General features: G+C 36.5%; 2 protein-coding genes across 2 annotated transcripts; both read left to right on the top strand.

Annotated features, from left to right (window-relative positions):
• The first annotated feature begins 40824 nt into the window (after positions 1 to 40824).
• LOC110452673 lies at positions 40825 to 56944 on the top strand. The gene is made up of 14 exons (XM_021501324.1): positions 40825 to 42327; positions 48032 to 48711; positions 49225 to 49397; positions 49792 to 49965; positions 50493 to 50669; positions 51194 to 51315; positions 51742 to 51903; positions 52824 to 53009; positions 53540 to 53677; positions 54150 to 54264; positions 54940 to 55187; positions 56260 to 56484; positions 56821 to 56889; positions 56930 to 56944. Exons 1-14 carry the CDS (start codon positions 40825 to 40827, stop codon positions 56942 to 56944), a joined length of 3987 nt encoding a protein of 1328 aa, XP_021356999.1.
• LOC110452672 (polycystic kidney disease protein 1-like 2) lies at positions 56922 to 65432 on the top strand. Its single transcript, XM_021501323.1, has 11 exons — positions 56922 to 57268; positions 57593 to 57753; positions 58173 to 58406; positions 59582 to 59752; positions 59939 to 60099; positions 60423 to 61155; positions 61881 to 62001; positions 62763 to 62998; positions 63451 to 63625; positions 63740 to 64966; positions 65317 to 65432. The coding sequence occupies exons 1-11, from the start codon at positions 56947 to 56949 to the stop codon at positions 65430 to 65432; spliced, it is 3657 nt and encodes a 1218-aa protein (XP_021356998.1). The 5' UTR covers positions 56922 to 56946.
• Positions 65433 to 72089: the final 6657 nt, after the last annotated feature.

The raw sequence follows: 72089 nt of genomic DNA, 5'->3' as shown, positions 1-72089 counted from the left end.
ACAACCTAGTTCGTAGGTCGTCTCAAAGCGGTTCACAAATTATTATCCGTGGTTATAGGGCCTTTGCAACCAGCCAATACATTTCTCAACTCCATTTCGGCGCCAACAGCTAGCATTCAACAATTCTAGCACTGCAAAACCACGTACTCATTTACAGCTGAGTAGACTGGAACAAGCGGAGTAAAGTATCTTGCTCAAAGATACAACACATTGCCGTTCCGTGACGCGAACCCGCAACCCTTCGGTCACGAGCCCGGCGTCCTACCACTGGACTACTGTGCCTCCTTATATAGCTGCCATTGCCTTTTGTCTAAAAGCGTATGTCTGTGTTGCTCTGATAACTCCTTTTCTCTATCTGTTACCTGACATATCGAATTTTATGGTCGTATTTTGTTCTACTTTACTGGTTTTCTTTTTGTGTAAAACGTGTTCTATTTTCCCTCTCTACAAATGTAAGACAACGTCGGAGTTCGGATTCAATTTCGTAATTGATTGAAAATGGATGATTTGTTTTTTTCCATTAGTTTTACCTTTCTGTCACATAAGTGGTAAATAGAAAAAAAGTTTCGTATAGCGTTAACAAAATTTAGAGTCTCTTCTCATCGTTTGAGTGTTGAGGTAGGCCGTTGGCACAGACCGATCCCTATTCCATATGCGAATCGTATATGTAGTTGTTGTGGGGTTCTAGAGGACGAGTATCATTTCCTTATGGAGTGTACCTTATATTCTAACAAAAGACACATGTATATCAAGAGAAGGTATTTTCATCACTCAAATAGACCAAAGTTCCTGGAATTAATATCGACTACGAGAAAGAGTACATTTAAAAATATTTCCGCTTTCATTTTGAAAGCGAATGAGATACGGAACATTAACTTATTTAATCAGAAGTAACGTCCGCCCTGATGTCGTGAAACCTGCATTTAAGTATGGAAAGTCACTGTTTTACTTTATTATATATTTATGTAAATTTAATGCATTGTACCACTACATATATCCTTGTATATGCATTGTATTTATGGCACAAAGACATCATTCGTGCAACGATAATTGAAAAGTTTTCGAACCATGTCCTTGCCTCTCTCGAGAGTTCCACTTAATTATGAAAATTCGCAGCGGGTCGTAACTCCTCTTTGACTAATCTTTTTTCAGAATAAATAAAACAGGAAGGACATAATACGGGATTTTTTTTTATCTTGGTTGTAAAAGTCTAGACCGACAGTGTCCCTTGCGATCTGGGTTGAATTGTTCACTCCGCTTTCAAACCAATGCTCATGTTTGGAAAGACATAATTAATGTCTCAAATTCGCCTTATTGTTAACAGTAACTTTGTACATGACAAATATGGTGAGAGGAATGTCTTTCATCTTTTCAACCTGCTTGTATTTTCTAGTTAGTCATCGATATTGATAATTGATTTTTTTTCGATATGTAAACGTTTTAGCCTCCTTTTTGTATACGTAAACATGTGCAGTTATGATAAGTTATTCAACTACATGTCCAGAAGAATTTAGCCCGTCCATAAACAAAATCTTGAACTATTATGATGGCAGTGCTATAATAAAACTGGTTGGCCAAGTTGCTTATGCTAAATAATATTTGTGCCTGCAGTCTCACAGCAGAGCGGCTCTCGTTTATAGAACCTTAATATATCACAACCTAGTTCGTAGGTCGTCTCAAAGCGGTTCACAAATTATTATCCGTGGTTATAGGGCCTTTGCAACCAGCCAATACATTTCTCAACTCCATTTCGGCGCCAACAGCTAGCATTCAACAATTCTAGCACTGCAAAACCACGTACTCATTTACAGCTGAGTAGACTGGAACAAGCGGAGTAAAGTATCTTGCTCAAAGGTACAACACATTGCCGTTCCGTGGCGCGAACCCGCAACCCTTCGGTCACGAGCCCGGCGTCCTACCACTGGACTACCGTGCCTCCTTATATAGCTGCCATTGCCTTTTGTCTAAAAGCGTATGTCTGTGTTGCTCTGATAACTCCTTTTCTCTATCTGTTACCTGACATATCGAATTTTATGGTCGTATTTTGTTCTACTTTACTGATTTTTTTTGTGTGTAAAACGTGTTCTATTTTCCCTCTCTACAAATGTAAGACAACGTCGGAGTTCGGATTCAATTTCGTAATTGATTGAAAATGGATGATTTGTTTTTTCCATTAGTTTTACCTTTCTGTCACATACGTGGTAAATAGATGATTGCTATTAGGTTGTATACATCATGTTATTGTGAACTGATGGTTGCATAATCTTTATAGTGGGTGGAGGGCGACAATAACGTTTGTCATTACGGTGGCTTGTACCAATTAGATACACACATGAGTCAGTCCGTTTTGGCCATGTTCTGTCACACAGTGATTTAATTAACCACACTGTGAGTTCATTAGTGTCATATAATTTCGCCCCACAAGATGACATTCATTTCATTTCAATTGTCGTTTATTTCTCAATAAACCTAAATCTGACCCAAATAGCTATCGCGCTATTTCTCTCATGCCTGTCATCGTCAAAGTTTTCGAAAAAATTATTACTTGACAGGCTTTGAAAAGCTATTTTATGTTAATTCTCCACAGAATGGGTTTCAGCAGAACGTCAGCATTACGATGACGTCATATCTTTTGCATGAAACGATTATTTACAATGGTGAAAATAATAGTAAACTGTACTCTTGCTTCCTGGATGCGGCGAAAAAGCCTTCGAGTGTGTTTTTGGCACGAATGTTTATTTTTTAAACTTGCTCTTTTGGGCTTTAAACGTGATACTGTCAATATGATAGTTTCTCTGTATAAAGATATTTACAGTGCGGTTCTTTGTCAAGGTTTTATTTATAAATGGTTTCAAACATGCTAGGGAACCCGTCAAGGGAATATTCTCTTGCCTTGGCTTTACTCTGTCTTCATTAATGACTTGTTGAATGAACTTTGTACTTCAAAATTCGCACTTTCTGTCCATGACATTAACGTAACTTGTCCTACTCGGGCGGATGATATTGTCCTACTTTCACTTTGCAAAAGCGACTTGGATAATTTGATGTATATCTGTTATTTATACAGCTGTAAATGGAGATTTAAGTACAATGCATCTAAATCTGTTGCTATTGTTTTAATGAAAGAAAAAAATGCCTATACCACTTTCAAAGCGGAAGTGGTATCTTGGGCCAAACGAAGTACAGGAGTCAACTAGTACTACACATGTCGGTATATTTGTGGATAAATTCAGTCCAGGTGGTCCAGAGCTGGATGAAGTTGTGCATAAGTTACCCGGGTAATGTTCTGCTCTTATGTAGTGTAACTTACTTGGTTTAGGACTTAATCCTTTAACAAGTTTGAAACTCTATACATCAATCGTGCTTCCAAATTAAGAGCGTTATTTGGCTGTGAGCTCCCTCTACTGTTTAGCGTCGTTTAGAGACCACACCATTTCTGTGCAAAACTTATGCAGATTTATTTCCCAAATCGACTAGGTCGGATATTGTATTGGGAATGTTAGGTTTACAATCACTTTCTCTGTATGTAGAACAATGCAAACTACGATTTTTCGCTGCTTTGTGTAATGTAAAATCTCAATGTACTGCAAAACAGTTTTATTTATCATATGTAACATAGTATTTATAAGTCCAAAAGAGGGTTTATACCCGATGTATGGAATATTTTTCATAATTACGATTTGCAGTTTTACTTGTACGATTATTTACAGTCTTCCTGCATGCCTATAACAAACTTGTGATTTATGCAGATTTAGGAATATTCATACAGAACTTTCACCTTCCATTCTGTGGCATGTATCACAATTATCTCCAAACTTAGCTGAGATCTGTAAACGAGTTTCTGAATTATTGATTACCCTCACCTGATTGTGAACTTCATTGTGCTAAATTAAATTTGTTTGTCTCTGACGCTGTCGCCCATTGTATCCTAGATTGCAACAGTGTTGAATTTACAAATATAGTTAACGTCTATCCCGTACAAGTATATGTGTATTTAGATCAAGCTGAAAGGGAACAACAGATTTCCACTATACTTGGCTGTCCCTCCAACGATATCGCTCTCGCCCTAGGAGAGGGTCATGTAATGTTTTCCTTTATCCGAGACTGTCTCATTTTTGCTTCAGCTCTAACATTTCAGTAGATCCAATATCCTTATATTGTCTGTAACTCTTTTTCATATAATTTAAATCGCTTTCTAACATGATTGTTCGCGGAAACATTTATGTGAATTCACAGTAAGGTTCACGTGTAATATATATATTGCGTTCCTTTGTTGACTCGTCTCAATACAGTTTATAACCATTACCATTATACTCCATCATGTATTTGTAATCATATTTGTTTGCTTTCTTCACTAGCCTGGAGTCTTTTACATGTCTAGTTACATACATTTTTTGTCCACTTTAGAATAACTCGTCTTTTCTTTACTTTCCATATGATTTCTTTTTCTGTATTTGTTAATATTTATGTCCATATACATGTACATTTTGTACATGTAACTCTTCAATTGGGAGGAATAAAAAAATGAATGAATGAATGAATGCTTACCGTTATATCCTGTTTCTTCTCTCTATCCTGTACATACCTGTTCTACCGTTTATCCATGTTCTACCGTTTGTTTATGTGCTACCATTTATTCGTTTCTACCATTTATTCGTTTTCTACCGTTTCTCTGTTTTCTACCTTTTATCTATGTTCTACCATTTATCCGTTTTCTACAGTTTATTCGTTTTTTACCGTTTCTCTGTTTTCTACCTTTTATCTATGTTCTACCATTTATCCGTTTTCTACCGTTTATCTATGTTCTATCGTTTAATCGTTATCTACTATTTATTTTTGTTCTACCGTTAATCCATGTGCTACCGAATATCTATGTTCTACCATTTATCCGTTTTCTACCGTTTATCTATGTTCTATCATTTAATCGTTATCTTCTATTTATTTTTGTTCTACCGTTTATCTGTTTCTATTATCTACCGTTTATTCGTTTTCTTTCATTTATCCCTGCTTCACCGGTTTTTTTTGTTCTTCCGTTTATCTATGTTCTACCATTTATCCGTTTGCTACTGTTTATTGATGTTCTATCGTTTATTCGATTTCTACCGTTTATCTATGTTCTACCATTTATCTGTTTTCTACCGTTTATTCGTTTTCTACCGTTTCCCCGTTTTCTACCGTTTATCTATGTTCTACCATTTATCCGTTTTCTATCTTTTATTCGTTTTCTACCGTTTATCTGTGGCATACCGTAACACAGAACCGTTTTCTACCCTACACCTCCTTGATAGAAGTGTACCGCTTATGAATGAACTGCTGTTTTTGTTCATATTATCCGTTTATCTACTTTTTATATTTTTTCACGTTCATCCTTACTTTATTGTTTATATCTGTTCTACCGTTAATCCGTTTTCTATCGTGTTGCTTTGTATAAACTTGTAGGTCACGGTGAAAAAATATGATTTATAAACATTTTATTTTAGGTATTTTATTTTTTTCTGTCTGCATCTAAATGGATTAGTTGATTATTTTTGTCCTCGACCGTTTCAATACCCCTGTAACCAGCAGTCAAGCATATCAATATAAATGTTTTTTATCCATCCTACCTTCACGATATAACTTAAAAAAATACTCAGAGAAGAATGAGAATAAACCTGTGTATTCCGGAAACAAAGGAAGTGGAATACATGTGTTACATGATAAGAAAATACTCTAAAATGATGGAACGCTTTTAACGTATTTAAATAGCATAATTAACAAACAGCAGTATAACGCCGATCATATTGATAACTTTTGTATCATAAAGTATCTTTTGTGATAAAATCAAACAGCATGTAAACCGTGAAATAGGTTTCCATTCTCTCGCGGTCGGGATGCTAATATATAAACAAAATCGATTTTGTCCTGTGTTACGTGTATATGAAGCGCCCTGCTCTCTGCTAAAGGTTCTAGAGGTATACGTTCTGAGGTCGCAGAATCACTTGGAATTGAAAGCGAAACATCGAACGGTGCAACATTCATGGGATAAAGACAGATATTGTCTATGTCACGATGTAGCTATATACAGTACTCCTTATGGAACAGAAATGGGTCTTCTCTGAAGCGACACGGAGGATGCTTAATTAGTAATTCAGTTTTTAGAGATCAATACTTTTTTTTTTACCTGGCTTACATATCAGCCGTAGACATACTTAAAATATTGATAGGAAATACCTAACTTGGGAGTTGGTGTCACAGAATCTCTTAAGTGTGACGTGCTGTTTGTGCTGTGGTGGTACCTGGAGAAAGTAGAACTGTCTCAATAGATTTCAATATGGTGTACCGTAATGGGAGCTTATAGAAAACCTGCCGCCATGGATAACAATCTTCGACTTGGGATTCTGCTGGTTTCAGGTGAGTCTCTACTTTTACCATTCTAATGTAGTGAATAGCCTCGAAACAATGGCAGAATTAGAAGGGATTCTATTTAATTATAAACTTCTTGCATGGAAATTAACATATTTCTGACGTTTTCTCAAAATTTGGAACCAGGCGTTCGCACTGCGCCGTTGAAATCCTTGATTTGCCCGTTTTATTTTAGTCTATATCTATACCCATTGTCCAACATAAATTGTATATTCTGATCTGGAACAATATATCTACATGAGGACCTCAATGCAATAAACATTTATAAAAGAACTTATAGTGAAAATGATATCAAATACAGTCAGTTGTACGATCGTACCTAATCGGTTTGATATTATCAATAAAATATGTTTGAATGAATTGAATACAATCCATCCAAATCTGCATTGTTACCAAATTTTGGAGATTATGAACTGATACATACAACATTGTGATCTTCTTCTACTGGATTTGGTAAGCAGTCCAAGCTACGTTTAAACAAAACTCGGGCTTGACAACGAATTATAAATTGGTACTGAACACGCGCCCAAATACCCTTTTCCGTCAGTATACGTATCTGTCATGCATGATCTTGTAGATGACTCTCTGACAATTTCACTGATGGTCATTTTGTATCAAAGTTGCTTGATTTCCGGTGACGAAGGAGGGATAACATTAAGATACGTTAAGCAGGGAGTGCTATAAAGGCACATTCTCGTGTTTAATTTAATAGTGAAGCATGTGTTCTTTCTATCTAAATGTTCGCCTATAATTTTAGCTACTGCCTTCTGAATTTTACTCGTCCATTATAATTAGTGTTGTTCATATTTGCATATATTCCGTATCCTACGGCAGAGTACGGAAGAACATTAGAGCTAATTTAGAAAAAAAAATCGGTTTTGTTTTCGATTAACTAGTTTGAAATTAAGACATATTAACTCGCCTTTATAACTCTACAGTGGCCCTTTTGTTCTTCCGTAGTATCCACGCTTATTTTCAAAATTAACTTAGTTTCAGTAACATCGTATTGTAGTCAAATGCAATCCAAAAGCTCTTAAATATTTCAATAAAATTTCAATATGACGAGGTTGTGTTAAAAAGACATGGATATATAAGTGGGCGAACAAAACAAAAAGAAATATTCTAAAAGTGTCCCTGGTAGAATTCAAAGAGATTACTTTTAAATTTTATATCACATGTCGGCCAAAAACTCTATAAAGCTTATCTTATTTGTTTTGAAATAAAATGTATCTGTCGTCCTCTGTGTCTATATTGATATTTCATCGGGCCTTTCTAATTTGTCAAGATACACGAACGTGTTATCTATAGATTTCAAGTTTTTGTTAACGTTGGGTTTAAATCCGTTATATTTCAAACACAATAGACGGAACACAATGAACAATATGGTGATCGACCGCTTCATATCCATACAAAATTCATAAGTGTGCTAGATTTGCCTAGTCTAATGATTTTCTCACCTACCACCTATATTTATAGTTCATCTGAGGGCAATATATGTATGTTGAAACTTGATATAGCCTAACATTATAACTTAAGGGTCTAAAAAAAACCTAAAGCTAACGTTTGTTGAAATTAACCTGTTTAACTAATTGTTTTATTTAATTTGTTCTGCTAGTTATTATAGAGGATCTGACAAGAGTGTTCATGTATTATTGAATGTATTAAACGACTTTATTATTTTCATATGAAATCAATAAATGAGTTTAATAAATTCAATATAACTTGAACACGAATGTTAGATTCTATTTATTATATAATTTGAGAAACACCCCTTCATAATTGTTCTCGATACTTGCCTTTATGTCCTATATAGCGACGACTGACGAAAGGACGAATTACGTGCATTATGTTTGGAACAAGCTGCGCCACAAAAATTAGTTCCAAAAACTTCTCCTCGAGTACTGTTTAAGTGAACAAACAATGATTTAGATTTCTTTTCATCAATCAATGTTTTAATAATGATCATAACAACATCAATAATTATTATTTTACACAAAAAACATTCATTAGGCCCAGCGTTTACGAAAATGATAGTGACGTCACATAGTTTGACACGACGGCGCGTGTACTGTCAAGGTAAAGGTCATCACAATGCACATCGAAGTCGGCACTTTTTAAAACCTTACTGGGACTGGGAGTCACGGTCACTTTCGCTGACAAGGGCGCGTTTCTTAATTGAGAAGGGGTCGTTGTTGAATGTGAGCCTCGATATTTCCGCCTGTCACTAAGCCGAAAAATGTACTGTGGGATCCGCCATGAAGCTGGAACACTGATGAAGTTGACTGGTTACACGTGGTTGCCATTGATTGTGTGTGTGAAGTATCGGGGAGATATCCTTTCTTTGATTTGAGAATAGTTGTTTATGGATGATATATTTCAAAATGCCCCTGCTACTGCCATCAATGCAAACAGCATGTGCTGTATTTAGGTCAGCCATTTTGTTTACAGAAGTTGTAGTGCGTAGGAATATGACCTGATTCCCACGGTGACAAGACTCATTTGCATGTTTATTGTACGTGTGCTATATCGTTTTTATTCAACGGCAATATTGCACGGAAATAGCATGTATTACAATGTATATACTGTAATAAATATTTTTATTTTGTTGTTTTGAATTCATTTTATTGGCTATTAGCTTTCAAGTTACATCATATTGCTCAAATCGAATGTGTCAAGAAAAAACACCAGTGCGCCATTCATTATATGCCATTCATCGCTTAAGGAATACCAATACTGGTTAAGAGAAATAACGAAATACCCTAATGAACACCATTTCTACTTTTTAAATTGGTTAAGACGGCAGAGAATTCGTCACCCCAATTTAAATCAAAACATACATTTATATATCTTTTTCGACAATATGTTTAGCAGATCTTTTATGTAGTTCAGTTGATTGGGCTTCATTGTTAAAATGTAGAAGGATTCACACAACACTAGACACAATGAAGCATGGCGACACCGGAAGTGACGTATTAAGAAGTGGGACGATAAACAATTGGACACCTCATTACAATGGGAAACAATACACCTCGATAAATAGGAAACAAGACACCTCGATACAATGGAAAACCACGCACCACATTATAACGGGAAATAAGGCACCATATTACAATGAGAAACAAGGCATCACATTACGATGGGAAACAAGGCATTAAATTAAAATTGGAAACAAGGTACCACATTACAATGGGAAACAAAGCACCACATGACAATGAGAAACAAGGCACCACATTACAATTGGAATCAATGCATCACATTACAATGGGAAACGATGCATCACATTACAATGAGAAACAAGGCACCACATTACAATGGGAAACAAGGCACCTTATTACAATGGAAAACCACGCACCACATTATAACGGGAAATAAGGCACCACATTATAATGGGAAACAGAGCACCACATGACAATGAGAAACAAGGCACCACATTACAATGGGAATCAAGGCATCACATTACAATGGGAAACGATGCATCACATTACAATGAGAAACAAGGCACCACATTACAATGGGAAACAAGGCACCTTATTACAATGGGAAACAAGGCACCACATTACAATGGGAAATAAGTCACCACATTACAATGGGAAACAAAGCACCACATGACAATGAGAAACAAGGCACCACATTACAATGGGAAACAAGGCACCACATTACAACGGGAAACAAGACGTCTCATAACAATGGGAAACAAGACACCACATTACAATGGGAAACGATGCATCACATTACAATACAATGGGAAACAAGACACCACATTACAATGGTAAACAAGGCACCTCATTACAATGGGAAACAAGGCACCTTATTCCAATGGGAAACAAGGCCCCACATTACAATGGGAAATAAGTCACCACATTACAATGGGAAACAAAGCACCACATGACAATGAGAAACAGGCACCACATTACAATTAGAAACAAGGCATCACATTCCAATGGGAAACGATGCATCACATTACAACGGGAAACAAGGCACCACATTACAATGGGAAACAAGACACCACATTACAACGGGAAACAAGGCACCACATAACAATGGGAAACAAGGCACCACATTACAATGGGGAAACAAGACACCACATTACAATGGGAAACAAGGAATCACATTACAATGGGAAACGATGCATCACATTACAATACAATGGGAAACAAGACACCACATTACAATGGTAAACAAGGCACCTCATTACAATGGGAAACAAGGCACCTTATTCCAATGGGAAACAAGGCCCCACATTACAATGGGAAATAAGTCACCACATTACAATGGGAAACAAAGCACCACATGACAATGAGAAACAGGCACCACATTACAATTAGAAACAAGGCATCACATTCCAATGGGAAACGATGCATCACATTACAACGGGAAACAAGGCACCACATTACAATGGGAAACAAGACACCACATTACAACGGGAAACAAAGCACCACATTACAACGGGAAACAAGGCACCACATTACAATGGGAAACAAGACACCAAATTACAATGGGAAACAAGACACCTCATTACAATGGGAAACAAGGCACCACATTTCAATGGGAAACAAGGCATCACATTACAATGGGAAACGATGCATCACATTACAACGGGAAACAAGGCACCACATTACAACGGGAAACAAGACACCACATTACAACGGGAAACAAGGCACCAAGTTACAACGGGAAACAAGGCACCACATTACAACTGGAAACAAGACACCACATTACAATGGGAAACAAGGCACCACATTACAACGGGAAACAAGACACCACATTACAACGGGAAACAAGGCACCAAGTTACAACGGGAAACAAGGCACCACATTACAACGGGAAACAAGACACCACATTACAATGGGAAACAAGGCACCATATGCCAATGGGAAACAAGGCACCACATTACAATGGGAAACAAGGCACCCCATTACAATAGGAAACAAGACACCACATTACAACGGGAAACAAGGCACCAAGTTACAACGGGAAACAAGGCACCACATTACAACGGGAAACAAGACACCACATTACAACGGGAAACAAGGCACCAAGTTACAACGGGAAACAAGGCACCACATTACAACGGGAAACAAGACACCACATTACAACGGGAAACAAGGCACCAAGTTACAACGGGAAACAAGGCACCACATTACAACGGGAAACAAGGCAACACATTACAATGGGAAACAAGACACCAAATTACAATGGGAAACAAGACACCACATTACAACGGGAAACAAGGCACCAAATTACAACGGGAGACAAGGCACCACATTACAATGGGAAACAAGGCACCCCATTACAATAGGAAACAAGACACCACATTACAACGGGAAACAAGGCACCAGATTACAACGGGAAACAAGGCACCACATTACAACGGGAAACAAGACACCACATTACAATGGGAAACAAGGCACCATATGACAATGGGAAACAAGGCACCACATTACAATGGGAAACAAGGCACCACATTACAATGGGAAACAAGGCATCACATTCCAATGGGAAACGATGCATCACATTACAACGGGAAACAAGGCGCCACATAACAAGAATCAATGCATCACATTACAATGGGAAACGATGCATCACATTACAACGGGAAACAAGGCACCACATAACAATGGAAAACAAGGCACCACATTACAATGGGAAACAAGGCACCCCATTACAATAGGAAACAAGACACCACATTACAACGGGAAACAAGGCACCAAATTACAACGGGAAACAAGGCACCACATTACAATGGGAAACAAGGCACCACATTACAACCGGAAACAAGATGTCTCATAACAATGGGAAACAAGGCACAACATTTCAATGGAAAACAAGGCACCACATTACAATGGGAAACAAGACACCTTATAACAATGGGAAACAAGACACCTAATTACAAAGGAAAACAAGACAACTTATTACAATGGGAAACAAGACACCTCATTACAATGGGAAACAAGACACCTCTTTACAATGGAAAACAATGCACCTTATTACAATGGGAAACAAGACACCACATTACAACGGGAAACAAGGCACCAAACTACAACGGGAAACAAGGCACCAAATTACAACGGAAAACAAGGCACCACATTACAATGGAAAACAAGGCTCCACATTACAATGGGAAACAAGGCGACTCATTACAATGGGAAACAAGCACATTACAATGGGAAACAAGGCACCTCATTACAATGGGACACAAAGCACCACATTACAATTGGAAACAAGACACCACATTACAACGGGAAACAAGGCACCACATAAGAATGGGAAACAAGGCACCACATTTCAATGGGAAACAAGACACCACATAACAATGGGAAACAATGCACCACATAACAATGGGAAACAATGCACCACATAACAATGGGAAACAAGACACCGCATTACAACGGGAAACAAGGCAACACATAACAATGGGAAACAAGGCACCTCATTACAATGGGACACAAAGCACCACATTACAATTGGAAACAAGACACCTTATAACAATGGGAAACAAGACATATTGATACAATGAGAAACAAGGCACCTTATTACAATGGGAAACAATGCACCACATAACAATGTGAAACAAGGCACCACATTACAATGGAAAACAAGACACCTTATTACAATGGGAAACAATGCACCACATAACAATGGGAAACAAGACACCTAATTACAATAGGAAACAAGGCACCTTATATTACAATGGGAAACAAGACACCTCTTTACAATGGAATACAATGCACCTGATTACAATGGGAAACAAGACATCTCGATACAATGAGAAACAAGGCACCTTATTACAATGGGAACAAGTCACCTCATTACAATGGGAAACAAGACACCTCCTTACAATGGAATACAATGCACCTCATTACAATGGGAAACAAGACACCACCACATTACAATGGGAAACAAGTCACCACATTACAATGGGAAACAAGTCACCACATTACAATGGGAAACAAAGCATCACATTACAATGGGAAACGATTCATCACATTACAATGAGAAACAAGGTACCACATTACAATGGGAAACAAGTCACCACATTACAATGGGAAACAAAGCATCACATTACAATGGGAAACGATGCATCACATTACAACGGGAAACAAGGCCCCACATTACAACCGGAAACAAGACGTCTCATTCCAATGGGAAACAAGGCACAACATTTCAATGGAAAACAAGGCATCACATTACAATGGGAAACAAGACACCGCTTTACAATGGAATACAATGCACCTGATTGCAATGGGAAACAAGACATCTCGATACAATGAGCAACAAGGCACCTTATTACAATGGGAAACAAGACACCACATTATAACGGGAAACAAGGCACCACATTACACACCACATTACAACCGGAAACAAGACGTCTCATTCCCATGGGAAACAAGGCACAACATTTCAATGGAAAACAAGGCATCACATTACAATGGGAAACGATGCATCACATTACAACGGGAAACAAGGCCCCACATTACAACCGGAAACAAGACGTCTCATTCCCATGGGAAACAAGGCACAACATTTCAATGGAAAACAAGGCACCACATTACAACCGGAAACAAGACGTCTCATTCCAATGGGAAACAAGGCACAACATTTCAATGGAAAACAAGGCACCACATTACAATGGGAAACAAGGCACCTTATTACAATGGGAAACAAGACATCTCGATACAATGAGAAACAAGGCACCTTATTACAATGGGAACCAAGACACCTCTTTACAATGGAATACAATGCCCCTTATTACAATGGGAAACAAGACACCTAATTACAATAGGAAACAAGGCACCTTATTACAATGGGAAACAAGACACCTCTTTACAATGGAATACAATGCACCTTATTACAATGGGAAACAAGACATCTCGATACAATGAGAAACAAGGCACCTTATTAGAATGGGAAACACGGCACCTTATTACAATGGGAACAAGTCACCTCATTACAATGGGAAACAAGACTGCTTATTACAATGGAGAACAAGTCTCCTCAATACAATTTGAAACAAGGCAACTCATAACAATGGGAAACAATGCACCTCATTAGAATTGGAATAAAAGCACCACATTGCAATAGGAAACAAGACACCACATTACAATGGGAAACAAGGCACCTTATTACAATGGAAAACAATACACCTTATAAAAATGGGAAACAAGACACTTCATTACAAAGGAAAACAAGACACCTTATTACAATGGGAAACAAGACACCTCATTACAATGGGAAACCACGCACCTTATTACAATGGGAAACAAGACATCTCGATACAATGAGAAACAAGGCACCTTATTACAATGGGAAACAATGCACCTTATAACAATGGGAAACAAGACATATTGATACAATGAGAAACAAGGCACCTTATTACAATGGGAAACCACGCACCTTATTACAATGGGGAACAAGACATCTCGATACAATGAGAAACAAGGCACCTTATTACAATGGGAAACAATGCACCTTATTACAATTGGAATAAAGGCACCACATTGCAATAGGAAACAAGGCACCACATTACAATGGGAATCAAGACACCTCGATACAATGGGAAACAAGACACCACATAACAATGGGAAAAAACCCACCACATAACAATGGGAAACAAGGCACCACATTACAATGGGACACAAGTCATCAACATAACAAATGGGAAACAAGACACCACATTACAATGGGAAACAAGGCACCTCATTACAATGGGAAACAAGGCACCACTTAACATTGGGAAACAAGGCACCTCATTACAATGGGAAACAAAGCACCACATTACAATTGGAAACAAGACACCACATTACAATGGGAAACAAGGCATCACATTACAATGGGAAACGATGCATCACATTACAATGAGAAACAAGGCACCACATTACAATGGGAAACAAGGCACCGTATTACAATGGGAAACAAGGCACCACATTACAATGGGAAACAAGGCACCACATTACAATGGGAAACAAAGCACCACATTACAATGGGAAACAAGACATCAACATTACAATGGGAAACAAGACATCTTATTACAATGGGAAACAAGGCACCACATGACAATGGGAAACAAGGCACCACATTACAATTGGAAACAAGACATCTAACTACAATAGGAAACAAGGCATATCATTTCAATGGAAAACAAGGCACCACATTACAATGGGAAACAATACACCTCATTACAATGGGAAACAAGGCACCACATTACAATGGTAAACAAGACACCACATGACAATGGGAAACAAGGCACCACATTACAATGGGAAACAAGACACCTTATTACAATTGGAATCAATGCATCTCATTTCAATGGAAAACAAGGCACCACATTATAATGGGAATCAAGACACCTCATTCCAATGGGAAACGAGGCACCTTGTTACAATTGGAAACAATGTATCACATTACAATGGGAAACAAGACATCACCTTACATCCGGAAATAAGACACCACATTTTAATCGACAATAAGATTACAAATTGAAAAAACCAAGGCACAGGAACAATGACATAACCTTTCTGTCGTGTCTTTGTAACATACACGCTACAGAAAAAATGACTGATTTACAATCGTTGTTTGTGATATGAATACAGATTTTCTTATTCTCTGATTCACGTTTAATAAATTTTCACATTGCCGAAGATATCCCGATATAAAACGTACTTTAGTAGGCTGCGGAATGTTTTTAGCCCCAAATAATTCGAATGAATGCATACATCGATATTTTTGAAACAATTTTCATGTTAATCGGCTTATGACACAGAGAAATGTAAAACACAGAAAAAAACCTATTGATTAGTTCTCATAGCGATATTGATCTTTGGCCATGTGGACAGATTTTAATTTCAGCTTACACTATTGACGATTTTCGATGCGAGAAATGCATTAAGACCGGCGCTGAAAAACAACAATAACAAGATAGCCCTAGGAGTAAACAACCCCTTGATTTGAACTTTTAATCTGTGACTTACAAAAAAACCCATGAATGATTCTACAAATATGTACACAACTCATGAGAAAGAACTCTTTTTTTGGCTTGTGGCTTAACGCAATAGGAAAGCTAAGATCATGTAAAGATGGGTATCGGGGGAGACGCCGCCGAACAAAACAGTATTGAAATGAAAAAAGAAAAGCGGTATATATCTCGATTGATGCAATGGAGAAAGCAGATCACATTTGATTTCTCGTGTCCATTACACAGAAGGTAGAGAGGAAACTCCCTATTGTGTAGGGACGCTTATATTAATCATTACGTACAATCATGCAGTTGGTTACAACACACCTTTTTTTTACCAAACCTGAAGGGTTTACTTTATTTTTTAATTTGAAATAGCAACCAACACGTATTATACCTTGTGACGCCACACTATATGTGAGTGTGACGCCACACTATATGTGAGTGTGACGCCACACTTTATGTGAATTGACGACTGGAATTAATCTTAGAATTTTTCATTTTAGCTAGCCTCTTTACGAAACAAAGTAGAATCCATTTTATAATTATAGTTGTTTTTACACATTTCTCAAGGCTACTCTTGAAATTCCCCCATCGCTCTATATCCATTGTGACGTCATAATATAATGGAAGTCCGTGACGTCTTTTTTTCCATTTATGACGTCACAATAGGTTATATTACAAGAGTTAATAAGAAATACAAATAAAAGAAGCATCTCGATGCAGATAGCCAGGTTTAACAATTCTACACACCGAAACGAGAAAACATGTTTTTGGTTAAACCTTCATGTAATCAATTTCCATCAGGAAAAGTAATTGACAATGCACCTCCTGCTCCGACAGGAAATTGATTAGATGTTCAGTTCATTCTCATATATATATATATATTAAAATTGATTTTTTTTAATTCTGTTATCTTTCTTGAGTCATGTTTTGCAACCCGACGTCGTTGACAAAGACACATTGTTAATAATATGAAAAATAAATAAAAATGTGTCATATCATTTCTTTACAGTGTATTTATGACGTACACTGTACATTTTATTTTTGTGTACACGAACTTTATTTTACACTGATACACATCATGATATGATTGTTAGTTTTAATTATTATACTTAGATGAAATGGATGTTATTAAGTTTTCAATAGCGACGCTACACGTATTAATCAGCTGAATGCCTTACTTAATATGCAATATTTATCTTCTGTCAACAACTTTTGCCGTATTTGTTTACTGGTTGTTATCTAAAATAAACATGTTCCGTTATGTTTGCTTTCACATCGGGCACAGTAATGCCATCACGCAATAATTGAATTTAAAGCATGTTAGGGGAGAGATATCGTAACAAGATAACAAAGTATCTTTTAACAATTAATTAACGCCCATGCAAGTCACGGAAAAGGGCCTGGGCCTGTGTGCATGAAACCGTTCTCATGCTCAAGTATATGGATTCTGTGCTTTAACCAACTTTCTTATAACTGGCTTAAATCCTGCGACAATGTCAAAAGGCGAGGTTCAGGCATTGAATTCGATATTTGACGTTAACACACTCTCAAATTATTCCAAACGATTGGCAAAATGAGTATTTCTATTTATGTATCACCGGAACAATAAATTGGACTTGAGCACAGAATCTGAGTTGGAGCATGAAAACGGTTTCATGAATACAGGCCCTGATGTAATNCCCCCCCTTCTGCTTAAAGACATCTAAGAAACCAAAAGCAATCAGCGCTGACCGATAGCAACACTTTGAATCTGAAACTATTCTTTTAATAATAATAATAATAATTTGAGGTTCTCATATACCGCCTTATCACAATCAAGTTCGTAGGTCGTCTCAAAGCGGTTCACAAATTGGAAACAGGATTCCCAATTTCAATGTTATGTTTGCCTTATCTTATAACTCAAAACAAATGCTGATGTAGTAGGTAAAAACTAAGACACAGTTAAATCTATTAACCTGTGAATTTATAAATTAAAAAAATAAAAATGTTTTATACACATATATTATTGTTCATGTTCTACACATATAAAACAGACCACTTAGGACATTGTTTTATTGTGCTATAAAATGTTTGTTTGTTTGGCTGTCGGCATCGATTTTCTACGTTCTTTGAAAAAGCAATTTCCAACTAAATATATCTATTGATTATGTTGAAGTGAAAAATGTTACATTCACTCTAGCTGCTTTCTCCCGATATCAATGCGCGTTCTAAATTGAGTGCTTTCAATTGATACTTTGCTTTTATTAAAAACCACCTAATGCACTCAATTTTACCGACGGCTAATCAGTGATATCTTTTTATCATATCTTGACTGAAAGTATATTAAATGTTTTTAATTCCCTCATCAATTTTCCTCACGTTCAGTGACGTAATCGATATTTGTCATTCAAGCGGACATTGTATTTCATCACACGGGATAAAAATACTATACTGAATCGCATTATACAATAGGTGTAGAACACCATAAATAAAATACCCATTCATTTGTGACCTTTTAGCAAAATGAATTGTTCTGGCATTATGAAATTAAAGGAACAGAAATGACTGAAACCTGTTTATCGACACTCTTTAATTATGTTTTGTGTACTCATGATGACAATGGCCATTCCGTCTTTCCGTATTGTAGAGTTATCTTCTCTTGTGAGCAGGTATTGATTGTTACGTCATTGGTTTGTGTGAGAAAATTACGTCGTTTTCTCAAAATTTGATGACGTTACTCTCACAAACAAATGACGTAACGATCAATGCCTGCTCACAAGAGAAGATAACTCTGCAATACGCAAAGTAACCTGTAGGCATATTGACAATGGCAATGGCTGATAACATACGCGAAAGCATATGGCTAATACTGTTACGTGAAAGCTTGTTAAAAGTGGCTAATACTGTTACGTGAAAACTTGTTAATAGTGGCTAATACTGTTACGTGAATGAATGCTGGTAGTGGCTAATACTGTTACGTGAAAGCATGTTGGTAGTAGCTAATACTGTTACGTGAAAGCTTTTTAATAGTGGCTAATACTGTTACGTGAAAGCTTATTGGTAGTGCCTAATACTGATACGTGAAAGCTTTTTAATAGTGGCTAATACTGTTACGTGAAAGCTTATTGGTAGTGGCTAATACTGATACGTGAAAGCTTGTTGGTAGTGGCTAATACTGTTACGTGAAAGCATGTTGGTAGTAGCTAATACTGTTACGTGAAAGCTTTTTAATAGTGGCTAATACTGTTACGTGAAAGCTTGTTGGTAGTGGCTAATACTGTTACGCGAAAACTTGTTAATAGTGGCTAATACTGTTACGTGAAAGCTTGTTAATAGTGGCTAATACTGTTACGTGAAAGCTTGTTGGTAGTGGCTTATACCGATACGTGAAAGCTTGTTGGTAGTGGCTAATACTGTTACGTAAAAGCTTGTTGGTAGTGGCTAATACTGTTACGTGAAAGCCTATTAATAGTGGCTTATAGTGTTACGTGAAAGCATGTTGATAGTGGCTGATATAGGCTAATACTGCTACGTGAAAGCTTGTTGATAGTGGCTAATACTGATACGTGAAAGCTTGTTGGTAGTGGCTAATATTGTTACGTGAAAGCTTGTTAATAGTGGCTTATACAGTTACGTGAAAGCATGTTGATAGTGGCTGAAACTGTTACGTGAAAGCATGTTGACAATTGGTAATGCTGTTACGAGAAAGCATATTAACAATGGATAGCACTGTTTACGGAAAGCATGTCGTCAATAGCCAATTCAGTAACGTAAAAGCATGTTGACAGTGGTTAATACCGTACGTACGTATAGTCATGATTTCAATGGTCTATATTATAACGAATTGTCAAATGGACAATGTTTAATACTGTTGACATTGGTGAACCCTGTTGACAATGTCTAATACTGTAACGATCAGTCATGTTGATAATGACTAACATTGTTATTATTACAGGCTGATTCTCAAATTATTACGTATTATTTAAGCATCATTCCATTAAATACAATATATTTTTATTCCTATTTCGGTTTTTTTTTCTTAAACAGTTTTGAAAGTTAAATTGTTGTTGTACATGAATCGTCATTAAAAAAGCAATGACGGAACAGCGCTATTCCAACAACATTTGAGCCAAAATCAATCGTATTCATTTGAGCGTTTGACACAGAGGCTTTCTCCGCGTTATCCGAGGCGGAGAGCTAATCCTCTTATTGACTAAGATCAACATATGACGATAGAAGAAAATCCATGTGTAACTTTAAGGTATAGTCTTATAAAGTGAATTTCTTCTGTTAATGCTGTTACAACAGTTTTCATTGTTGTTGTACATGTCAAATGCAATAATGTTCTGATGAACGTCACTCTGTTTTATCTATTGTGTTTTTAATATTGCGGTTTAAAAAATATATATCTTGATTTTATATAGTCTTCAGTACGTGAAGGTTGTTTACAAAATTTACAAATACAAAGGAGGAATTCAGAAACACTTTACACAAACAACAGAACTCATATTCATTTGAATTTAAAAGTCAGTGAAATGTCCTATACTGGAAATATATTCAATTATTCATATTAATAGTTGTGGAGATGAATGATACTAAACTAGGACACTGATTAATTTGTTTCCGATACAAACGTATACCGTGTACTCCATTGACCTGGTGATACTAATTTTGAGCGGTATTATTTCATCATTAACAATTCTGTGTCATGGCTATCGAAGATTCCAGAATAATCAAACCTCGGTATCATAGTGTCCGTCCGTCCGTCCGTCCGTACGTCCACACTTCCGTTTCCGGAGATTATCTCAGAATCCAAAAGACTAATTACAATAGGCAATAGGGTTTTTTTGTGTTTTTTTTTCTAAGGTCAAGGTCACGGTCACTGTTACTAAAAATAGTGGGGTACTGTCCTTATCTCGGAATCTAAAAGCTTGATCGTTTGGAAATATGACATGGTATTACACTGCGATATGTAAATGTAGATGTGCAAAAACGTCCATGGTCGATGTTAATGAAAAAAGGCGGTCAGGCACGTGGAGTGTCCTTGCTGACCCGTCAGTATTCTCAATGTTCTTCCACCTCAATAGTGAGGTGTTCTTTTAATGGTCTGATTGCACAATCGCTTTACATAAAATCCACGGTACATACCAAAAAAAGCAAAAAACAAACAAAAATCGTCGGTGGACTCGACATTATAGATCTGTGACGATATTTTTACAACATAAATTATTTACTAAATCAAACGTTGAGATGAAAATTTGAAAGTCGAGGTGTTGAAAGTATGTTTTTTCTTAATGTTTCGGTGTTGGTAACGATATTATAATACCGTTATACTATATATTCTCTGAAGAATAATGTCTTACATAATTAGACACTCTGTCACTTCACCTCAGTGACAATAGGTCTTATAGCATGAACTTATACAGAAAAAAATGACGTCAATGTTATGTTTATTGAATAACGTGATACTCATGTAATACAACAGAGTGTGCACGACAATGATGTCAAAATACGGAAACAACTAGTACTACATCAAAATGATGTTACTGATATAGTTTTGTTGTTGTTAGATATTTGATTTTGTAAACAAAAACACATTTTGGGTATGGTATGTCATTCACTTTTGATGACGTCACAATTACCGGTGACGCATTTTAATGACGTCACAATTGAACACGTGCTAATCGGCAAGAGGCTGTACTCCCCCATAGGGGGTGACAAGCTGATCTTTCCCGGCTAAAACGGGAGACACGCCTGTGAAGGGTGGGATAATTCTCTGTCACACCCTCAAGGTAGGGGAAAATTCTATTAATCTCTCTTACGAGCCATCGGGTTCGCCATGGGGTCCTCCCTCCTGTTTTGTTGTCCGCTTGATATTTTGTTGTTTTTGTTGTGTTGGCGGGAAATCGAAGCATGCAGTGCGTGTTCCGGTCATTAAAGCTGTCCATATAATTTGTCGCATTGCGTCCCATCCGAAATCTAGGTCAATGTACAAACATCTACGTCACAGAGCAACCCAGGTCACCACTGTTAATGCCACTTGACAATACAATACACAAAATAGTAGGTTGAAGGATATACTACCTTTGTTCCCTATTGATATTCACTTTCAATTCTGTTGTTATTGTCTGTTCACGCTGTGGTATATAATTGCTATATTATTTCGTTAAGAACATTTTAATAATTCATTTTTAAAGAAAAAAATATCAAAACAAAAAAATGAAACTTCTATTTACTGGTACATAATGATGTAATTATCAACCGTGCGTAATGAACCGCATATATATATTATATATCTATATTTATTCATTATATGTTTAACCTTGGACTTCAATAAAGACAACCGATATCACGTGACATTCGTGCTTCTCCTATATGAATATTGGAATTGATGAGTTTTTGATATTGATAACAGTATGAATGCAGTGGTGTTACATCCTTAATGTAGCAAGCCCGCATGGGCTTCATATTAAATATTGACGGGACTGATTTGCTTTTGTTCAGCTATGTATGTCAACAAAACCCTGTTCAATACACATATTTACATTCTGAACTCATTTTTGTTAATGACCTTATATTTGCGTTGTTCACGTGTGTGTCCCGTCAGTGAAAAGAGCCATTCCTATAACAGTCTAACGTCATCTCTATGTTTGCTTCTTACGATGGCCTCATGTTATTCGAGGCGGGAGAAGAAGCGTCAAAATGACACTGATTCAATTGCATTCATAGCTCGATGAATCCAATTTCTTTTGGTAGTATTGATTAAGGGACTTCCGGCGTACATGTTAATATAACAAAAGCGTGACCTGATGAATCTGTAATGTTACGGGAGCGCGAGAAACTGTTACTTTAAGATCTATTCCAGGGATGTGTCACTTCATGCATTTTTCACACAGATGAATACCTTGTAAGATGTGTACTTCTCAATATTTTACATAAAGTTACATATGTATCTACGTAAAAATAATATTTTTCAGAAATATTGCATTTGTCTTTCTTAATGAATCAAATTGAAATAATACCAGACAATACTGAAACAACATTGATCTTGATAAATAGAATCTGTCATTCTTTTTAGGAAAATTGAAAATTAAAACCTCAACCTGAAATTATATCTGAGTATCAGCACAATACTTTGCCAAGTGCTGAACCCCGAACATTTCATTTCGAGGGTCATTTTTCTACCGTAAAACATACCCCGGAGACCGCACAAAAAAAGTGTTACCATTTTAACCAAGTCTGCCAAAACTGATGACGCGATCCGATTGGAAGGTGGTGCATTTTCAAAACAAATATGCATGGATGCATTCTTTATCAAGTTAGATCCTTATACACTAATTATCCTCTCACAGCAGAAACGGGAATACACATGTGAAGCTCAATTTCAGTCTGAGTCAACCTATTTTATTGACTGAAAATATACATTTGTATTTACAGTCTGCCTATTGCAGATGATCTGTTAGTGTATATAACATCAACACGGATATAAACGCAATAGAATTTTTAAAGTCTTTTAACAAAGATTCTCGCTCATCAATGGCGGTTTCTCGGGATATTTTATTTAGGTTTCATGTTATGTTACAAATAACTCCCTCTGCGTATCAAATGAAATTAACCTTCAACTTTGCTTACTGTCTGCTCATTAACTTTAAACATTTCTGTGTAATCATCAGCTAGAATGATTACCAATATATGTAGCCGGCTTTGCAATCCCTAATGGAACACATTTGCATGTGGCATGGGAATTAATCCAATGGCAATTGTTAACATCACGCGGTTCATAAAATTGAACGTCAGTAGTCGTTTGTATGTTGATGTTTTGCAATTAAAACAGGTAGCCTTCATGCGTCATTAACTTACGACTGTATGTAAACACGTGCGCAAAGTAGGATAAAACAAGCGGGGGAAATGACGAACGTATTGAGGGAATTAGATTATGAAATATTCAATACTGTAGAAGTAACAAGAGTAATACAATTAACAAATCAACAGGAGAGATAAGTCGGTACAATTAATAAACCATCAGAAGTAAAATGTCAGTAGAAAAAAATAATGGCAGTAGTTACAAATAAGGAGAGGTCATTCAGCAGTAGTTACAAATAAGGAGAGGTCAATCAGCAGTAGTTACAAATAAGGAGAGATCAATCAGCAGTAGTTACAAATAAGGAGAGATCAATCAGCAGTAGTACCAAATAAGGAGAGGTAATAAAATAGCAGAAGTTACAAATAAGGAGAAGTAATAAAATAGCAGTAGTTACAAATAGGTAGAGGTAATGAAATAGCAATAGTTACAAATAAGTAGAGGTAATGAAATAGCAGTAGTTACAAATAAGTAGAGGTAATGAAATAGCATTAGTTACAAATAAGTAGAGGTTATAAAATAGCATTAGTTACAAATAAGGAGAGGTAATAAAATAGCAGTAGTTACAAATAAGGAGAAGTAATGAAATAGCAGTAGTTACAAATAAGGAGAGGTCATGAAATAGCAGTAGTTAAAAATAAGGAAAGGTTATGAAATAGCAGTAGTTAAAAATAAGGAGAGGTAATGAAATAAGCTGTAGTTACAAATAAGGAGAGGTAATGAAATAGCAATAATAAAACAATAGAAGGCAAAAGTAAAGTAACATCGGCAGATAAAACATAAGCTGCGTACAGAACATTTGAAATCTATGGAACATTATAAGTAACATAGGAGCAACATCGTGTCATAACGGTGCGAATTAGTAACAAATAGTAGCGGTGACAAAACGGGAGAAGTATCAAACCAGTAGCAGTGTTGATACTGTTATTGAATAAAATGACATACATTAAAAATAACATTTGTAACAGAGCAGTAGAGGAACTAATAAAACAAATTAATAAAAGTAGCAGTACTGTAAAATAAGTAACAAAACAATAGAAATAGCACAACGCTAAAACTTGATACCATTGAAAAACACAGGTAGAATAAGACCAGATGTTCCGGAAGGGCAGGCCGCCTATATTTAGCTTCATCGACGACACGCTAGATGAAAATCTAGGTCATATCAAATTGATATCACGTCCTTAAAGAATGACCCGGACATTGCAACGAACCAACGAGGAATAATAAAATACAGGACATATTACTGGACGATATCTCAATGGGAAGTTACAAAACAGTCAAATAAGCTGATTTGGAAAGTTATCCCACAATAGGAAGAGGTGTAAGTAACAGAATAGCAGGAAAACAAAAACTGTTTATTTTTGCGTTGAATTGCGAATATAAAGACTCAGAAGTTTATATTAGAAGTTATTTGTGAAAGATGAATACAAGACACACACGTGATTAATAAAGGGTTTTTTGAGGTAAATTTAAAAAAAGAAACTGTTCAACCGTGGTATGTTTTTGTGAAAAGAAACGTAAAACAAACCACCCTCTTTATTTACTATTTACTACATTAAGCAAATAATTGTTCGTTCAAGATATTTTGAAGAAAATAAATGTCTCACGAAAATGAGCAATTACATGGCATATTACAAATAAAAAAAAACTTATACATTAGCGCGGCGCAGTGTATAAGGTATTCGCCTTTGACGAAGGCGGCCAGGGGTTCGATTCCCCGATCGGACGTGAAAAAGTATTGGGTCTACTGCTCGATTACGATGGTTTTCTCCAGACACTCCGGTTTCCTCCCACATTTAGACCCCCGCGCTCTAACATCCGGGTCAACAATAGTGATTTATATATTTTTTGTAATTTATTAGGTGTACATTGATATTCGACTCCATATCATTTAAAGATTTTTTTCAAAACATCACGTATTTTTAATAACAATTCACTGACCTTAGACATTAAATATCGTTGAGTCTGTGAAACAGTACACAAGGCTGCAGATTTTGCAATAGCTAATGGTATGATCAAAACATTAGCAATAAATCTTGTCAGAAACTTGGAGCAATGCCAACAGTAAATGGACCTCGTTTTGCATTCATCCATATTCATTAAAGATGAACAGTAGCTTAGTCGCGTGTCCTTTTTTTCCTGACATGTGAGAATTTTCAAAGAGCTTTATAACAGCAGAGGAAACCAGTAACAATTTAATAAGGCTATTTGTCGAACTAATAACCCAAAGTTTTTTTGATGGCATGCATGCATGTAAGGACATATTTATTAATGTAAAAGGTAGGTAGTATAATATCCCTGATAAATATTCAAGAAAATTTCTTTTCTCCTTTGTGTTTTGTCTAAAAGCTCTGAATATTAACATAGCATTAATCTCCACATGATAGCTCTGAGTAAGCATTGTTGAGAAATTTTTGTCGCTGATCAAAGACCGGCAGGACCTTTTGACATTTTCAGTGAAGATTATTCTGGACTACCAAAGCGTGAATCACAGTAAATATGCTTTTCAATCAGTGATGAGTTCATTTTAGCCTACCATCTAATCATCAGATGGTGAGCTATTGTCATCTTGTTATTTCATATGCAAGTTCTCCTTGATCCAAAGTTATAGGAGGTACGTCAGTCTAGTGGTAGGACGCCGGGCTCGTGACCGAAGAGTTGCGGGTTCGAGCCACGGCACGGCACGGCACTGTGCAAGATACCTTACTCCGCTTGTTCCAGTCTAGTCAGCTGTAAATAAGTACGTGGTTGGATAGTGCTAATACTGTTGAATGCTAGCTGTGAGCGCCGAAATGGCAGCACCGGCTGTATGCTCCCCTGGGAGTTGAGAAAGATATTGGCTGGCTGCAAAGGCCCTATAACCACGGAAAACTAATTTGTAAACCGCTTTGAGACGACCTACGAAATAGGTTGTGTTGCCATATAAAAGAACCTCGAATTATTTACTATTAAAGTTATGCATGTTTTCATTTTGGGACTGATCGAAGAAAAACAAGATGGCCGCCAGAGTCATCTTGTATTTTGAGATTTGATAGAAGACGTTTAAACCGAACATAGAAAATACAAGTATTACATGAATAGAATTTCTGATACTATATAACTACTGCTGGCACTCCAACAGTTCAGAGAAAAGAAGAGAAAAGATTAAACTGACATGGAAATATTGAAAAGCTTACGATGGTGGGCGCCATGATCCCTCTGGGATATCTTGTTGTAATGATAAAAATGACGATAATATTTTTTCCAAAATTAATAAGATGACATTTGATATAAATGTGACTCCAATTTAATGGGAGTTCATCTGATCCCATTCGAGCACAAGCTATCTTTCATAATGAATGCGCAACAAAATATAATTTCTAAATAGTATTGGTCTCACTAAAAAGAAAACTTAAGCACGTGTGTTCGTTCAAGTAAAACAAGTATCACAGAAAAAAACACTGTAATGTATATATATGTATAAAATGAAACGTTTTTTCCCCGATAACATACATGGTTACAAGGGAAAATTAAAAAAAAATGAAACAATTAACATTTAAGTAAAACAGATATCACAGAAAATACATTATGTATAAAATGGAACGTTTTCTTTCGATAACATGCATGGTTATAAGGGAAAATTAAATAAAATAAAAAATAAAAAAAAATGTATTCTTGCAACAATTAAAATACAACAGAGGCATAGGTACAGTGAAGTAAGCGAATCTCTACCTGAAGAATTAATAAAATGCCGGCAGTGTGTTTTGGTGGAAAATACCAAGAAAATGATTTAAATAATGACACGGGTCAAGATCTGAATGAATAATGTTCTACCAAAAACCATTCAAGACAGTCATTTATTTATATCCTAACACGTCGAAATGACTATCATTGACATAAGTCTCTTCTACAGATTAATAAAATCATATTAAGATTTCATAAATTCCGCTTTTTTTGATAAATGGAAATCAGTTTGTGCATTTCCGAGATACATTCCAATGCGGGTGGCTCAAGATAAAATGTGTGTTAATTTGGATATACGATTTCGATTTTTCTAAGATCTTAACGTTTCTCCGTATTGAGTTTTACTTCGGACAGATTGTGCTGATGATACTTTGGGTATTTTATAAAATTAGTATTTGCATATAGAAGTCTCCTATACAAATCCTCATTACAAAAACGCCCGTGTTGAAACCAGGTTCAAAAGCCCCACTTGATGATGTCAGTTTGTATCTGCCAGGTACAATAATATATATAGATTTATCACATAATGTACTGTGTTATCAAGTGAATATACCCATGTCATATGTTTTTGCGTATTAACCCATGTAATATGACCTATCAGCCCTGTGGTTAATTGTAAGTTTCAATTGTTTCAATTGTGACGTCACGCCTAGGACAAGTACATGACGTCATATACTTACGCATTGGAGTCAAAATGGAGTCAACATGAATGAATGCTACACATCTTGATTATGTGATAAAAAAGATCTTACAGTCGTTTTCATTTCATATGAAATTTATGAAACTCGTCACGAATTTTTCATTTTAGCTCGCCAGATGCTCACTAAATTGAAAAAAATCTTAGACTCGTTACATAAATCTCATATGAAATGGAAACTGATGTAAGATCCTATATATCATAATATAATATACGACGTAGAAAAAACTTTGCCACTGGACTTCCGTCATCATTTGTGATGTTGCACGCGGTAAGCCATCAGTTCAACATGTAATTATCGCTCGAACGTGTAAATGATGCTTGCACATGCGTGAAATTAACACATAGCATGACACGCTGTTCGACAAATGACAGTCTCTTATATATTAGTCACTCCCTAGGGGGAAAGAGCCTCGTGCCGATAAGCACGTGTTCAATTGTGACGTCATTAAATATGTCAACGGTGTAATTGTGATGTCATCAAAAGTGAATGATGATATTCTGACCCACATGTGTTTTTGTTTACAAACATGGCAGATAATTGTCGGTGGCGTTGGGACTAAAATAATAGGATGGGAGAAAAAATATCCTCGGAGAGATTTCTCTGTCACACCCTAAGGTAGGGGACAATTATTTTAATCAGTGGTACAAAAAAGTAAAAAGAACGAAAATCTATGTCTAAAATGTTCTGAAACATTTGTATGAATAAATCAAAAGGGGACATGCGCTTGTACGGCCTTCTGTAACGTTTCAAATTTACAATGTTTGGATATCCTGGTTTTCAAATATGTGTAAAACGCGCAGGAGCATGTTTAATCCATAAAATCACTGCCAACACCGAGGTCCACCGGCAGAATGAATCAGTCATCTTGTGACGTAAAATTATTATTAAAAATATGAAGTGAAATAAACAATGATGCGACAAAGTCATCACTAAACAGTACGATAACGATCTGTAGCAGTTTTTATCTGTTGTATTTTTTACTCCGTCACTCTTACTAACAGGATCAGTTAGAACTGGTTTTCTCCAATTAAGTATTTTTCTCCTTGACTTACAGTTACATTATGCAACCTTGTTTAGAGAATTCTTGGATGGTACATTGTTACATTAAGAATAGGTTATATTTTTCTATTTTGTTTTTGTTTTTGTTTTTTGTTTTCGTTTTGTTTTCTATTACTCATTTCAAAACACTCAAATCGAACAACAATTATTCTGATTGTTTTTCGAGAGACATGTTTCCTTTTGAATACATCTATAGAAAATGGCTTCAATACATATTTCATAATAAGTGGCAATAATAATAATATATTTTAACCTAACTGTACTTGTTTTCTTAAATAATAGATAAATCTTACGAGGGTTATTTTGAATCAGAACATTAACAATTAAAAAACATTATATACATTCTATTTTTAGCGAAGTACGTTTTTATATCACTCAACGTTGTTGGCTAGTATCTTTCAATTGTGACGTCATTAAATGTGTCACCGGTGTAATTGTCAATGTTACCCCTCGTATGTCGCTACCATGGAAACCTAACTACGTCATTGATGCAATGGAGTGAAAGCTACATGAACGCATAGAATGAAATCATATTATTGAACAGAACAAAACGGATGTTTTTGTTACTGAAATATAAATGCTACCTCGGTATATTGCACTATTTGATCTACCTGTACAAATAAATCATTTAGCAAGTCTGAGTGCTTGTTGTAAATGCCTAGTATGTTTACGTTCATGTACGCCACTAAGATTCGTTCATTATATATCAAAACTAGACACAGGCTAATTGTTACCAAATTGTTCTAAAAGCAAGCCGGAATATATATATATGTTGCTATATCTCGTAGAAACTCAAGGGACGTTTCTGTTTTGTGTATGGTATATTTAATTCAGCTCAGAATTCAAAGAATGATTGAATGATTGAAAAGTATGATTGAATGAATGAAAGGCTGAATGAATAAAGGAAGGAATGTAGGAAGGAAGGAAAGAAGGAAGAAAAAGAAAGAAGGAAAGAAAGAAAGAAAGAAGGAAGGTTGAATAACAGATGTATATTACATGCTACATTGTATATAAGTATTGTTTCAGATTATGCCATGCTTTCCTCCAGCAAACGATTCATAAAAGCATGGGATAATGTAATATATTATCAAAAAAGTTTAGTAAAACAGCTAGCAAAGTTTCATCTCTGCTACAGCAAATTACTAATGCAAAGCAAATGCTGGTCAGTTCTGGGGACTACATACTGTTTATCACACCGGATACAAAATAGAGGGGAAACTAATGTCATCATATATAACCTACACAAATTCAACGCTTTATGTATTTCCTTTTTTAAAATGGTAAAAACATACAAGTAAAATTATATGTTTCGAATTGAAAATGTTATAGAAACACTAATTTTCAATTCGAATCAATAATGTTGAAGGTCTGTAAACACTGATCCGTAGCATTCTAATCACAGTTTGTAAATAATATATGTTGCGTTACAGCATGTAGTTTTGCAGTGGTGCATGTAATTATTTGTAATATCACGCCAAAACAAGTCCGTTAAGAGGAGGTTTCTATTACAGTCTAAGCAAATTGTGAACGTCATCGATTATCCTATTGCGACCAAAGCCAAAGGACGTATACATATGTGTGTGTTGTACACTACTCAAGCACGGAATCACGTCTTGACTCGGATTTGCATTTGTATAAGCTGCTGGGTTGATAATGTTGCCGCTGTCGTGATAATATCGAATTGACTAGCGCAAACAAGCAAAGTTGAATACACATATAAAGATCTACTGAAATAACGACCCTGAAACATATCTGAATTGAAACTTATCGAGAAAACATATTCAATTTTGTGGTTTCGCTCTGATCCGGAGTAAAGTAAAATCAAGGTACATGTACTTGGTGACATGATAGACTTCGGACTACATGGCTAACTTCATTGACGATACTGTTATTGAATAACGATTTGAATAAAACCCACATCATTAGTCCTTGAATGTGATTCAAAAGACCTCATATTGAGTCGGTAGCACAGACAAAATATTGACTTTGTTTCATTTTCGAAATCGACATGACAATTTCTACTGTGAAACAAAAATATAATTCACGCACATCAAACTAATTTATCCGCCTTCCGTTAATGCTGGAAAATTCTATACTAACAACGGGCTTTGATCGCTTTTACGCGCAGATTAGCGCGGAACTAATCCTGTCATCAAAGACAGTAACTGGTGTATACATTTTACAATAGGTTATTTTACTTGTAAATGGGCAATTTTTAAATCTTAAAGTTTGGTTTATTAGGACTCAGTTCCGTGATATTGATTTGATTTGAAATATATTTACATGGCTGGTGTCGTCGATGACACGGAAGACGCTTTACCTTCCGAAACACCTGGTCTTATCATTCTTTTATTTTTTCAATGATCTCCATGTATATAGTTCTTTCTTTTTTCGTATTTTGCCCTAGTTTTATCGACTTTGAGTTTGAATTGTGGATTTGTTGAAACTTCGATATTCTCTTTGTATTCTTAACACACAAGTTCATACGCAGATTTTTGAATGATTTTAAATACTTATGAAATGATAAAAAATATACCTCTGATGTACAAGGTCATTCAAACCCCTAGGGATAAACTATTGAGCAGAGACTCTCGACAGGAATGAGGTGTACGGCCGTTCAAACCTCTAGTGATAAACTATTGAGCAGAGACTCTCGGCAGGAATGAGGTGTACGGCCGTTCAAACCTCGAGTGATAAACTATTGAGCAGAGACCCTCGGCAGGAATGAGGTGTACGGCCGTTCAATCCTCTAGAGATAAACTATTGATCAGAGACTCTCGGCAGGAATGAGGTGTACGGCCGTTCAATCCTCTAGTGATAAACTATTGAGCAGAGACCCCCCTCGGCAGGAATGAGGTGCACGGCCGTTCAAACATCTAGTGATAAACAATTGAGCAGAGATTCTCTGCAGGAATGAGGTGTAAGGCCGTTCAAACCCCTAGGGATAAACTTTTGAGCAGAGACTCGGCAGGAATGAGGTGTACGGCATTAAAACCCTTAGGGATAAACAATTGGGCTGAGACTCTCGGCAGGAATGATGTGTACGGCCGTTCAAACCTCTAGTGATAAACAATTGAGCAGAGATTCTCTGCAGGAATGAGGTGTAAGGCCGTTCAAACCCCTAGGGATAAACTTTTGAGGAGAGACTCGGCAGGAATGAGGTGTACGGGCGTTCAAACCCCTAGGTGTACGGCCATTAAAACCCTTAGGGATAAACAATTGGGCTGAGACTCTCGGCAGGAATGAGGTGTACGACATCAAAACCCTTAGGGATAAACTATTGAGCAGAGACTCTCGGCAGGAATGAGGTGTACGGCCGGTCAAACCTCCAGTAAAAAACTATTGAGCAGGGACTCTCGGCAGGAATGAGGTGTACGGCCGTTCAAACCCCTGCGTATAAACTATTGAGCAGACACTCTCGGCAGGAATGAGGTGTACGGCCATTCAAACCCCTAGGTATAAACTATTGGGCTGAGACTCTCGGCAGGAATGAGGTGTACGGCCGTTCAAACCCCTAGGTGTACGGCCATTAAAACCCTTAGGGATAAACTATTGGGCTGAGAATCTCGGCAGGAATGAGGTGTACGGCCGTTCAAACCCCTAGGTGTACGGCCATTAAAACCCTTAGGGATAAACAATTGGGCTGAGACTCTCGGCAGGAATGAGGTGTACGACATCAAAACCCTTAGGGATAAACTATTGAGCAGAGACTCTCGGCAGGAATGAGGTACAAGGCCATCAAAACAAAGGTAACAACGTTAACGGTAGTAGCTACTCAGGGGACAATAGGGGAAACACTGTATGTTTCTCTTACATGGCCTTTATCTTCCAAATTAAGAACGTTCTTATGTTTACATGCTCGTCGCAAGTATGTAAATATTTACAGTGAAGATTCAAGATCTGACTATTTCCATTGTTATCTGCAAATCTCTTAAAACAAGTACAGTACACACTAACCTTTTATACATCATAAAGGAACTTCCTCTTTGGCATGAAGAAATGCCGAGGAAATATTGAATATTTATAGACAACAATGAGAATTAATTATCGATCATTTTAATAAAGTATGCTGTATTATAATTTTAAACTATTTGGTCGTGTAATAGAAAAAATAAAAATCTTGCATTTGTAGTTAAACAATCTATAGCGACTGTATTGTCGACAAAAATGATTTCTCCATTATCTGGAAGGTAGGACAGAATTATCTCCCCACTAGACATTCCCATGTCATAACAATTGTATGACTTCACGTCAACAATGCATTGACGTCACGTCAACAATATAAGATCAAGGAAGATTACTCCGATTTGCTGGAAAATTATGCAATCAACGTTTGCATTTAACGAAATTACCATTTGTATATGAGAATAAAAATATTATTCACCACATTAGGAGCAAGACAAAAACCGAGGGCCAGACATTTAAGAATCTTCACATGAGGGCTGAGATGTTTTCTGTCTTACCTGAAACGGTGGGGATAATTATGTTAATCACCCCCGAAGAATGATAATCTTGACTACCTTACCCGATGTTTGCTTCAAGAAAATTATAGCTAGACATTCGGCATTGTCTACCAAAACAGTTCCCTTTAGGAAGTGGAAGGAAAGAAATAATTTGCCTCCTCGGAATTTTACATGGACTCGCCCAAACTATGAGGCAGAACAAAGACAGCATCTCTGTTTACGTCACTTGACGTCACACAGTGATACAGTCCAATGACTGGCATACATGCTAGAAGGCTTTTAATTCTACACCATCGACCCTTCATGTCATCAAAGACCCATACAATCACTGAAGCATGCCGGATTGTTTTAGCTTGATAACAGTCATATTGTAATACAATATGTTGCCATATCTCGTGGAAACTCAAGGGACGTTTCAGTTTTGTGTATGGTATATTTAATTCAGCTCAACTTTCCGTGGTGAAAAAAAGCTTTTTTGACGTCAACATACAAATGAATTATATAGGGTTAGCACGCAAGGACATATCTTCTACAGCGTCAAAACAAAATTACAAATACGTTATTCTACACCGTTATCAAACATCGAGAGAGAGAGAGAGAGAGAGAGAGAAAGAGAGAGAGAGAGAGACTAATACATATAAAAATTGCTAAGAAAAAAAAAGAGACATTGACCTATGCTGGCGGCGTTGTAAATTAAACAATGGGATGTATTTTTATATCGGTAAACTTCATGTCTTTATATAATTTGGAAATTCCCTAAAAGTGATAATCTTGAGCACCAACCACCGTACACTATAATGTGACATTTTATTTAGACCACTCGACACAAATAATTGTTAGTCCTAACAGTAATCTGCTGACATAATAACCAAAGGACAGTGTTTTCTAATGACAAATTCGTTCACATGTATTGGCATGTGATTACCCAGTATTGTTGTGACTGGATTGTTTGTCGTATTATTTCTACTGTCTGCCAGGCTCCGCTTCAATTAAGTACAACTATAGTATCAAAGAGCGCAGCCCATCGGAGAGAAATGCTACTGAAGCAGAGCAGATAAACCAGTCTAGCGTGCAGAAATTGATATGGGACGCTTCAGTAAATCATAAACAAGCTACAGTTGGGTAGTGTGTAACCATATGCTAAAGTCCACATTTACAAGTTCAAGGTCGCTGTTTTACTCGCGTCGGGTTTGTGATTGTCTACCAGCTCGCTTGAATGACATCAACAGGCCTTGGTAAATAAATAATCGTTTTCCTTGACATTTGTTTTATTTGTGTATATGTAGTTGATCTCTTCAACGCACGTACGGAAGTGGAGTCTAATTAAAAAGTACAGGCTAATGGCTGTTCCGGAAATTCCTGTTGTCGATGTCTGTAACCTTCATTTTATGATTATTGTCTGGTTAAAAAATCATTTTTTACTCAAACGACTTGTAATGACATATTTTCAATAATAATAAAATCTATTACCTGTAACTGAGCGAGATCGGGTTATCTCAGTCGAGGGTTAAGATTATGTAACAAAATCCAAAAAGAGGCGTAAGCCGAGGTTGGGATGTTACAGTCTTAGCCCGAGACTGAGATATCCCGATCTTGATCAGTTACAGGTTATTGATTTTTTTTCTCTTACCTTTTAGTTAAAAAACCACTATTCAATTTTGCTGAAACTACAAGTATCCCGCCTTGGGCCTCAAGTGATAATGACCTCTTCACTACTTAAGCTACATTTGAAAGCTTCCCCGTAAAAACGTAGTCCGTCTTTAAATAAATTACAACGTATTTCGCAGTGTTGATTATAACTATACATATAACGACAAAACAGAACATTTATAATGCAAATTGTCTATTTCAAGCAGTTAACGCGCGGATAAATACATCGCAGTGTAAAAATTCTGCGAAATGTCACGTAAAGGGACAAGGCAGATCGGACGAGATAGAAAAATCTAGCATGGGGTATGACGTGGGATATCTCTGTCTGAGGTGCGAGAATATAAAGTCTTATGTTTTTTTTGTATACTTCGCTAAGTTACATAATGTACCTGGGCAGGTTCCGGATGGAGGGAAAACTGACATGTTGTATTGTACTGCATGCTTGTACGATGCGATTGATGTGGGGCCGCTTGCAGAATCGAGCGTTTTCTTCTGTGTTATCTACTGGGGCATTGGATAAGATGAAGTTTATCTGATATCCCATTACAACAGTTTTGATATTTGTTTATTATTTTTTCCTACAACCAACTCTTCGACTGTGAATGCTGAAGCATCTCTGGTTTTCATATTTTCACAATAATGTGACCGGGAAGCGTGCCTTGCTACCGTGCCTAGGTTTTGACATTTCAGTGAATATTACACATGTAATGTTAACCGAAATGGTTCGAAATACAAAACACAGGTAGCACCAGTAAATTCATAATAGGTCCAAATAAGTTTGACATTTTGTCATGTCCTTCAATATTTCTGCAGTCGTTCCTTCATTTTTTATGTATATTTCACTAGTGTATTTCTAAACTCCCAGGTTTCTTCGCTTGCCTCTCGCATTTCCCAACCTGCAACTCTCAAATGTCTACCTGAAACCTGTAACATCCAAAAAAGAAATCCTCAACTTTATTAGAACTAAAAGATAGGTATGAAAACAACAATGGACTTAAGTGATTCTTTTTGTTTTATTTTGTTCAATGTTTTGTATCCTTGCAAGGGTCATCTCACATTTCTTTAGTACTGAGTTAGAAGAAAACAACTAGTATCTTGACAAACAAAAATAAAATCTCCGGCTTCAGTAAAAGTAAAATTAGAAATTAAGGTGTTCGGTTAATGACATATTTCCATTATTTTGTATCTTTGCAACATTTAAGGACATATAAAGACGATGACAACGGGTGTTTCGGCCAATCAAGGAGCCGCTTTAAAATTCCATCCCATTTTCTCAATATTTCATAGGTTTATTTTATCAAGTTCAATGGTAGATTTAAATGTACGATTGAGTTATAATGATAGAAACAGGCTCTCCTTAGGTACCTGGTAAAATTTAGTAAGGCCAGTTGCCAGGTACTGCCAACATATCGGTGGTTTTCTACGGGTACTCTGGTTTCCCTCCACCACCAAAATCTGTCTCGTCCTTGCATGACCATAACTGTTAATAGGACGTAAAAAACAAAAACAAACAAACAGTTTTATAAAATGTTGGTGTAACCATGAATACGACTGGAGTTTTGTATTAATGCTTCGGTTTTAAAAATCATGTACTCGCCAAGACGTAAGCCGTCTATGAGTTCGTAAACAATTGTTCGAATCCGATAATTCAAAGGGATCATACTAATTTTATTTACGTATTGATGATTGGCATTGAGAAAGCTGTTTTCTAACAGCTTGAATGTAAAAGGACTTCACTGTGACATTGTTGTCGATGAGGTAGAAGACGCTTACCCTTCCGAAATACCTGGTCTTATTATCTGTATACTGTTTCAACGATCTCCATGTAAATATTTCTCTTTGTTCGTATAGTACCCAGTTTGATCGATTTTGAGTTCAAAGTACGGTTTTGTTGACTCTTCTGTATTCTTTTATTATTATTATTTTTTGATTTTTTTAATCAACTTTAAAAAATACCATTTTTACATGCATTGTTTATTTCAGAGTTGTAAAAGATCAATGTCCTTTGAATTCATTCCTGACAGCAATCAACGTATACACTTGGGGCTGTTTTGTTGCTTACTATACGTTTTAAGTACATTATACACTCTGGGCTGTTGTTCACCTGCTATATAAGTGCAATCAATATCAGCAAACTTTCTGATGAGGTCTAGATGATACCGGTCGGTCTATTGTCGAACTCAGTGAATGTGGACTTCGAGAATAATGAACGTGAATCAAATGCTACAGCAAATCAATAGATAAAAAGTAGCAAAGTGAATTGATTTGTTTTACATAAAAAAGTCTTGGCGTGATAGAGATCGATGAGACGTGTGTTATGTTTCCTTTTAACCTTTTCCTATCGTGAGAATAAATTGTGAAAGACAACATATCCTTCGTCGCTTTTGTGCACTCGACATTTGATCCCATAATAATAGTATGTGTATCACGTCATCACTATGCGTGTATTAAACAACAGCCGATCGATGAACTTCTTCCTAGTAGCAGTATATTTACAACGTCATACTTTTGTGTGTAAACAACAATCGATTTTAAATTTCATGCTCGTAGCAGAATGTGTACGACGTCATGCATTTGTTTGTATACAATAATAGGTTTTAGAACTTCATCCTAGTAGCAGTTTGTGTACAACGTTATCGCTATGAGTGTAAAGAACAATCGATTTTATAATTTCATCCTAGTAGCAGTTTGTGTACAACGTCATCACTGTGTGCAAACAATAATCGATTTCAGAAGTCAGAACATGTGTGTTGAGATCAATCAATTTTAGAAATATATCATTCCTTTGTGAATATAAAATATGAAATAAAAGAAGCGGTTAAACTGATAGGCAGAGTCTCAGTCAACTGACTTATTATCCCAAAACTAAACTACTTGACCTGCTAGGTTTCTGTGACGTCAACCGCAAAACATGTTGGCATAGTTATACAACTTTCTCTTGAGACACAATTGCATGACTTCATCAATAGATATGGGTGGAGCAAGCATAAATGCGGGCGGAGTTGACCTTTATAAATATGCAAATTTGGGGCTACCTTTTACATTATGTGGAATGCATGTGATATATTAATAAATATAACAATTGTTATGCAGTGAAAATACCGATGTTATATTTTGTCATATGTAACTTGTGAAATATGATTTTTGTATTGTAACGTCATTGGTTGTTCGATTTAGACGTCGCACTTTAAACAATGGCATCAGATTCTTTATGATGAATCATGAATATCTTAACAAGAGCCTTATATTTTTAATATTCACATACATTCTTTATTTTTTTCATAACAGAATATTTTATTGTACTGATCTTATGTACAAAGGGAATTTGGCAACAGGCATAGCCTATATAAGCCCTCTCCTTACAAAACATAACAGTATATATATATCATATAAACTTTACTTTTTCAGATGTTTCTTTAAGTATTAAAATTGTACTTTGAACTTGATTTGACAATACATATTTCAAATATCGCAATTGTTGTAAGAGAGATAATTTTACAAAGCTATTTGAGAATCTAATAAAAACGTCTGGTGTCTTGAATGTAATTCTGAACCGTCTCCACAATATTTATATCCATATTTACGTCTCGTGATTGAAAACCATAAATACAGGGTTGAGTATTGATTGGAATAACATCACTCATCGCTGACAGAGAGTTAAGTAATATTAGACGTTGGTAAGTATAAAAAGGACAATGCAGGACAAAAATATCACGATCTTCGAAGGGGGAACCACATATACAAGCGGGGCTATCATTTAGATGTGAATTAAATAAATTTGAATTTAAATTACTTGCAGAAGTTCTTAACTGACATAATGTTATGTTAATTTTTCTATCACCGTGGTATTTACAAATGTTACTACATATTGGGTGAACATCCATATCGGATGAACGTAAACATTACTTTTTCAGAGCTCCAAGAGATGTCATAGTTAGAAACAGACAGACTGGATTGTTTCATTCTGACATAAGTTTTGGAAAAAACTAGAGTTATATAAATGCGTTCTTGGTAATGGAACGTCAAATAAGCTATTATGTTGAAATTTATAATGTTCAATGTTATTAAAAAAGGCTGTATCAAGTCTGAGACATGAGATGGACAAATGTTATTAAAAAAATAAAAATGTAAATGTCTTCTTTTACTAAGTGTAACAAAGCCAGTCTCTCTATAAAATTTTATGGCTCGTTCCTCGTCTTAAACCAGAAATAATGCGTCCTGCTTCAAGTTGGATTGCCTCTAAGACGTTGCACTCTCTCTGGGAACACTTAGCCCATACAATATTAGCAAATTCTAGGATTGGACGAACATATGATATATATATTGTCTCAAGAGATTTTCTATCAATCTTAAATTTTAACATTCTAACTATATTCAGTCTTTTGTATGCTTTTTCATAAATAAAATTTATATGAGTTGACCAGTCGGCATTGCCATTGAAAATAGGACCAAGGTGTTTATGATCAATAACGCTATTAATAACTGCATTATTAAAAGAAATAGGTTAGGATGCAACGTCTCAGAGTCGACCCGCCTTGAGAAAAGTAGAGCCTCCGTTTTATCCGGATTGAAGATGATACCCCATTTATCAGCCCTGATAGAAATTTTACGTAAATCTTTATTTAGTATATCAACAGCTTCCTGTCTGTTTTCCCTTTTAATGCATATACAGATTCTTCATTTTTATTTCATATGAAATTATATAGAACTCCACAGGAAAGTTCCTCAATTTCATATGAAAAAAAACGTCTTAATTCAAATTATCAGTTTTGTCTTCTAATATCGTCAGTATATTTACACTGTAATGTAAAATGTTGAAATGTACACGCTTTGCTTGACAAAGGAAGCAGCCATTTTCGACAGCTCGCAAAATAATTTTTCATCTAATGCATGTATTCAAAAGAAACTTAATTTGTAGCCTTTATTCTTCATACTAAACTGATGAATCCTATTCCGAATCAAATGCTAAAATGGTCTAAAATTATTGAAATTATTAACATGACGTGTTCATTTCTCGTTGCAGTCATGACGACAACAGCAGTTTCCCCCACAACTCTTGACCTTAATGCAACGGCAACAGGAGTGAATATAGGAGCCAAATTGTGTCCAGTCCTTGACGCCGGAATCAACATCACGTGTCTGATGGACCACGGTGACGAAACCGGAAGGTCGTATTGTGAAATGGACTCAAGTAGCCTCAATTGCACATCCCACACATACAGTACTGCGGGTTATTATACCATGTGGTCCCACTGTCTGTCGGAGGATATCCACTTAAATGATTCGGCAACCATATATGTCGGCAACAAGATTGTCAACATGGTTGCCATGGCCGATGGCCAGATGTTCAAACCAATGCCTACGACGGGTTCGGCGACTGTGACTGTCACTTACGAAGAAGGCACACATGTGTTTCTCAACATCACCAACGCCATTACGGGTGATCCAATTTACTCGGGGAATTCCACGGGATTTAGCGAGTCCAGGGTGTTTTCTCCGGCCGACTTTGGAGGTGTTCTCGGACAGCACGCCGTTGAGATTGCGCTGTCGAACCCTTTAGGTAAAGAAACGCGTTTCGTTGTTTTCGACATTGAAGAGGAGATTCTAACACCGGTCATGACAACCAATGTCCTACCTTACATGCATGTGTATGATGTGGCCACATTCAAGGAGACAATGACTTTCGGATCAAATATAATAGGGGCTATTGAATTCCCAGACATTGCTTACGTTGATAGAAAATTCGGACAGGTCCGGGAAATGTGTCTGAACTACACTTGGACCACGACGGGAACTTTTACCTTTGACGTATTATTCTCTAACATGGTGGACAGCGAAACGTATCCATACGTAGTGGTTGTTCAGTATCCTGTCAATAATATCACGGCTAACGGCACCAACCTTATCTACGTTAGCCAAACTCTGGATGTAAAATTCGAAATGGCTGCTGATGCTCTGTTTCCTATGGGAAACCTAAATGCAACAATTGTCTACGGTGATGGTACTTCGAAAGTACTAGACATAAGCTCACTCACACAGGGAGCATCAATTACCGACAGCCCAAAATCGTACGCACCTGGCACATACTCTGTAGAACTATCCGTCTTCTCAGAATCTTCTCACATGAATTTCTCCTGGACACAGTATGTGGAATATCCTATTCAAGGTCTTGAGTTGGTTCACGTGTCAGAAGCGCCAATGTCTGAATCTGTCCAGAACGTGAGCCTCCGAATGACTGACCCTTTGGTATCCCCTCTCCTCAACATCACGTGTGTTTTCGACATCGACGGCACGGAGTATATAAAAACAACTGACTTGGTTTACGGCGTCAACTTTACCATAATACACCCTTTCGTCGGTGATGGCAACAAAACAATCACCTTCAACTGCTCCAACAAACTATCCAGTCAGGATGGAGTGAGTTACATGGACCTGTACACCGACTGTTTCTTGGACGGGCAGCTCTTCAGTCCCCTTTACAAGAACAAGGACACACCCGTGCAGATGTATGTGAACGATTTAAACATGGTGAGTGCATGTTTCTTATCACCATTAATGCTGTTAAGTATTAGTCCATCACGATATGATTCTAGGAAGTATTGCATTTCCGTCGCGTGATAAGAATAGCATCGACGTTTTAAGGAATATTCTTATGAGTTATCATTGTTATATCGTTGTCACAACATCGGGTTTCTCTTTGAGAACGTAGCATTACATGAATTTGATTTGTATTCATATGGCAGGTGTCTTAGATGATATTCATGAAACCATTTTCACGCTCAAGCATGCTTTTTGTGCTGGAACCAAATGTCGTGTAGCTCTCTAAAAGTCAATTCATGGTTCTCAAAATAATCAAAGAAACCAAATTCGAATTGATTTATCACAAGAACATGACATTAGGCTTAAAGGTCATTGTCCCCCTGCCAAGAAATGCAACTAAGCATTCGAAACTTATTTTTCTGGCATGAAAATAACTTTGATCAAACGTTTTTTAAAAGAAAAGTGTACATTGCGGAATTTTTATGAAAACACAATGGAGATAAAATAAGCAAAGCATAATCAGCAACATAAATCTGAATGAACAAAAATATGCAGGGAACAGACCGGGATTCGAACCCTAGGCTTCAGACTGTGTGAAACCGATTAAGCTTCGTCGACAACGGAGGTGTACGAGCCCATATGTGCAACAGTTTAATCAGAGCGGAAGTTAAGGGGAGGTTACTGTATATGCATGTAGGGAAAACGGCAGTGCAGTGGGACAGGGATCATTCAGCATAGAATTCGAAATTGGGCACGATAACAGTTTCCTGATTGTGGACTTAGTGCTTCTTCTCATTGAATGTTATCAAGATTGATTCTTTTGGATTTTGGTATGTGTTTCACACAGTAACTTGCACCCCCTTGAAAAATATATATCGAAAAAATCGTATTTACTATCTATAAACTATATCTTTCAGACTGTAACATAAATATCAACTAGTAATACGTTGAATTTTGTCGCAGTATGACTGAGACTAACGGTCAATAAACCATTTACAGTTAGACACCGGCTGTTATGTTAGATTGTATTGACTTTCAGCCAACAAGAGAAATTGTTTTAATGATGATATTCCGTCTTTGCGTATTGCAGAGTTATCTTCTCTTGGGAGCAGGTATTGATTGTTACGTCACTTGTTTGTGAGAGTAACGTCATCAATTTTTGAGAAAACGACGTAATTTTCTCACACAAACCAATGACGTAACAATCAATACCTGCTCCAAAGAGAGGATAACTCTGCAATACGCAAAGACGGAATACCAAATCTAAAATCTCTTTTCGAAACAGTAAGTGTCGCTTTAATTCTTAAACACTTGAAAGCTGTTGGTCTGTTCAAAAAGATATACCTAATCAAAGCCTCTTCCGCTTTTCAAGTTGGTATTTGCTTTTTAACCTTTCGTTTGTTTGACGCCTTTTCCTTTATCATGTTTGATTGACCTATTGTTGACCCTAATGACATCTTCTGTGTTGGTGGTCCGTTAAGAATACAATAATAATAATACTAATCGTGGTCAATGAATGTTTATAAAAGCATTGCCCAGTAGTATTTGCTATGATGCTATTCCGTCTTTGCGTATTGCAGAGTTATCTTCTCTTGAGAGCAGATATTGATTGTTACGTCATTTGTTTGTGATAGTTACGTCATCAATTTTTGAGAAAACGACGTAATTTTCTCACACGAACTAATGACGTAACAATCAATACCTGCTCTCAAGAGAAGATAACTCTGCAATACGCAAAGACGGAATAATGGTTTGACGTATTAACTGAGTTCTTGGCACACATTGCAATATTATATTAACGTTCTGTAGCGCCTTTGCCAAGTTCAACAAGCGGTTTCTTAATATCAAGAAACACAAGCAAAACCGGATGCAGTGCAACGGACATGCATATTTTAATAAATATCGTATCATCAGTAGTGTTACGCTTGCGTTTCATGCCGAAATGTTAAAGTTTCAGAAGTATGAAATCAAAGCAAAATTCAAACCGGACGCGGTAGAGAAAGAGAGATAAACCAGTGATCGGTGCCGAGTCCTTTTTCTCATTCAATTCGGAAATTTAGAAATTGTATCAACTTGGTAATCCATTAGCATGATTTACCACAAAAAGAAATAATAAAAACACAAAACTGGACGTAATTTGAATTTATGTAAATGGTAAAAATGATATCGAAATGACTGTTTGTGTACACATAATGAAGAAATATTATATTAGGAAAGAAGCAATTACGATAAACGTTAGTGGATTCTTACTAAAATTGTCATGAAATAATATTGAGGAAAATCATTTTTGTATATAGCAGACCAATTGTATAAACAAATCCTGTGTATACTATAAATAAACGCATTGACGGTACATAGTATTGATTTATTTGGAAAACAGTAAATTGTGAACTGACAAACTTATTGATCGCGACATATTGTTGCAATTTATTGTTTTGAAACCATCTACATCTAACTTCACTCAGCTATCGACCCGGAAACTAAGTTCGGTCCTATGACAGTGTCATTATCAAAGGGCATCAATTTTTCATAGGTTGACGTGTTCCGGACAATTACGTTCGGAACGCTTCTATCAGTATGGTGCACCTCGCCCAACCCAATCTACATGGAAAATGGCTTATACGCTTCTGACGTCTGCAGGCATTGGCATTGCTTTGGGCCTAGTCACCAAAGGCACTGTCAACCAAACAGCACCTGCTGTCACTTGTATCTCTAAATTTTTAAAGATACAATAGTTGCTTATCTTTTGACAGCCATTTGCAATTACAACATCAGTTGTTGTATATACGTTCTATTACTAAATAATCTATTTCTCAAGTGCAAAAACTAAGTCCTTGTAATTGATAAAAACATTATTGTTTCCCACTACATACGCTAAGAACAATGTCTGAGTTAGAAGCTGGTGTATATAAATTATCTTCAATAAGATTCATCAGTTTGGAAATATGTATTATCAAAGTTTTACTTTCTTCACAATCGATGAACGTATTAAACATGTCGCAACGTTTCAAGGCCGACCAGCCCCTTTGTCAAGCTATATGACACAGCTTGACAAAGGGACCAGTCGGCCTTGAAACGTTGCGACATGTTTAATACGTTCATCGATTGTGAAGAAAGTAAAACTTTGATATTGTATAAGACTTTATATCTGAATTGTTGAACGGAGGAAAAACACACTTTCTAAAAAGAGAAATACAACTGCCTTCCAGTACAATGTGAACAAAACAATATCTCAGCGATTTACTAAGTTAAAATAAGGATATAACTTACACCATCCAAAATAAATAAATAAAAATATACTGCAAAATCGCAATAAAAATATATGAATCCATATTGATATATATATATATACTGGATGTGAAAAATATGCTTGAAAAGGTTGATAATTCCCTAGATTAATAAATGAATGAATGAATGAATAGATAATAGTTGAAAACAAGCACAAATGATTGAAAATCGGTGTAAAAATTAATAAACGAGTGAAACAAGATGTGACATCAGGCAAAATGTATCGCGTAGAACCTAGGAAAATATGCGTAATGAAAAATAGACTGCCTTCTCTTCATGAATTTGCATATATGGAGATAATGCAGTTTATTTTTCAATTTGTTCATATTCGTAGATGAATTGTACAAATATGAAGTAGAGCCTGTTGACTGGTCACAATACACATCATTTTCCACTTTTACAGTAAATGAAAAACAATGACGATCTTCGAAACCCCCCAATAAAGTACACGATGCCATTAACCAGTCATAATTAAAGTACACGATGTCATTAACCAGTCATAATTAAAGTACACGACACCATTAACCAGTTATAATTAAAGTACACGACGCCATTAACCAGTTATAATTAAAGTACACGATGCCATTAACCAGTCATAATTAAAGTACACGACACCATTAACCAGCCATAATTAAAGTACACGACACCATTAACCAGTTATAATTAAAGTACACGATGTCATTAACCAGTCATAATTAAAGTACACGACGCCATTAACCAGTCATAATTAAAGTACACGATGTCATTAACCAGTCATAATTGAAGTACACGATGTCATTAACCAGTCATAATTGAAGTACACGATGTCATTAACCAGTCATAATTAAAGTACACGACGCCATTAACCAGCCATGATTAAAGTACACGATGCCATTAACCAGTCATAATTAAAGTACACGACGCCATTTACCAGTCATAATTCAAGTACACGATGCCATTAACCTGTCATAATTAAAGTACCCGACGCCATTAACCAGCCATGATTAAAGTACATGATGCCATTAACCAGTCATAATTAAAGTACCCGACGCCATTAACCAGCCATGATTAAAGTACACGATGCCATTAACCAGTCATGATTAAAGTACACGACACCATTTACCAGTCATAATTAAAGTACACGACACCATTAGCCAGTCATAATTAAAGTACACGACACCATTTACCAGTCATAATTAAAGTACACGACATCATTATCCAGTCATAATTAAAGTACACGACGCCATTAACCAGTTATAATTAAAGTACACGACACCATTAACCAGTTATAATTAAAGTACACGACGCCATTAACCAGTTATAATTAAAGTACACGATGCCATTAACCAGCCATAATTAAAGTACACGACACCATTAACCTGTCATAATTAAAGTACACGACGCCATTAACCAGTCATAATTAAAGTACACGACGCCATTAACCAGTCATAATTAAAGTACACGACGCCATTAACCAGTCATAATTAAAGTACACGATGCCATTAACCAGTCATAATTAAAGAACACGACGCCATTAACCAGTCATAATTAAGTACACGACGCCATTAACCAGTCATAATTAAAGTACACGACGCCATTAACCAGTCATAATTAAGTACACGACGCTATTAACCAGTCATAATTAAAGTACACGATGCCATTAACCTGTCATAATTAAAGTACACGACGCCATTAATCTGTCATAATTAAAGTACACGATGCCATTAACCAGTCATAATTAAAGTACACGACACCATTTACCAGTCATAATTAAAGTACACGACGCCATTAACCAGTCATAATTAAAGTACACGACACCATTAACAAGTCATTATTACAAAGAAGTGGTTTCTTTCAAAACTGCTTTTGTTTTCGAATGAGGATTATTCAACGTTCTATGTCGAAGCTTGAGCTTTTCTTCTGGCTCTGCTTTCATTGCTTTGTAAATACAATTCCTGAAAAGCATTGTCGGTAAAAGGTAGGATGAGAAGTGGATAAGTCTTGAGTTCGAACAACTCTTTTTTCACACTTTTTGTGTCTTTGATTATATTTTGCTAATGTTTAAATTCCAAAGAGATATTATTGTATAATTTATGTATTGCATGATGACATTAATGGAATATGTCTGTTCGAAATGTGTTTTAAGAAACAATGATGACAATATTTATTGTATATTGTAATGTGTTACGGTATTGGTTTGCATTAACCTACGAGTTTAAGGATGGCACAGTGCCCGATTGGTTCTGAAAAGCTATTACTTAAACTCCCCGACAACGTGATTTTTCTCAAGGTACTCCGGTTTTCCCCCCACATAATGACCCCCTTTTGTGATTCGATCCGGGAACACAAGAGTGATTAATAAAGGTTGAAAAATTGTTTCAGAATTGTTGTAAAAGAAATAATACAAGGTTTTGATGTGTTTCAGCTGACAGCTAAGGCGTATGTGGCAGAGATGTGCCGGAACAGCTCGCGCTTTTACTGGTGGACGCTCTGGAAGGTACAAAATAATGACGTCAATGACCTCCATCTTCAGACCTATTATGAGAAAGCTTATAATCAGCCAAACTCTGTTACAATCACCTTTGGCAAGATGAGCATGGCCCCTGAACTCTACAAAGTGCAGTTCCTGTACAACCTGACTGATATTGAGGGTGGCTACATAATAGACTATGTCTATGCTAATTTCATGTTGCCTCCATTCATTGCTGGTATAGCAGGAGGCTCTACAAGAAACATTGGCAGCGACGCCGTCATACAGATCAATTCTAAAGACGCATCTTACGATCCTTTAACGTTCATGCAGTGGCTACCATTTACGTACACCTGGGGTTGCCGCAAAACGACCTCAACAGACACGCAAGTGTCTGAACTTATTGCGGAGTTCCAGTCACAGAATATAAGCATAGACTTGAATTCAATTGGCACTGATTGTTCCGACCCAAGCTGGCCAACAAAAGGTGTTTTACCGTTCGACGCGGCAGCATTGGCAGATTCTTCCTGGTACCTGTTTTCGGTAGAATTAACAAAGAGTGGAGACTCTAGGAGAGCAGAGGCAATCCAGGGAATTTATATAATGCCATCTACTCCACCAACCATATCAATCAAGTAAGTATTACCATGGTAGCATGAATTATAGTCATACATGCCTTCCGGCACACCCATACACCCACTCAGGGGGATTTACAGTAATAACTTTGTTAGTGCGTCCGTCCGGGAGTTAGTACGTCCATGCGTCCGCAGTAAACACTTTTAATACAGACTTTTAATATATATATACATGTACGCTATGGTATAGCAGTATCACGTTTCACACTTCATTGAAATTGATGGTCATCGATCAAGGTTAAAGGGTTAAAGGTCAGGTCAAAGATAACACTTAACCACCTTTGAATTAAAAATCCTTGAAAGCAATCTCACGAAATAAGATATATACATTTCCACCATTGTATGGTAACATTTGATTATTATTCTGGTGGTCATTTGATAAGTGAAAAATTGTCAAGGTCATGGGCAACAGTGGGGCGGGGTTATATCAATGTGGGCCTCCGACGACTTTATTTCTATAACTCATGCTGAATGCAGATTTGATTTAGTAACAAAGATTTATTGTCTTTATAGTTGCCTCCGAAACTGCTTGCCAAAGATCGCCCAAGACACCAAGCTGATCTTGGAGAGTTTGTGTCCCGAGTGTGCGGTGGACGCGACTACATACCTTTGGGAGGTCGAGATATTCAATGAAGTCACAGGCCTGTACGAAGCCTATTCGAACGTGACCGCAATACTGGACACAGGTCAGTATCAACGAGCAAAAGCCATGCACTCACCCTAGGGGAGAACTTTCAGTTATTCAATCTTCTTTAATAAATTTACAAAAAAATGTCAGCGAATAGTAAAATAGAAAATAGGACTATGATAGCTTTAAAATCATGTCAACGTATTGGTAACAAAAAGACAAACGAATAATTCCTGCGTTGTACACAGTAGATCAATATCTTTTTTAAGGTATATGTCCTCACACAGGACTGGAACATGCCTATTTTCTCCTACATTTGGAGCAATTTCGTTGCGGTTAAACATTTTTCTATTTGTTCTTTTGAAAATAGAACGATCCCATCGGGATCTCCTGTTTATTTCTAATGTGGTAAACCCAAACCTCAGATTGTTTATTGTTATTCTTAATAACAGGTCTTGACGCGGACACGCTTGCTATTAAACCAGACACATTGGTATTTGGTGACATATTGCGGTTTACGAACACAGTTACAAAGAGTGATAACCCTTATTCTGCAACAGCTTCATATGTTGCTTCTGTCAACCCCCCGCCCTACGGCGGTACGTGTGAAATCGACCCGCTTGAAGGTATGTCCTATAAAATGTCCATTCCTTCGAAAGTATGTTGAATATTCAATGCTATATTTTATGTGTTCATCGTTTCTTGTGTTCTGTTGCCAATTCAATGTCCTTATCATTGCCATCGTTCAATGTATTAGTTAATGATGAATATTCCATTTGAGAAGTTGTAACGTGAAAGCATAAATGTTTTCCTCATTTAAGGCTGTACATAAGGGCTAGGTATTCGTTAAAAATACACAACCCGTCAACCCATTGGTTTTGATACGTAACAAGTTGACAGAAGTCAGACGCATTGACCGAATATGAGGTCACGCTAAAGTAACAAACCCAACTAAAAAGTTGGCGTTCAGCCCGATTAGTTGATAGGACATATTTCACTAACTGTGACATTCAATCCAGATTTTTGAAGCATGAATCAGTCGACTGAGTCCCAAGAAACTAAATGAAATATGCGAATCTACAACTCATTGATTCAAGTTTAAATAACAAACTGATCGTTGTTTTTTGTTTGTTATAAATGTGGTGTTTCCCAGGAGAAGCAGCGGTCACTCTGTTTACCATTGAGTGTACCAACATGCTTGATGAAGGAATTAGGCACCAGAGGGGCACTCCAGAATCCGACAGGAACGAACCTCTAAAGTACAACGTCTACCAGAAACGGCTGACGCCATCTTCGACCCAGCCAACCTTCTCCGTCATCGGCATGACATGTACGTAGCTGAAGTTGTTTCCTTATTACGGATTGTTTTAGCTGTGACTCAATTTCAATTGTCTATGCGAACTATAGGTTTTGGAGAAAAAATAATCAAATTAGATCCCGTAAAACCATCTGGGTTTTCTAAATAACCACGAAAATTGATCCTGCGAGTCAAGGCTCCAATTGGAAACATTAAGGTCACCTACAACTTGCAGAGTGATTAAACTCGTGATTAATACTTAACGTAAGTAGCGCAAAAGTTGATAGCACGCAAATATAAAAACAATAAACCGAATTTAATTAATCAGACATCCAGTTATTTTACCGTACCGTATGTATACATTTCCGCTGCAGTCTGATTTTCGCCTTTTTCGCCTTCCGAAATGAAGGCGAATTTACCATTAAGAACAAAAGAAACACAGGCCGAAATTTGATTCACGGGCGAAGGACGAAAGTTTAAATGGGCGAAAAAGACCTCGAGCTACAGTATAATGAATTCATATGTATCTAATTAAAGCTAAATGTTTGTGTTGACAGCGGAGTCTATCGTAAAAGCAGTGCTAAATGTAGGGGATCCTGCCAATAATTTTACGACTGACGTCATTGTACGCATCACTGATGTGTTCCACGGATACACAGAGGTCGTGCTGCCAGTCACGGTAAGAACCACAAGCATAAATATATTCTTTAATGTCTGTTAATAGGGACAGTTTGTTTCTTTGGGATAAACGTTCTCGTTACAGCTTGGGCCATATGAAGACGGGTGCCAAGGGACACACAGCAGAAAAAAAGGTAGTGAAGAGAGAAAGGAAAATATAAACATCCAAAATCTTGCAGTTGGGACAGTTGATCAATTTTAATCTCTTCAATATCCACTCAGCAGAAACAGAGAAGAAACCCCAATTCTACAGCGGCCCCACGTTAGTCGCCTTTTACGACATGCAGTGGGATAGACCGGCAGATACATTCTTATCCCGAACAAGCAGGGGTAGCTCGCAAATAAGGGGTTAACAATTTTGATTATCAAAATAGTTATATTACAAAGATATTTAAGGTCTTCTCTAACCAATGTCATTCTTGTACAGGTGGTTCAGCCGCTCGTCATTAACGACACGTGGTCTACAGAAGATATCCAAGAGGCCACGCAAAGCTTTGTCCTCGACAATTTGGTTGAAGCGCGCCTGTCCAACGATCCAAATATTATCCTGCAATACGCCGAGTCCATTGCATCCGTCCTCAATCAGATGGTACGAAACTACTGTAATATTATCCTTGAATATGCCAAAGTTCTTGTGTCTATCAGCTTATGCTGAGAGCCTTTCTGGTAATGTCTGACGTACAGAATGTATGAGCGTACAAGAAATTCATGTGTATTGTGATATTCAAATTTTCCGCCAAAAAATTACAACCTGCAAAATTGATAGGTATTTACGAATGTATCTTTGTCATGGTCTAGAAATCAACGAAACATGGATACCGCAAAAATCACCATTTAAACGAATCATAGGCAGAAAATAAGCCTTTCGCAGTAATTAAGAAGACTAATAATGATCCAAATTACACTATTGTTAAAAGGAGATCTATTCAAGAATGATCAAAACTATATTACTGTAGTGAATAGAGAGCAAATGTCACAAACTGGCGACTTAAAAAGACGAAATAGGGACTATTAAACGAAACAAAATACAGCAACAAGGATCAAAGAAACGAAAACTAATTGAACCAGAAGCGAACACAGGTATTCTAGGGGAAGTATACACTTGTTTGACACCACACATGACCTTTTAATAATTTATTCATGTGAAATGCATTTGGCTGTCAGACTACCATCATACGAACTCTGCATGGACATCCATCATACAGGTTGTTCTCGAATCGATTTAGCAAAACTTTTTCCTGGACACAAAGTAGATGGAACTAAAAGTATATCTAAAACTTGATTTTTGATAGGGTAAATACGAATGAATTAGGTTGGGACTGACTGAATAACCTATATATATTGGAGTTTGGAGAAACATTCTGTTCATCCTTCTTCGGGGGCGACCGAGTTTTATTGTACATATATATTTGGATAAAATTGCATCTGAACATACCTTCAAAGCATAATTCATGTTTAAAAGCATCACACTTCTCGGTTGAAAACTATTTTCTCATTTATCTGATTTAGGTGTTCGACCATCAGTTCGAGAATGACACTACCCTGTCCAACTTTGAACTTGGGGAACAGCCACTGCAATGGAGCGTGGGGATGATTGACGTGAATGACTTCGGTAACGACACCATTCCATATCAGGAACTGCTTGACAACTTGCTGGAGATACCAGTCGACAAAGTACAAAACGCCGTCGTCGCTGTAAGTATACATGGACTGATTTGCTACGGGTGAATTGGTCGATTCACTGCAGTATGATGCCTCTATGGTAATTTCATAATTACTATTTCCGGCCAAAAGCTTGGCTAGACTAGAGCGACATAAACCAATGACCTTTTCGCGAAGATGCCAACTCGCGGAAGGGATAATAACCGTTTCATAACACAGAAATGTATTTGTTATTTTTTTTTATTGATTTGCATCTTTTTCGCGAATATTCATTTTCGCGTTTCTTCTAATGACCTTTTCGCGAAGATACCAACTCGCGAAAGGGATAATAACCATTTCATCAATATTCATGATATATATAAAACATTCACGATCTGATATCTCTTCGCAGCATCACGTTAAAACCCATATCTTGCGAGATTTAAGAGTTTGCTAGCAAACAAATTGCTATATATACTTTTAAGAGAAAACACATGATAAGATATGGAATTATTATCTACACAAAAAATCAAAATTATCATATTTTTTTCCTCTCGTAAACGAATATCATTTTTTAAATTAAGGCCTTGGACAACCTGACCAATGAGATGACAGCAGCCCTAAGCCAGGCTAACGTGACCACATACTTCACAATCATGACTGCAGCTACCGCTTTCTCCAACGCCATCGGTGATCCACTGATAACGTCCAGCGCGTCTGCAGTAAGTTATTGTTTTGTTTTGTCTTTATTAATATATTTTTATTTTTTATTTTATTTATTTGTCAAACGTTTTTGTTCGAAAGGAAGCTTTCAGTGTGGTATTAATACATAAGACTATACCATAGAATGAAAACACACGGTTACCATATATTGTTATGTTGAAGGATAACACCTATGAATAATTATAGATTAATTATACAATGAATTGCAGAAGGAATTGCCGACCGTTGTTACCATTACCAAGCAAGATTATGTGTCGTATAAAACGTCGAATTGAGCAGTTATACCTGTCACTGATGTTTAGTAGTTCATGGTTACGATGGAAACTGTTGAAGGAAAGGGAGACTACAAATGGGTATCATTTGGAATTAGATTTAAAAGACGTCAGCTGATAATACTTTTATAACAACATATTTGATCTTTGAAGTCGCTAATTGCTTTAAAAAATGGTTGCGTGTCTGTGTTTTGTACAGATAAATGCCGCCGAGGCCCTAGCGACACTCACACATGGCTACACAAACCTCACGGAAAACAAGCTTAATGATTTCTTCGGGAAGTCTGACCCCAACATAGAAACAGCTGCTAACAGTAAGTTATCTCTCTTCTTCTGATCTAATAAATTACCGTTATATATGTGTGTATATATACAGGACATCTTACAATAGTTGCCATTTCAAACAAGAGCCTACGCATTTTTATTATACGAGGGTCTGATCTCATTAAACGGACACGAATGCAACATTCTGTTTATCACATAATTTAAAGATTTGTTTTGAAACTTGTTTGAAATGATCGTTTTACTCAGGCTGATCCTAAATTCGTAATAGCGAGATTTTGACTCCAAACGTTTCTTTTTGTGACGTCACAATGCAGTTGGTAGTCTATGGCGCAATGGAGTTTTAAACGATAAGAACTTGCAGCAAATACCAGCTCAGTAACAGTTACTTATATTAGGGCCATGGTCTTTATACAAATAATGAAATGGTTTCTCTTTCATTGATAACAGAGTATTTTCTAAAAATCCATATTTTTACACAAATTAAAAACATTTCAGCAAAATTGTAAGTGTTATATTTATTCTGCAATTGATTTAAAAATAATTGAAAATTGAATATGCAAAACAAATGTTTTTTTCTTTTCTTTTCTTTGATTTGTTTCCCTTTTTCCATGTTTTCCCAAAATTATTTGTGCCTCAATTCCATGTTAAGAGCTTTCCGTATGATATATTTCTTGAGTAAACTTATTGAACACTTTCTCCTGCAGCCCTGTTTGAACTAGTTGACAGTCTTATCCACGTGACGGTCCCACCAGAACTACCAGACACTTACGAGGCCCTGTCGATCCAGTCGACAGCAGACGCACGATTGTACGTAGACTTCATGGCACGTGTAAATAGAGACGAAGCCTACCTCCTGACGGAAGACTCTGATATCACTCCAGAGGAGAGAGTTGGCTTGTTCAAAATGAGGGCTAGGATTCAGCAGATGAAATTCAAACAGAAGCAGGAATTGGTAAATCATCATTATATGTTGTTTTTTTATATCAATAGAATAAGGATGCATGCGATTATTTCATATCCTAAATCAGGCTGGATATTTATGCATAATGCCTGTGCAGACATGAACATATTCCGTCTTTTCGTATTGAAGAGTTATCTGCTCTTGATAGCATTATTGATTGTTACGTCATTTGTTTGTGAGAGTAACGTCATCATATTTTGAGAAAACGACGTAATTTTCTCACACAAACTAATGACGTACGCAATACGAAAATACGGACTACTGTTAGTGTTATATTAACAGTGCAGGTTCAGGGAAATCCTAGATATGTTCTTTTCCACTGCATGTTTGTATGATTCAACTAAATGACCTTGAACTTAGAGAAACCAAAATATATTGCGTCATTGCAAACTTGAACTGTCATCTTTTCTTTCATTTTCTCCTTCCGACTTTTTCTTTTCGGCTGCATTGGCACCTGTGTTGGTGACTGGTAGGAATGTCATGTCAAACGTGTCTTTATTTGTTGTAAATGGATAGCCTATAAAATCATTGACCAACGATGAAAATACGAGTATGGTTATTTCATGCCAAGCAGAATAATTGTTGATAACGGACATAACCTATTTAGCAAAATTATTATATTTCTTTGACAACTGATACAAGCACTACTGGCAATGCTTTCCGTTTCGTATTTCCTAAACTGTTCTCGTGATCAAGCTGGTTGTCTGTGCTCAAGAACAATTTCTTGTTTCTGTGATGAATAAATCAAACACCTACATTTTGTCAGAGATTTTGAAGAATTTAGGATAAGCTGAAGCTGAATACAGTTTTCAAAGTTTGCACTTGATGATTGGCCTGTGTCACGTGATTTAAGTGAATTAAAAGAAAAGCAGATTGAGCCAAGAATCAATGCTTGAATACGAGAACGGGTTCATGAATGCTTGACCAGATATCGCTGCCGCCTCCGGGGTTCATGGTTCCCTCTCTCTACTGTTTCGTCTCTTCAACTCCTGATTGTGCTATTTTATTCTTTGTTTTATTTCGTTTTCTCTTTTAACAATTATGTGTTATTTCTTCTCTATAGGCTGAGGTAACAATGAGACAGGCTATCACTACTGCGGACGCCATTTCGGCCATGCTACAGAATTCAGTGTGCAAAGGTTGTCGGGACGACTATAGTTACGACAGCTTTCACGTGACTCTGATCAATGACTACCTAATGAACGTTGACCTCAAGATCGGTGACGTGGAGGACTCAAATGTCACGCTGGATGGCGTTGGGGATCCATACCTAGTCATCAAGTTTACGGTAGGAATTTTTTGTCATAATAATTTATATTCACTGGATTGTCTATACAAAATTGTTTTTAAAGATGTTACTTTTCTTCAGATACGTAACGTCACTTTAACCAAAACTTGTGGGAAAACGGGACAAGAAACTGCCGTGCAACGCAAATATATACTTTTTCATATAAGCAGTTTTCACTTGATGATACTTTTATGACATTTTAACTGTATAAAATTGTTAATGGCTGCTGATTATATTAAATGAAATGTTTTTAAATGAAGCATGTTAACTTTTTCCTCTGAATATTCTATTAGATATTTTAGTAAACTTTATATCCATTTCATTTTTTATTTGCAGACGACAAAGTTTAAAGAGAATCCCTTTATTTTCGGAGACACGGTTTCTGCAGCGGCCATCACATCCGACGTGCACCGTTTGACCTTGACCGACGTCGATGACAAGGAAGTACCCATTGTCTTAGTGATGATTATACAACCTGTGCCTGGGCTTATTTCCGGTTCCTTTATGCCTTTCTACACACCAGATGACGCATCACGATGTTTCTATCACGAGTTTATCTACAGAAAACTAGGCGATTATGTGTGCATTTTTATCGACCAGGAGGACCCGGAAAAGGTACGGCAGTATGACGTTTTTGTCCGCAATGGGGAATATCCAACTCACCTAACGTACGACCAGTCTACTTACCTGGTAGCAGACCGTGACTGGATGTCTTGTATAGCTCCGCAACATTTCTCAGAAATTGGAATCACATATGTGGGACTTAGACCAATTCCTATACCGGGTACGTGAATATTATGAATTATTTTGAAATGTTTTATTTTTACAAACAATTTACTTTCATTTTAACTTTTTAACGAAACTAATGCGACGAGGCCTGATCAGAATTCGAACCTTGAAACTCCGATCATTAGTCTTAATCTCTGATCAAGTGATACACATGGTCAAAATTGCAATGTAGTACTTCGGAGCATTTGCGCTAGTTATACCCAAAAGGAAATTTATGTTTTACTGTATACGTGTAAAGCTATAATGTAATTTTCTGGTGTTTGCCTGCAGTATAACCAGGTTCCTTAATTTTCTACAATTTTGATATGTGATTTTTAAGGAATGGGGCCTTACCAGTGGACCCCCTTGAACGGTCCCTACCTCGGGGATTCGTACAACATCTCTGACCCAACCCTGAACCCTTACAACCTGACAATCACTACGGCCGGCTGTATGACTTGGGATAAGACCAAGGAGTCCTGGGGAGGCAACAAGTGTTTGGTACGTAGATAATATACGGTTGGTTGTGTCATCGATAATGTATTTATTATATATAGACAAACCTGCTTTTATGACAGACTCTATTAAGAAATCCCCGTTTAAAAGGACCGCTTTTAATATTCTCTTTTGTACTCATTCCTTTCTGAACTGTATCTGTATTCATAGAACACTTGTGTTAAGTGACAACATTTTGGTCTTCCCATAGGTGGTGTCTTTAGCTACGATTGACTGAATACAATTTTCAATTTGCATTAACCCAACGACCCATGTTAGCTTACGTGTCACCATGGCACCAGTCATCCGTCCATCCGTCAACTACTTTTTTCAAACTACTTCTGCTCAGCAGAAAATCACCAAATTTGACTGGAAATCCTTCGATGTTTATTGAAATCACCTCATATGTTTTGTTTGCTCTATAGATGGACTGGTATCCGCCTAAATACGAAGTTGAATGTACCTGCAATACGGAGAAGGACCTGACATTCGGAAACACGTTTTTCGTGCCGCCAAACACGATCGATTTTTCCACTGCTTTCCTGAAATTCTCTCCCCAAGATCAAGCTGCTGTTCTCAGCCTCCTCATCTTAATCCTTTTGTCATATATCATCCTCATGATCTGGGCAAGACACCAGGACAAAAAGGATATTGTCAAGGTTAGTGTTAAAGACCTGAACGGTTGTCATGCCATCAAAATTGCTGGCAAAACGCAACAAAACATATGTTTTCGCTTTCTGGCATTTGATTAAAAATTCAGGAAACAATTGCATTATCAAGCATAGACCCAAATTGTTTGGATTGCTACTTTAAAATCAAAACTATCATGAATAGGCTGTAAATATTTTAAACTTTACAAACATTCCGTAATATGAATCTGTCATCATGTAAGTATATGTTTTGAACGGTTAATGTTTAGTTAGTAAAGCAGATAAGTATACCACTAATATCAAAGTCAACGAAATGTTTTTTAAGCATAAATTCAAGCAAAACTTACCCACAAAACGCAATAAATATTACAGAAGGAAACTGTTAGATGTTTTACAACCTGGATCAGGCAACGGTAGCAATTATGTATTAACAACATATGAACATAAAAATATTCTGACAAATTTAAAATGAACAAATACTTAAGTATATCGATCAATTTAAACGAATACGTTCAAACTGCTACATTATATTTTAAACGATACAAAAAGATAAGAGAAACATCGTAAGTAATCACACGTATTTGAACTGTTCTTTCATTATCACAATTTTCATTATTAAAAGCAATTTCATGAAAAGAATTTCATCATAAGAATTCAATCATTAGAGAGAATTACAATCATAAAACCCATGGTATGACTCTTTTGTAAAAAAAAAAAAAAAATTGAAGGGATTCTTGGTCAGTATTCTTGATAAGAAATAGTTCAGGATAAGATTTTGTTTCTAATTGTTAACAGTTCATGATACGATTTTATTTCTAATTGTAAACAGTTCATGATACGATTTTACTTCTAATTGTTAACAGTTCATGATAAGATTTTATTTCTCACTGTTAGCAGCCCATGTAAGAAGATTTTATTTCTAACTGTTTACAGTTCATGATAAGATTTTATTTCTCACTGTTAGCAGCCCATGTAAGAAGATTTTATTTCTAACTGTTAACAGTTCATGATAAAAGGATTTTATTTATAACTGTTAACAGTTCATGATAAGAAGATTTAATTTCTTACTGTTATCAGTTCATGATAGGAAGTTTGATTTCTTACTGTTAACAATTCATGATAAACGATTTTATTTCTCACTATTGGCAGTTCATGATAAGATTTTATTTTCTTCCTGTTAACAGTGGGGTGTGACACCACTGATGGACAATAACATCGACGATACATACTATTACATGGTCACAGTATACACGGGCATGCGCAGAGACGCCGGAACGACATCTAGGATAGGCTTTGTAGTCTCTGGGTCAGAAGCCGACACGGGCATCCGGGAACTCTATGATGGCGTGCGCAGAGTGAGTAACTTATTTCATTTAACCCTTTCACCCCTATGTAACTTTAGTAGACTCTACCATGCATTGATCTGGATGAGTCCATTATGGTCTACAGTGGTGAAAGGGTAAATCTGGAAATGATTTTTGAAATGAATAAATGAATAAATAACAATAATATAACTTTCTTTGTGTATTGCTTCATTGAAGGATATGGGTACTGCTACTGTCAACAATTTCCTGATGACCACGCCCCATCCTCTTGGAGAAATTGATTATATATACATTTGGCATGACAACTCCGGTGAAGGATCGAAGGCATCGTGGTATCTCAACAGGGTAGATATCGAGGATATACAGGACAAACAAAAGTGAGAGCTTGCTTTGTTTTCTAACAACTCTAGAATAATAAAGTTTTTGGACTAATGAAATAACTTGATTCAAGTCCTACAGGTGTTTTCGTAAGTTTCTTTTACGAATTTTTGCTGTTTTCGTTGTTAGATATATGTATAATAAGTAAGAAATAGAAAAATAAATCCCAAAATTATGAAATATTGAACCAATAGTATACTTCTGTATAGGGGAATATTTTGAATAGGTCGTGCTTTGTGATAACTGCTTATTTCGTTCGGATAGATACTTTCCTGAATGATGTTATAAATCAGATTATGTTTTCCATTGTTTCATTACTCAGGTATTTCTTCTTGTGTGGAAAGTGGCTTTGCATGGACAGTGCAGATGATAATATAGACGCCGTTCTTCCAGTGTGTGGAAAAGAAAATGTCACAACATTCGAAAATATGTTCTTCATGAATACCAAGGAAAATCTTGCAGAAAACCACATTTGGGTTTCCATATTTTTCCGACCAACGAGCAGTCATTTCACTAGATGTCAGCGAGTAACTTGCTTGATGGTTTTTATCATGATGAGTATGATCGCTAATGCTATCTACTTCACCCCTGCCGACGAATTTGAGAACCCCAGTTTGGTGAGAGTTGGTCCACTGAAATTTTCTCTCCAATCAGTTTATGTATCCGTGATATCAGCACTCATTTCAACACCCTCCGTATTTTTAATTGTACTGATGTTTCGGAAGTCCAAACCAAGAACTATAAATCAAAACCTCCAAGACCCTTCATTGAAATATGCCATTCCCGCTATAGACTCGATAGCGGAAAAGATGCTGACCGAGAGCAAGGAGCTAGAGAAGATATTGGTGGCGAAGGGTATAATCAAGGCGGACGGAACCATTCTGCCTTTCTGGTGTGCATACATAGCCTGGTTTCTGTCAATAGCTGGATCAGCAGTAGTCATGTTTTTCCTCATGTTGTATAGCATGGAATGGGGAAAGCAAAAATCAGAAATGTGGCTAACTCAGTTTGTCTTGTCGTTCTTTGAAGCATCGGCCATACTGGATCCGGTCAAGGTAACTGATAATCCCTCTTATCAAAAACGTATAATAGAATGATTGTATCATACTTCTAATTCCTAAGTAAGAACAGTATGTTAAAAAAGCATTGTAAAATATAAACCACTACTGTTATTAGAATAAAACATCTTTTCGATCATTTTTGGAAGGTTTGGAATGATATCTGGATACCCTCAAATATCGATTTCAAGCCTTATTCTAAATTGGTTGGCTTTGTAAATAACCCCTGGATACCAGACAATTTTTTTTCGAAAATAAGCCGTCTTTGAAATAAAGCCAGGTGAAAATTTACCTTTGAAATCGGGTAGGGGTAAAAAAAAATCTGTCGTCCTTAACTCATTTTACAGTAATCATCACACTACATGATTTAATATCGTTTCTATTCGATGAAAGAAAAAAGAACCAGTTTTCATTTCAAAGTAAGGACCTGTATAAAAGAATATATTTCTAAGCGAAAGATAACAGACTTTAAAAAAGACAATCGATGCATTCGGTCTATATGACATAGCAAATGAGCATAGGACGGCTTCGAAAATAAGTCAGGGGTATTCTTTACTAAAAGAGAGAATAAACTGAGAAAAACTTATTATCGAGATTTTGGGAACTGAGCTATTTCAACAGCAGATTTAGTGGTTAATTGTCCCGATTTTTTTTTAAATAAAAGAAATGTTATCCCAGATATTCTTATTAAATGACACATGTGTATTATTTTGTTTACACAGGTAGTGCTGATGGCGGCCTTCTTCGCTTTCATCTTCACTCAACTAGACAAATTCAAACCCTCGTCACTAGACCGAGGTCTAATCCTACGAAACTATCGCCAGCGATTTAGCTGCCCCACTGGTATGTCTTATTAAATCATACAATATAATTATATATATTAAATGAAAAAATATATGCATTATGATAACAAATTATAACGTTACTTCACAAATACTATGCAGTAAAACTTCATTATACTGCCCCATTTGCCAAGAGAAACGTTATGAAAGGGTTTGGCGATACATTGAAGGAAACTTGAATCTTTTACCAGCATAACATGAAAAAGGTTTCAATAACTCGTTTCAAAACAAACAATTCGGAATTTTTTATGAAAAGAAATTAAGAAAGAAAACAGAAAGTATTTATGAGAATTAAATGAAACAGGGCCTGGCTCTTATTTGAACTCTGGACCTCCGATCACAATAAAATTATTCTAACCTACTGTTGTTACCTGACCAGCGAAAATTAACTATATCGAAAACCAAATTAAGGGGAGGTAACAGTTTATAAAAAAAAACTACAGTGGAATTCTCTGGTGTTTTGCCTGGGAAAGGAATGCTTGATGGTTCTTTTTCGTTTTTCCTTCGTTCAAGCTGTTCTCGTACATTTGTAGTTCCGATCTGGTCATTTTGTGTTGAAACTGTGTTGTTATCATATTTAAAAAACCCACCAATGTAACTTCCATAAAATATTTGATGAAATGCCACGAATGAAACTCTTATTCACTTTTCAGAATTTAAACTCAAGTTTCAACAATTGGTTCATCCTCATAAATGGCGATTACATATGTATGGAATTATTTTTAATGGAAATATTAACATTATAAACTATTCCCGTTTCAGATATAAAAATGCCAGCACGCTTTTTCACGCCGGAGACGATTCAGGAGGCTAGGAAGGAGAGACAACGAGAGATGATGATGGCGCGCGCCTTGAAGGAATGCTTCTTGACCATAATATTTCTGTGGATTATTTATAGTATCAGCTTCAGCAATCGTGACGACAGATCCTATCGGGTGCATGACATTATCTCCAAGCACTTTGTTTACCCTCTGGACAAGCGGCCCACTTTTCCCGCGGTAAATTAAACAACTGACCTGGTTTATAATCGATTTGATTGTTTACATTATTTTTTTTCAAAACTGGTGGTGAAATCATTTTCAAACTTATTTAAAATCGATGTGTTCATTTCCGTAAGTACATTTTATAGTCACAATATACACATACATTTATCGACAACCTAGCTATTATTTACACATAAAAATAAAACAATTTAAAAAAAAACCCGTTTAATCCTCAATATAACGGCAATCGTTCCATTTGCCACCTCGCTCTCAGCCAACACAATAATTCAATATTCCCTTTTCTCTTTTCTTAATAATTCCTTCATGGTATTTCCTCAATGTATCCCTGAATCTCTTTATAATGCCTTTTTTCTTCTTCCTAACATATGATGGAAGTATAACGAGATTTTATTGTATTGCTGTATTTTAATTTTAGAATAGTATGACATTTTGTTTCTATAATCCAGATTACAACGACAGCCAACTACATTGATTGGCTGAAGCTGACAGCCTTTCCAGCTCTGTTCCCTGAATATGAATATAATGGGGAGAAAATGCATTGGAGATGGCGTCAGTATTACGCTGACCTCACCAACTTCCGGGTCGGTCCGCCGCGTCTCCGACAAGTCCGCGTAGTCCAAGGTACAGTATGATAGGACAGTTTTTTTTAATCATATGCTTCAGTTATATTTCAAATATATGAAATGCTCTTGTATGAAAGAGAAGTCATCCAATTTCACTTACGTTAATTTTCAGACGAAGAAGAGTATCCATTCTTTGGAAAAATAAAGACCTATCCAGAATATTCGTTCACAAACGAAGAGCTTGATGACTACTGTTTGCATTGGAAGCCCTTGCCATGTGATGTGGAAAAGGAAGCGTATTCGTTCTCCTACAATGGTTGGAAGCACACTAGTGCCAGCTCTATCTGGGGCATACCCGTGACTGGTTATTACTCGACATACAGCGGGGGAGGATACATCACAGAACTCGACGTCAATTGGGATTTCTCGAACAGAACTCTGGAAGAGCTGAACCGGCTCTTTTGGTTTGACAGGCAGACGAGAGCCGTGTTCCTAGAATTCACTCTGTATTCGGCCAATCTAAACCTGTTCACGTACGTCATGCTAATGGCTGAATTCCCAGAGACAGGTGGAGTAACAACCATGTACACAATTTATCCCTTGCGAATCTATCAGCACCATGGCAACACGGGTGTTTACATGATCTTCTGTGAAGTCATGTTTCTTGTATTCTTACTGGGAATGATTTTAAAGATTATCTACAGCATGGTGAAAACGAAAGGGAATTTCTTCGCGAACGCATGGAATGTTGTCGACTTTGTTTGTGTCGTCGGCGGATGCATAGGCGTTGCTATGTATTTCGGAAGACTTATTCTAGCTAATGAAACGATGGGCAATTTCACAGAGGATCCGAAGAACTTTGTGAATTTCCAACACCTTGCCTTCTGGGACCTTATCTTTGTGACTGTGCTTGCATGTCTTGTATTTCTGTCTACCATTCGAGTGGTTGGGGTGCTTGGCTACGACAAAAGAATCGGTGAGGTGTTCCGAGTAGTGGATAACTGCGCCAGAGACCTGTTCTGGTTTGGGGTAATGTTCTTTTATATATTCATGGGCTATTGTATTTTGGGATATCTTGTGTTCGGCAGAAATATCAAAGCCTACTGGAACATATTTGATACGATGGGGACTCTTTTCATAAGCATGATCGGAAAAAGTAAATTTACAGAGCTGAACGAACAGGACCCGTTAATGGCCCAGCTTTACTTTTTCACATACATCTTGCTGATCGTCTATGTGCTGCTGACCATGTTTCTTGCCATCCTGTGCGACAGTATTGCAGTGGTACACGCACAAACCAAGAACGACCGTTCGGAAGAGCTCATTGCTTTTATGATAGAACAGTTGAAGAAATTCTTCAGCAGCAGTAAAAAGAAAAGAGAAGCACAAAAACTCAAAAGTAAGTAATCCTAAGCTATCCTGCAAATTTAGATTCCAAGTTTTGTAAAAGAGTGAAGAAAGTACCAAATAGATATTCTATAATATATTCCAGAATTTGGGAGACTTAAAACGTAGGCAAATTTGGATATGTTACATTAATACATTTATAATGTAATTATGAAATATTTTAACCCCCCCCCCCCCTCCCCCCAACAACGCCTGTAACTCTTTTTGTTTAGTTTTTGTGACTATTAGAAACAAATATGTTTATAGGAAAATAATTATCATGGTTTGAATACAGCACGAAAATGATGGGACTCACTACCTTAAATGATCGAATTATTGATTATCTATAATTTCATACATTAGGTGAAAGTGGACTCGGCAAACAAAAACCTATTGAGCTGTTGTCAGATCTACGCCTGAACCTTAACGACATTATGAAAACGCTACCGGAGAAGGAAAGGAATCCATTTATGAAATAAGTAAGTTAACATAATGATTTATATGAATGACCGCTTTGGACGTCGGAATTCTAAAGTTACAGCCACGCTCGGCAATTGTAGTTAGTCAGGATTGCCTTTGCCACAGCCATTGTGTCATTTTGAAGGATTATAAATATCAATAGATATAAACTTTAATTTATTTTACAACAATTACGAAACACGATATTTCAACTGATATTAATCACTCTTGTTGGCAAGCGCAATTAAAATTTCTGTTTTGTCAATTCGGAGGACGATCACTTAAATCTATCAAAAACGCCTTTAAAAATGAACATGTCCATGTTTTTACACGGTTGCTAAGGGATATATAACTATATGAAAGACAATAGGACCAAACGGGAATACGAATTGATATGTTTCGCCTGTGTCCTGCTTTGACTATCAATGCACATGTCAGAGAAACTAACTTAAACGCAAAAAAACTTAATGTTGATGGAGAGGCTGACAAAGTCAATGGAACATGAAAGGTAGGCCACATCCAGCATTTGATGCAAAGGTTGAGATGAACTACTTAATATGCATCTTTGGTCCAAGTTTGGTTGGTCTAGCACTTTAAGTGAAACTATAAAAAAAACACCTTGATGTTGACGCCGCTGCCGTCGTCGGAAAAGCAACACCTTAGTCTCGCTTCCGTTACTTCGTCGCTAATTTTTCTGTAGTGCTGATAATAAACAATATTTCAGGTAGAACTAACACAAATACACAGCGTTGTTAAATATTATATTATATCAATTTATATCGAAGTATCCCAACTAAACTCTTCAACGAAAAGATACCCAGATATGACGAAATCGTCTGCTGACCGCCTTTGTCGAACTGTTAGCTGGTCCACGTTTTAACTGTCAACCTGTAGATGGGCTTGGAATTTGACCGTCACACATGATGAAAGTTGATCAATGTCAGAGTTTACACAAACAATAACAACCCTAACATGTTCACTGTTGCTTACGTGCGCTCAATACAGCAAAATCTATCTACCCAAAAGCTGCTCACATTTCGCTATTGTAATGTTACTAGCGGCAAGAAAATGGCGATACAATCAAATAATTTAAGAGTAATATTTCTGTTAATTAATTTTATTTATTTTATTTATTTTTTATTTTTCAGGTAAATCATTTATATATTTCATCGGGAAATGAAACAACACTGACTGGATGGTCAACTTTGACGTAAAAAAAACCCGTTTGTATACTAAGGGGACGATACACGGTGTGTTGTAAGCTCGACAAATAACGTCACTGGAAAATGTTTTCGAGACATTTACATGTCACGTCACATTGTCACGAGATTGACAAGTGAGTTTGACATATGACGTCACTAAAACTGTTACCCCAGAGGTGTTTGCTGAAATTAAGCTGAAATGAGGTATTTGATAATTGAACTGCAAGCTGATAAATCAAGTACGAAGAATCACGGAGGTTATAAAAAGGTATGATTCAATCTACCTAAAAACAGGAAGGATAACGTCAGGACATGTATGATCGTACGTTGATTAGTTCTTGACCTTAATCAGACATGACACCAGGTAACTTTAAAATAAGGGTAGTTATAATGACGATTCCATATGCATTTTCGTTAATTTTTGCATATCCGTTCCAATTGTAAGTTTCGGGGATAAATTGCTTCCTCGATTATCGCAAAAATTGCCCATCCCCCAGTGCAAAAACAGTATATGACCCAACCCACATGTGCTATCTTTTGTACTAATATTAAAGTGGGAAAACCTTCTCTCAAAAAATGAAACCGACATTTTCCACACTCATTCATTTCGGCTTACAACAGCTCTATTAATTATATCACAAGTTACACTGAGAAGCTATGAAATGAATTGTTGTTAAAATACAAGTTTAATACAATGCATTTTTGACATACATTCTTGCCTTTTGCATTTCCTTAAGATTTGGTTCAGATACTTATAAATACAATTTTGGTAAGGTTATTGTAGGGTTCTAATATTTGCTAAGGCAGAAAATACGAGGAATTGTTGAGATAATTCAGCCGATATATAACAAGGTCATAGTGACCTACTTATCACATATGTGCTACTTTTTCAGCCATTTGTAGTGTTTGCAGTTTTAGTGTTTATTACACAAAACATCAAAATTGAGAAGAAACTTTTAACAAATAACGTTGTTTTGTCGAAAAAAATAGTTGTGATTCTGGTCCTCCATTTACCCCCTCATATCTCGGAATGGTCTCTAAGCTGACCTTAACTTGATGTCATTTCATGATAGCATAACCCTAATGTATGTATATTCCGTCTTAGCTTATTGCAGAGTTATCTTCTCTTGGGAGCAGGTATTGATTGTTACGTCACTTGTTTGTGAGAGTAACGTCATCAATTTTTGAGAAAACGACGTCATTATCTCAAACAAACTAATGACGTAACAATCAATCCCTCCCCCCAAGAGAAGATAACTCTGCAATACGCAAAGACGGAAAACACAAAAAAAGAAAGTTATTTGTGATAACCACCGGAAGGCCCAAAATTGGCACCCATCCTTCTGCCTGATTTTTGATTTTCTTTTCAACACGCTGACACATATATATGCCGGACGTGTTCCTTCCTGTTTACCATTATTGGTGTTTAAATGAATAACATTCTCTTTTTATTAACAACTTGTTATATCAGCTTGATGTTCAAGTAATATATGAGCATTTGTTTTCTTATTTCATTTATTAATATTAATATTCGGGATTAAAGAATCTTTGGTGCCTCTTGTGAATCCGATTTGCCCATACCACACCATGTAAATGGACGGTATGGCCAATTGTTACTAATACACGTCACTATATTTATAAGTTCTTCATACCATATGGTTCATTAAGGATCCCTGTCCCACTATAGGCAAAACATTGGAGAATTTCGCTGTTGTTTCATGCATGCAGTAACCTCCCCATGAATTTTATTTTAGATGTAAAATGTAGTTGGGCTTGGTTGGGAAGTTCCGTATTTTGATCAGAGGACCAGGGTTAGAAACCCGGCTTGCCCCGTATACATTTTACTGCCAGAACACTGATACTGATATATTTGGTTTACGCAATTTTTCTAATATTTTTTAATAAAGTTCCACAAGGTATTTGCTTCTATTCAGAATGATTTGTAAAAAAAAGACTTGTGTCATGTCGGTATACAGTTTACCATGCCGGTACACGTATACAGTTTACCATGCCGGTACACGTATACAGTTTACCATGCCGGTACACGTATACAGTTTACCATGCCGGTACACGTATACAGTTTACCATGCCGGTACACGTATACAGTTTACCATGCCGGTACACGTATACAGTTTACCATGCCGGTACACGTATACAGTTTACCATGCCGGTACACGTATACAGTTTACCATGCCGGTACACGTATACAGTTTACCATGCCGGTACACGTATACAGTTTACCATGCCGGTAGACAGTTAACAATGTCGGTATACAGTTTACCATGTCGGTATACAGTTTACCATGCCGGTAGACAGTTAACAATGCCGGTATACAGTTAACCATGTCGGTATACAGTTTACCATACCGGTATACAGTTTACCATGCCGGTATACAGTTTACCATGTCGGTATACAGTTTACCATGCCGGTATACAGTTTACCATGCCGGTATACAGTTTACCATGCCGGTATACAGTTTATCATGCCGATAGACAGTTGACCATGCCGGTATACAGTTTACCATGCCGGTATACAGTTTACCATGCCAGTAGACAGTTTACCATGTCGGTATACAGTTTACCATGCCGGTAGACAGTTAACAATGCCGGTATACAGTTAACCATGTCGGTATACAGTTTACCATACCGGTATACAGTTTACCATGCCGGTATACAGTTTACCATGTCGGTATACAGTTTACCATGCCGGTAGACATTTAACAATGTCGGAATACAGTTTACCATGTCGGTATTCAGTTTACCATGTCGGTATACAGTTTACCATGTCGGTATACAGTTTACCATGCCGGTATACAGTTTACCATGCCGGTATACAGTTTATCATGCCGGTAGACAGTTGACCATGCCGGTATACAGTTTACCATGCCGGTATACAGTTTACCATGTCGGTATACAGTTTACCATGCCGGTAGACAGTTAACAATGTCGGTATACAGTTTACCATGTCGGTATACAGTTTACCATGTCGGTATACAGTTTACCATGTCGGTATACAGTTTACCATGCCGGTAGACAGTTAACAATGTCGGTATACAGTTTACCATGTCGGTATACAGTTTACCATGTCGGTATACAGTTTACCATGTCGGTATACAGTTTACCATGCCGGTAGACAGTTAACAATGTCGGTATACAGTTTACCATGTCGGTATACAGTTTACCATGTCGGTATACAGTTTACCATGTCGGTATACAGTTTACCATGCCGGTAGACAGTTAACAATGTCGGTATACAGTTGACCATGCCGGTATACAGTTTACCATGTCGGTATACAGTTTACCATGTCGGCATACAGACTATGTCGGTATACAGTTAACCATGTCGGTATACGGTTTTCAATATCGATATACAGTTTACCATGCCGGTATTCAGTTAACCATGTCGGTATACAGTTTGCCATGCCGGTATACAGTTTACCATGTCGGTAGACAGTTTACCATGCCGGTAGACTGTTGACCATGCCGGTATACAGTTTACCATGCATAGGTAGACTTTTCGGTGGCACGGGGATCCTTTACTATATCATCTAGTTTTAATGAATACGTTATCAGTTTATGGTATTTTATAACGTCAACAGTTTATTTTTGTATTGGTAACCTTTGTATATATTTATGTGTTTTTTGCGTAAATCATCCTTTTGTTGTAACAGGCATATCAGATATGTTTTTGTAAAGTTGTCTTAAGTGATATTCTAAAAGTTAGCTTTTCACTTTCAGTCATGGTTTCAGTTATTTAAAAATAATAGGTCAATGATGGCATAGTCATTAGGAAGACTTAAATGGGATTAGCACAGCTTCAACGCAATACGTTTGAAAGATAATGAAACTATATACAAAATACTCAGCGTTTTGTTAAAACTGCATATCATGACAGATATTAACAGTACTGCATATTTCTATAATACTTGAATTTAAAATACATATTTCTTTTTATCATGTTAATAATAATTTTTATGTTTGCTTGTTATTATTTCTATCATAGCTGTATTCGGGTAAAAACAAGCTACATGTACCATGATGCCTTTATTTATTATCAATAATTCATATTTTTAAATTGTTTATCATAAGAAGACCATTTATCATGTTAATTCTTTCGTTGGTCCGCGGTGGCCGATGTATAATGTACTAGCCGCAGGTCGGTGATTTTCTCTCCGGGTTTGCCGGCTTTCCTTCACCTCTTAAACCTGGCTCGTTTTCAAACGTCTATAGCTGTTAAAAGGACGTAAAACTCAAACAAAACAAAACCAATAATTCTTTTGTAAAATTTGATGATCAAGTGTGACTTTAGTGTCACATTTTACAAATAGATGTCATTATCTTTGTCGGTTAAGTTTTGTATGAAAGTTCAGAGAAGAACGGTTCATAACGATGTCTTGCAAAGAAAAATGTTTTATATCAAATTATGTATAGCCACGTGATGCTACATAGACTAACTTTGTGAACAATTTTAATGATCAGATATCAAATGTATTTTGGTATACACGTCCTATTGTTTATTGTCTGCTATTTATCAGTTGACTTATATATCTATATAAAAAAGGTCGTTCTGATTTTACTGTATTATTTGATTGACATTTGACATTGTCTTTTAACCAGGCAAACTATCGAAATCCGTCCGCCTTTGATTCTAACGAAGCTCGTCTAACAAACAAACATTTTCAAAAACATTTGTTCTTCAGTGTTATTGTGTTATCCCTATTATAATTATTAATATTATTATGTGTATTTTACAAATAACAGTTTTCATATATTTTTACATTTAGGTGTAATAAATTGTTATATTGAATGCTTTGATTTGTTATGTTTTTTGTCTTGTATTTCAGCAGAATGTTTTGTAAAAGCAAACACAATAAGTTTAATCATAAAAAAAGGAAAAATAAGCCCAAAATTATCAGAAACTGGTAGCTCTCGGTATTGGATATTTTATTATTTCGAGCAGGAGAGGTAACTTGTCCAAAGCAAAAAGCCAATTATCTCCCTTAGACCAATTTCAGTCGTGAATCAACAAATGAAAAATTCGATTCTAAATCACTTACGATACTTCAACGCACATAAACAATTACATACAATAATACATACATGTACAACAGATAAACACAGTTACAATTGAGATTTATGCTGAAGTAAAAGAAAATCCCTTCGGCTGAAGTAACAGAAATATTCATAAAAGTCAGCCAGTGATTCCAGATTCAAAACTCATAGACTTACATGTAGTAATTACATGTAGTGCTGCACGTCACGTATCTATGAAACACGTCAATCCCCTAGGACACGAACATTTTCCTGGGGACTCTCAGAGACGTAAACATTCATACATAAATGGATCTTTAAACGTAGTCGGATTATGTACGATCCTTAAAAGATTTATCCGATATACATGAATAACCTCTGCAGAAATGATCAGTGCAGTAATTTCACTGATAGAAAAAAGTGGTTACTAGCGTTCTAAACAAAG

Source organism: Mizuhopecten yessoensis, unplaced genomic scaffold (genome assembly GCF_002113885.1).
Source record: "Mizuhopecten yessoensis strain PY_sf001 unplaced genomic scaffold, ASM211388v2 scaffold6785, whole genome shotgun sequence".
In the NCBI taxonomy this organism is placed as follows: Eukaryota; Metazoa; Mollusca; class Bivalvia; order Pectinida; family Pectinidae; genus Mizuhopecten; species Mizuhopecten yessoensis.
The sequence above is the reverse complement of the archived record's forward strand: the minus strand, read 5'-3'. Positions and strand labels throughout refer to the sequence as shown.

Bases quoted from the DNA above. Each gene is read 5' to 3' on its own strand.
- LOC110452673 (XM_021501324.1), top strand. From the start codon at position 40,825: ATGACGACAACAGCAGTTTCCCCCACAACTCTTGACCTTAATGCAACG. The intron at 49,398-49,791 runs GTCAGTATCAAC...TCTTAATAACAG, and splicing joins GACCGCAATACTGGACACAG to GTCTTGACGCGGACACGCTT. The intron at 55,188-56,259 runs GTAAATCATCAT...TCTTCTCTATAG, and splicing joins TCAAACAGAAGCAGGAATTG to GCTGAGGTAACAATGAGACA.
- LOC110452672 (XM_021501323.1), top strand. From the start codon at position 56,947: ATGATTATACAACCTGTGCCTGGGCTTATTTCCGGTTCCTTTATGCCT. The intron at 58,407-59,581 runs GTTAGTGTTAAA...TCCTGTTAACAG, and splicing joins ACAAAAAGGATATTGTCAAG to TGGGGTGTGACACCACTGAT. The intron at 62,999-63,450 runs GTAAATTAAACA...TCTATAATCCAG, and splicing joins AGCGGCCCACTTTTCCCGCG to ATTACAACGACAGCCAACTA.